Here is a 72,089-nt window from a genome sequence, read left to right as displayed (position 1 = left end):
CACAAGTGCAGCCATTTCCCCTGTTGTGATGGGAACGTTGTGAAGTGACGTAATTACGCGACATCATTGAAAAGCTGCAAACCCCGCGATGCCAATGAAACCAATAATATCTCCAATAATATCTGTCTGCAGAACCGCAGAGCCACAGTTTTACCCCAGCAGTTTTACCCCGCGCATGCACAGTTTCAGGTTGTAATTCAAGCCCTATAAATAGTAATTTATATGCAAAATTGTCGCTATGCCCGTGTTGTATTCTCCGAGGCAAGAGTAATGCTGCTGCTTCTTCAAAAAACAACGATAAAACAGTCCGTTTCCGTTACATTAACCCATACAATTTGTATTATGCATTTCCTGAACATGTACTTGCTAATCAAACACTTTATATGAACAAACTACTAAATCTATAAAACACAATCGGTCGTTCGACCTTTTACTATTGTGTCAATTGATATGCGCGAGGGAGAGAGCAATACAGCATATTGTTTGAAGGCAGTGAGAGTGCGCGCGCGCAGCCGGGGCTCTCTCTCTCTCTCTGCTTGTTCTTTTATGCGCCCTGTGTCCACTGATCTAAATAATTAGTTGTTACGACGACTTATTTGTTCCCTCGTTTTAATAAATCGTGGACACGAACTAATTCCCTCCCTCATTTTGATTTAACGAATTACATGGCCACAATATAGTAAAACGAGGGAACAAATTAGTATAACCTGCTGAGGTATTAATTCGTGGCCACGAAACAATATTCACCTGGATATTCACCAATTCACAAAAAAAAATAGGTCTTTTTTAATATATTTGTTGGGGGAATCACTTTTATTTCTCTTTCATCAAACCGCAGTTTTTGCAAGTTCCCGCAATCTTTGCAAGTTCCCGCAATTTCATCGCATAAAATTGCATAAATATCCCGCATATTCCATCGCATTTTTTAAGAAAACGTGCCGCATAATCAAGGATTTTTGCCCGCAACAATCACAAAAAAACTCTTTCTGGAGGGGCTGGCCAGTGTGTCGCCGACCTTAAACTCTATGAATATAAATCACAAACTGATGGTTGCTGCATGCTGTGTGTCTATGTTTTTGTTTATGGTTTCATGTTTTGGATTTTGTTTATAGTTTAGGTTTCATGGTTTTGGATTTTTGGACTTTCACTGTAAATAAACTGCACTAAGGTTTTCGCCTTCGTCAGCTTCTATGTCAGCACCAGGGGCGGAGCCAGACGATGTAAACATTCGGGGCTTAGCCCAGAGGGCTAGGAGATTTAGGAGTTAGGAGATTTTTTTCCCATTTACGTCAGCTAAATGCACTATTTTTCAGGCTGTTTGAGATAATAGAATGCCTAAAAATCTATACACTTATCTGGGAAAATGATGATAGTTACACTCAAAAAAGTGCTCATGGGCATTCATTGGATGACCATAAATCACTAATTTTAGATCAATTCAAATATTATACATTTCTAAGGAGATGTATTATTGTTTTTGTTTTGGAGAAATGTAAATTAGGTTGTACATGTAATGAGAGTGAATTTACTTGGATTAATGACTGAAATTTAAGTTTGTGGCCTTACTTAAACTAGAGAGCTGTCACTGAGAGCTGTGGACTGTGTTCGAGAAACTTATTTAGCCGCCATTAGAGAACTTTCGACGGATCCTGCTAGAGTTGGGTGAGTAACGCTATTTAAGACATTTCTAACAATAACAATGCAATTTCTTACCCAGTCACAGTTAAAATAAGTATTTCCCCCCCTCTTTATGTAGCCTACACTTTGTTAGGCGAAGCTGTATTCTATGGTAAAAAAAAACGTTTCCCTTGACATTGAAATCAGTAGTTCTCTTACGAGAGTCCTCTCGTACTGCGTTTTTATCAAAACGCTACGGGAAAAGTCTCTTTTCACGAAATACTGAAGCAAAAAATTATCCTTAATTTTCATACATGTAAAGCGCGTTGCAGCAGTAGTCAGCTGTGGCGAGACGGCTTGCTCGCTCATTGGCTGCTCTGCGGCAACTGCATAAGCCTATCGAGCGAGGCCTGAGGTGACGTCAGGCCAATGAGGGCGCTTCGCGCCCTCCTTGCCATTTCCCGCCGAGACGGGTGTGGCTAACCTCTATAAAAGGAGCTCGAAAAGGCTGATTCACTTGATTTTCATCTCTTCAGCGAAGCGCACGCATCGCTGGATCACGAGGAAGCTAGCGTCGTCTGAGGCAAGCACTTCAGCGGGACGAGCCACTTGAAGCCGCTGGCCAACGCCGCCTTCTACTGCCGTACCTGCTGCGCTTTCCGACGCATATCCTTTCATTACCTTTTACTGTTCTTGTGTGTGTGTGTGTGTGTGTTCGCCTTGCGACACTCACCCCCTAAAAGAGCTGCGTCTTTTTAAAGATGCCTTCATGCGGCTCGTGCCGAGCCCCACTCACCGAGGGAGACCACCATGTCGTCTGCGTCTCCTGTCTGGGTGAGGACCATGCAGCGCTCGCGCTCGCTGACGGCGGCTGCCCTCACTGCGAGCTTTTGCCGATGGTGACTCTGCGGACTCGCCTGGCATTCTTCTCAGAGCCTGCATTCCCCGCCGCGCTGCCGCGCCGTAAGAAGCGCCGCTCGCAGCGGGTCCCGGAACCCGCTCCAGCCCGACTAAGCTCGCCGGTTCGCCCGCCTGCTTCACCGGCTTCTCCCGAATCACTTCCTGATGCTCAGCGCCCGCAGTCTGCCGCCGCTTCATCAGAGGAAGTCGGTTCCGAGGCCGCGTCGGGGGAAAAGGATTCCTGCTCTCTGCTAGCTTCAGGCAGCGAGGACTGGGCGAGCTCCGAGGATCTCGCGCCTGCTACCCGCAAGCCCACTACGAGAGCCAACATCGAGAGAGAGCTCATGCGAGTACTCGCGCTGGCCGCGGCGAGCCTCGGCCTCGAGTGGTCTGCACCGGAGCTCCCCTCTCGCACCCGGCTGGATGGTAGCTTCCTCCCTGGTGAGCGCACTTCTCCGGATTCAAAGCCCGCTCCTTTTCTTCCTGAGCTGCATGAAGAAGTTGCGAAGGCCTGGAATGCGCCCTTCTCTGCGCGAACGCGCTCGTCTGTGTCACCAGCATTTTCCTCCTTGGATAATGCGAAAGACCGAGGCTACCTTTCACTTCCGCCGGTGGAACAGGCGATAGCAACCCACCTTTGCCCGCCCTCTGCTGGACGGCGGACTAAACCGGTGTTGCCTTCAAAAGCCTGCCGCATGACGTCGACGCTGCTCGCGCGAATTTTCTCCGCCGCTGGGCAGGCCGCGTCAGCGCTGCACACCATGGCTACACTGCAGATATTTCAGGGTGATCTCCTCCGTAAGTTGGACGAGATGGGACCTGAGGCTATCTGCATCGCGGATTTGAGGAGCGCTTCAGATCTAACACTCCGCGCTACCAAGTCTGCTGCACAAGCCATGGGAAAGTGTATGGCTTCCGCCACTGTTGCTGAGAGGCATCTATGGCTGACGCTCACGGAGATGGCTGATTCCGAGCGCAACGCGTTTCTCGACGCCCCGCTGTCTTCCGCTGGCCTTTTCGGTTCTTCTCTCTCCGAGTTCGTGGAGAGATTTACTGAAGCCCAGAAAGCGTCTCAAGCCTTCAAGCACTTCCTCCCGAAGCGCTCCGGTTCTGCAGCGAGTCGTGGAAAACAGACTCCGCGGAGCTCTCAGCCTCAGCCCCCGCCTTCGGCCGCATCCTCACAGCAGCGACAGCAGCGCAGCTCCAGGCCCCGCTCTCGCTCTACCAGCCAACGCCCCGCTCTGCGCGGGCCGCGATCGAGGATTGTGGTGAAGCCGGAAGCCCCGAAGAAGTCCTAGCACGCCTAGGAAAGCGCAGGTGTGTGAGTCCCGCTGCGGCCGGTCTCTCACCCAAGCGCGCCGCTGTTTCAGTCCCAAGACTTGCGACTGTTCCAGCGTTTTCTGCAAGATGCAAGCCCGCTCAGCCGCCCGCTTGCCTGCACACAAAAGCCGTTAAGTCATAAGTGCCATAAGTGTAGTGTCGATGCCCACTCCTCAGTGCCCATCTCTACACACAAGCACAGCCCTACACTTAGGGCTCGCGCACATAAAATCGACTCAGGTCGATTGCGCTTCCAACATAGTGAAAGTGCCCGCACAAACACTATGTCTCACAGACCACAGGCTCTCTGTAAAAACGAGACCTGTGCGCGCTCGCTCTGCTCAGTCAGACAGCGCGCCCAAAGCAGTGAATGTGCCCGCTTCCCGCCCACATTTACTCGCAAACATGAGTCCCACGGGACCCGCTCAGCCCTCCCTCACTCAGTCAAGCGCTGTAGTAAGGTCGAGGACGAGTGCTCTGCCCGCTGTAATAAGCGCGCCCCCCGTCTCGAATGCCACAGGCATAATGCCTACGTTAGTGCGCCCCGAAGCGCCTCTGTCACACGACGAGCAGAGCGCGCTTCGCATCCAGCCCTTAGCCAGCCATGCAGAAGCATGGGCAGTGCTTCCAGGGGTTTCGGACTGGGTGCTAGGCATTATAAAGAGAGGCTTCTCGCTACAGTTTTGTCGACGCCCTCCCCGCTTCACAGCGCGCGTCCAAACTACGGTGGTTTCAGAAGTAGCACACCTACTTCGCGCCGAAAAATCAAAACTGATAAGCAAAGGGGCGATAGAGCGTGTTCCCCGAGCTCAAAGTGAAGGGGGACTATACAGCAGATACTTTCTAGTCCCCAAAAAGGACGGCGGTATCAGACCCATTCTGGATCTAAGACGGCTAAACAGAGTATTAGTGAAACGCAGTTTCAAAATGCTCACGACCAGCAAAATTCTCGCGCATGTTCGCCGAGAAGACTGGTTCATGTCGATAGATCTGAAGGACGCGTATTTTCAAATACAGATAGCGTCACATCACAGGCGATACTTGAGATTCGCCTTCGAGGGTCAGACATACCAGTATACAGTCCTGCCCTTCGGCTTGTCCCTGGCACCTCGTACATTTACGAAATGCATGGACGCAGCGCTCGCTCCCCTCAGACTCAGAGGCATGCGAGTGCTGAACTATTTGGACGACTGGTTGATCCTAGCTCAATCACGATCTCAGCTCGTGGAGCACAGAACCATTTTACTCGATCACCTCGAGAATCTTGGTATCACGGTCAATTGGGCGAAGAGTTCACTGAACCCCAGTCAAACGATTTCGTTTCTGGGTATTGTTCTGGACTCGCAGTCTATGACGGCGCGGCTGTCACCACAGCGCGTGCTGCACATTCAGCGCGCGGCGAAGTTTTTCCGCCGCGGCGTTTTCACCCCGCTCAGGAAGTTTCAAAGGATGCTGGGTCTCATGGCCTCAGCATCATCAGTTCTCCAGCTGGGCTTGCTCCGCATGCGCCCGCTGCAGTTCTGGTTGAAAGCGCGAGTGCCGCGCGGAGCGTGGGTGTCCGGCCGGTTACGCCTCAAGGTCAATCAAAGCTGTGTGACAGCACTGATACCTTGGTTGGCGGAAGACTGGTACCAATCAGGTGTAAGCCTGGGGACTTCCTCGAGAGTGAGGATGGTGTCGACAGACGCATCCACCTCGGGATGGGGAGCGCTGCTCGAGGGCAGACCGTTCTTCGGCCTGTGGTCGGAACGAGAAAAGCTCCAACACATCAACTGCCTGGAAATGCTGGCAGTGCACAACGCGCTGACGCGTTTTTGTCCCCATATCAAGGACCAACACGTCGTAGTCCGTTCAGACAACACGGCCGTGGTGTCCTATATAAATCGCCAGGGCGGTCTGAAATCCACATCCCTGTACAGGCTGGCGAAACGCCTCCTAATATGGGCTCAGCACAATTTGCGCTCGCTGAGGGCAGTGCACGTGCCTGGGCTCCAGAATGTGGGCCCAGACAGACTGTCCAGGAACAACATTCCCCTGGGCGAATGGTCTCTACACCCACAAACAGTCCGGCTGCTGTGGGAGAGATTCGGCAGAGCGGAGGTGGACCTATTCGCGTCCCGCGAAAACGCTCATTGCCCCGTGTTCTTTTCCAAGAACGACAGCGCGCTGTCCCAGATGTGGCCGCGCTGCCCGCTATACGCTTTCCCCCCCGTCTCCCTCCTGCCACAGGTGTTAGAGCGGGTCAGGGAAACAGAATGCCCAGTGCTGCTAGTAGCACCGTTCTGGAGGAACCAAGCATGGTTTCCAGTCCTGATGCAGCTAGCAGACTTCGCTCCATGGCCAGTGCCATTGAGGAGAGATCTCCTCTCGCAGGCCAGGGGCTCGATTTGGCACCCACACCCTTCATGTGTGGTCCCTTCATGTGTGGGCGCTCAACGGATATCCGTTGACCTCGCAGAGGGAGTAATAAATACCATCACTCAGGCCAGAGCGCCGTCGACTCGGCGGCTTTATGCCTCAAAGTGGTCGGTTTTCTCCGGCTGGTGTACAGCTCGGAGCCTATCACCTCTCGATTGTGAGGTGACGGAGGTTCTCTCCTTCCTACAGGAGCTGTTGGGTAAGGGTAGATCCCCTTCCACGCTCAAAGTTTACGTGGCGGCTATTACAGCGTTCTCCGGATCGATGCTGGGTCAGTCACTAGGAAGGAACGATTTAGTCATCCGCTTCCTCAGGGGAGCTAGGAGGCTGAATCCACCCAGACCTCCTTCAGTTCCTATGCGGGACCTTTCTACAGTCTTGGCGGCCATGAAAGATGCCCCTTTCGAGCCTGTCCAATCTATTAGCCTCAAACATTTGTCTTTCAAAACAGTGTTTTTGATGGCTCTCGCTTCGGTGAAGCGCATAGGCGACCTGCACGCGCTCTCCGTGAGCCCAGCGTGCTTAGAGTTTGGACCTAATGACTCTAAAGTCATACTCAAACCTAAGCACGGCTATGTGCCAAAGTCCCTCAACACGCCGTTTCGGGCTCAGGTTATCTCCCTGTCTGCCCTGCCGGGGTCAAGTGAGGAAGGGGACTCAAGTTTTCTTTGCCCCATTAGGGCTTTAAGAGCTTACGTGTCCCGCTCTGCTGTCTTCAGACAGACTGAGCAGCTCTTTGTCTCGTTCAGTGGACGTTCCAAGGGAATGGCTGTTTCGAAACAGAGCTTATCCAGATGGATAGTTGACGCCATAGCGCAGGCTTATACTGTCAAGGGCATTCAGTGCCCGTTGGGAGTGAGAGCGCACTCCACGAGGGGCGTTGCCTCCTCGTGGGCTTGGTCCAGCGGGATTTCCCTACAGGATATATGTACGGCGGCAGGCTGGGCCTCGCCGTCTACATTTATCAGGTTTTACAACCTAGAAGTTCCCGCCTTGCAGGCTAAGCTACTATCGGTGTAGTCGATTCAGCTGTCTAACTAGAACACTGAAATTGCATGCGCAACGCGCTACCGACTGTCTTATGGGCAGAATTGTGTAAGACCCACATTTCCCACATTCAGTTCAGGTTCCCCACCCTGTCTATGTGATGTCATATTCGCGTCTGCTGGCGCGACCATATAAGGACGGAGGGAATCCCCCTCTTGTCTCTAGACTCTCTCTGTGAGGTCATGTTTACGTCTGCGGACGTTACAGTTTAGGGAATTAAGGTCCCCCATCCCTTATTCCCGGATTCTTTGTGAGTCTATCTGGTGATTATGCACTGTACATCTGGCTTAGCTTCCAGTGATCGGTGTTTTTATCCCAGCACGCACGGCGTTTTACAAGGGGTTCCCGTAGCGTTTTGATAAAAACGCAGTACGAGAGGACTCTCGTAAGAGAACGTACTCGGTTACTAACGTAACCTCGGTTCTCTCTAGAAGAGGGAACGAGTACTGCGTTCTCTGCCGTGCGTACGGTTCACTCTGGTTCGCTTCGGCGATGAAAATCAAGTGAATCAGCCTTTTCGAGCTCCTTTTATAGAGGTTAGCCACACCCGTCTCGGCGGGAAATGGCAAGGACGGCGCGAAGCGCCCTCATTGGCCTGACGTCACCTCAGGCCTCGCTCGATAGGCTTATGCAGTTGCCGCAGAGCAGCCAATGAGCGAGCAAGCCGTCTCGCCACAGCGGACTACTGCTGCAACGCGCTTTACATGTATGAAAATTAAGGATAATTTTTTGCTTCAGTATTTCGTGAAAAGAGACTTTTCCCGTAGCGTTTTGATAAAAACGCAGTACTCGTTCCCTCTTCTAGAGAGAACCGAGGTTACGTTAGTAACCGAGTACATTTTACCATTAGCTTTAAGTCTGTGAGATGCTACAATTGTCTGTAATTCTGAGGTGTTTTGTTTTGTGTATTGTTTAAGTAAGCAATAAGGTACGAGCAGAGTGCCTGCAACCCCTTCAGCTGTTACTTATTCACGATACAGCACTTGCCTCGAGTACCTTATTGCTTTTATAAAACGGTTGCGCACAATACAAATATTAAAGCCGAAAAATATTTATCTACGCAACTTTCACTAAAATCACTAAAAGCCTTCCTTCCGCTGGAAAAAATAGTCCCTGACCGTAAACAGCAACAGAAGTTACATACATTATTTCGCTAATAGATGGCGGCAAAGACTCTGTCTTATGAATCATGAGTCAGTCGGTAGAGAAGACTTTTATATTGAAAAGACTCAAACTTGTTTTCACGGAAAAGGAAGACGCAACTGACAGATGAGTACGTTATAGGCACGGAAAACCCTTTAACGGTTAACTTCTAAAAGGACAAGATATCGCAGCGGACATTCAAACGGATTATTTTATTATGAATATAGGACTGACCTGAAGAAAAATGCAATGTCTACTGTGAATGCAGGTAACTTTACACTCGCTTCCTTGATCTCTCACAATACTCCACCAATGAACAATATCAATGAGATCACACATGTGTTTACGTTGCTAAGAGTGGTTGCTAGGGGTGTTGTAGTGATACATAGAACCATTGGGTGAAGCGGGAATAAAGCACAGCTATTGACCAATCAGAATCAAGGATTGGAACTAACCGTTTTATAAACAATAGAGCTGGTAAGTCCCGCCCCTTCCGCTAACCCCACTGGACCTCTAGGTTGAAAAATCGTCAATGCAAGTGAATGTGAGAAAATAATTATTTTCTGGTCCCGTTTGAATTTTGCCATGAATGTGAACATATGTTGTCTGTGAATTTTTTATATAATTTTTCGTGTAAAGAATGCTACAATTTAGCGGGTAGAAGTTTTATACGGTTAGACTTTGTGTGAGAGCACTTTGTGGACTACAACTCTTCGCTGCTTTCGACGCGAATCTGAAGAAAGAACAGGCCATTTGTTTTGAATGGTGACATTTGGGTACAAAACACACAGGCATCTCGATCTGTCTCCATAGATTATCGCAGCATTAGCCCGTGATTTGACAAGTGGAGGGAAATGTGTTATGGGGTGACGTCACATAGGCGACATGTAGTCTTTCTCGTTATGTCTTTTCCACAGCTGCTAGCCAAAGAATCATACCATATACTGTCAAACTCGTAACATGAAAAATTATATAAAAAATTCACAGACAACATATGTTCACATTCATGGCACAATTCAAACGGGACCAGAAAATAATTATTTTCTCACATTCACTTGCATTGACGATTTTTCAACCTAGAGGTCCAGGGGGGTTTTACGGATGGGCGGGACTTACCAGCTCTATAAGAATCTCATTTTCTGGTGATACAGAAGAGATCGCATTACTGACAGTTCTCCGCACTTTGCAACGGTCGTGAAATGACGTCACATTCTGCGGCACGTTCTGGATGTAACTGGAGTGAGATTCGAATCGGAAGGGAGCGAACTAAACTAAACATGTTCAGTTCGAAGGGCACTGTGAACCATGCCGAGGACGGCATAGGGAATAGTGGAACATCCATAGAGAGGTAAATGCGCACCGTGTAACCATCAGTCAGCACTTACGATGGTTGACTGGTGGACCTCTTTCATATGATTATGAATGGGTATAACAAAGTAAAAGTGTCGAGAAGCAGCTGAGACTGTCATTTTTTTATTTTTATTTATTTACCTCAGGAGTGTATTATAAGGCAGCTACAATGAAATTATTATGACCATGGATTAAGAATACATTCACATGATTAACTAAATCAACATTCATTTTCATATTGCTTGCAGGCTCATCAAAGTCTTCCGCAGTGCCAAAAGAGTTGGTCAAATAAAGATACACAACAATTGTGTGCAACAATGTGAAATACATGCATGGAAGCAATTCTAAGATCAGCACAATACAGTCAATTTTGTATGTTTTGTATATTTTACTCATGAAAAAATGCATTACATTGTGACATTCTGTTAGACATTCTGTTAGACCTATAGAAAAACACATTGGTCAGTGTAATACATGTTACATTTTACTAACGAAAGGTTTTTAATAAGTTTTTATTACAGTAAGTTACAGTAAGTTTGACTTTCAAGGAAAATTACATTAGGTCAGTGTAATACAGTTAAGTTTGATTTTAAGGAAAATTACATTAGACAATTCACATAGAAATAGTTTGAGTACATCCGACAGACATGATTACAAACAGCTTTATTAATGTAATAATTTTATGTGGAAATTTGCCACATGATTAATATACAGGGTGGGCCATTTATATGGATACACCGTAATAACATGGGAATGGTTGGTGATATTAAAGTCCTGTTTGTGGCACATTAGTATATGTGAGGGGGCAAACTCCTCAAGATGGGTGGTGACCATGGTGGCCATTTATAAGTCCACAAACAGGACTTTAATATCACCAACCATTCCCATGTTATTACGGTGTATCCATATAAATGGCCCACCCTGTATATTCAACTGATGAGGTATTTGTTTTGAGTGTATATGACCCCAATCGACTTTTCCATGGTTTCCTTCATCTCAGCTGCATACAATTTTGTCAGTTGTTCTACATTATCTGTCTACACACACACACACAAAAAACTGCAACCAAACCCTTTTTCACATCCCTTAACATAGAGACCATCTCAGCCGCTTCAAGGTCCACTTCAACCCTTCTGGTACCAGCCGTTCTAATAAATGTTTACTTATTAATGATGTAAAAATATAGACTCCATTGGTATTTAAAAAGATGTTTATTATTTTGACTTTTGGCGCTGGATTAATCATTAGGTAAAGTATTGAATGAAAAGTCTTTCTGTTGCTAAATGCAGGGGCGCCGCCAGGAATTTTGGGCCCCATGACAAAAAAAATCAAATTGGGCCCCCTCTGCGCAGCTGTTGTCACCACATCTCTATGACCTAACTGTCCCATCAAAAGCTTTACATAACTCTAATCAAAGGCTTGCAACTGTTTTGCTTCTTGTAGTTCAATACTAGCACAATATTTACTGCTGGTGATTTGTGTCTGTATACAGTATGCAGTTCACTATTTGATGCAAAATTAAAAGCCACCATAAAAATGTCCTTAAGGCTATCCTTTACAGTCTCAATGTATTTTTATTGTCAAATGAATGACAGATTTAAAACAAAACAAAAAAACAAAACAAAAAAAAACTAAATATATATTAACTTTTTAATTAAAATAAATTTACATCATCATTTCAAAACAATGAAAACAGCAGATTTTTTAACTTGACTGCACATATATGCCAACAACAAAATAAAGTTGACGTGTAAAACGGAATTCAGGGTTATTATCACATCAGGGTTATTATAGTGCTCCAAAACAGATCAAGTGATCACTAAATCAATAGGCTAGGTTTTGAGGTTTAGAATGATGGGAATAATAAAGTCTGTATCTATAGATGTCATTTAACGGCCAAAATTCAGTTTAAATCAGGCGTTCTCAACCCTGGTCCTCGAGGGTCACTTTCCTGCAGAGTTTAGCTCCAACCTTGATCAAACTCACCTGTCTGTAGCTCTCTCGTAATCCTGAAGAGCTTAATTAGCTGGTTCAGGTGTGTTTGATTAGGGTTGGAGCTAAACTCTGCAGAAAAGTGGCCCTCGAGGACCAGGGTTGAGAACGCCTGGTCTAAATGAACGCATCAAACTGGATTATTTTAATTTTGTCTGTAACTATGTAGGTTGAGGTAAGCTAGGTCTACTCATTGTTTCTAACAGCATCCGGTACAGACAGGAGGTAGGGATGGGGAAATGAAGCCTCATGAATCACTGAGGCTTTCCCCTGACTGTTCCGGGAAAAGATTCAAAGCCTAGAGAGTGTCGCGAACAGCGCCATCTGGTGCTTATTTCAAATAAAGAAGCCAGAAGCCTGTGTTAGAACAAAGAGTATAGAAGCCCAAGATAAGAGGCGAAACTCAATAGAACGCTCCATAGCAACAGTTGCCCCCATGACGTGACGGCGCGGCCGCCATTATGGACTGAAAACTGAAGGAAAACGGCAAAAAATAATGGGAGTCAATGGCACTGAACCAACTTAACATAACAAAAACCTAACATAACTTAATTTTTTCTGGCCGTCATATCTAATTATGAAAACTATTTAAAATACATTAATGAGGATGACCGACGTTAAATGACATTAAATGACAGAAAATGTTACGTCTATGTGTTGGTTATGCATGTGTGGCAATACGAGGCGAGCTGTGGTGTTGAGGCCACGCCCTCAAATACAGGGCTACAATGAATCACGACTACGCCACCCCAGCATTAATCCAGCTGGGGAAATACCCATAAAAAGGGCACACAAGTTCGTTTCTCCCTCCCACAATTACAAGACACCGAGACGTGAATACGTACAGAAAAATAGAATTCTTTATTTGATGGTCATATATAATTTAAAAGACTACTAGTGTCCATAAAACAATGGTACTGGATGGCAAGACCACTAGTTTGTATATGAGCATTGAAGTTCAGTCAATAACCGGACATGTAGACTCTCGGGACGGAGCTGGGGTGCACCATTAGCTGGACAGGCTGAGCAGTAGGCTCGAATCAGCCCGCAAGGAGTACACCGTGCCCAAAACTTCCAAAGCACACACACACTGGTGAAATCCACTACAAGAAAACCTATACCACACACTTAAGAGGATTGCTGTACACCAGGCACAGGATGGCTAGCCTGCCCGCCTTTGGGTCACCCCTGCTCCTGGAAGAGAAAGAAGAAAGTAACTTAACAAAAGAACATAAAGATGGAAAACAGCATTAATTACTAATGTTACCAGCAATAGGCAATTAACGCCAGATAAACACACAAAAACAGTTGCTTACCAACAGTGAAGACAACGAGCACAAAAAACAAAGAATCAATTATATCGGAATCTAAGCATAAGCCAAATATTAAAATGAGAAAAAGAAAACCAAAAGCAAGCAGCTGTACTCAAAACAGTTGCACGCAAAACAGTTGTCCGAAACAGAATCAGTAAAACAGATATAAACAAATCAAAATAAACAAAACAAATAGAAACAAAATTAATGAAAAGAAAACTAAAAGCAAAACAAATAGAAACAAAACAGCAGCATCGAGGCTAGACAGCGTCGCGATCAAACGCCATCTTTAACGACCGATCAGCAGAACTTCCGTTCAAATATCCGGCAGACCATTCCCTCACCCTATTTACGCGCAGAAGAGCAGCAGTCATTCACAGCACGCCGTGTTATACGTGCGATTGGATCTCTTTTCTACACTGGAACTACAGCAGCAATGCAGAGGAAGAAAAACCCTCAAGCAGTACGCTCCATACCTCCACACAGACACCAGCTGCGTGGAAAAGTCAGCTCACAGAGCAAGCGGGCACCAGCAACCATGACACCCAGAAGAACGAAAGGATGACGCCATGACGCCACTCTAGGAATGCCCTTTATATAGTCCAAATAAGGCCCGCTACATAATCATGGGGCGGAGTCATGCTTAAAGGGGCACTTCACCACACATGGCCTAATTACCCTTAGGAAAATAGTATTTTGGGACAAAATATTACTATAGAAGTACTACTATAAGACTACTATAGAAATACTATAGCGGCTCTAGGATATTATAGAGGTATTACAGAACATAACATACATAGTTCTGTGATGTTCTGTAATACCTCTATAATATTTTAAAGCTGCTATAGTAATTCTATAGTAGTCTTATCGTACTTCTATAGCAGGGGTGGGCAAACTACGGCCCGCGGGCCACATTCGGCCCGTTAGGCTGTTTAATCCGGCCCGTCGAGTATTTAAAAAATTGTCTTAAGATCGCATTCATTTTGCCTTTTTCTTGCAATACTTTGCATTTTATATATATATATATATACATATATATATATTGCGTTGCATATATTTGACAATCGGAATATCATATACTTTATGCCATAGCTAACAAATGTAAAAAAGGAAAAATTACATAAAAGCAGATAATCGTTCATTCAGCGCTGTTGTTGCTGCGGTGTCACGTAACAAGCAATGAAGCGTCACCATGGAAACCAAACAGACAGCGACTTAAGCGCATAGACTTGTTGCACGTTAATGTTTTATTCCTTTTTTGGAAACTCACTGAGAAAAAATTTTTTTGGTAACCGCTTGCACACCTGTTTAGTTTTTCCTTTGGTTTGTCTGCTATTTAGTTTCTTTCCTCTTCTGGATTTGTGGATGTATCCTGACTGATTCCGTTTACCGACCTTTATCGCCCGGCTTTCGACTACGCTCCCCTGTCTGCCATGTACAGAACCCGGTTTTGTTCATTAAATGTTCTGATCTGCCTTTGCTTTTTTCATGTTTTATTTTATTATACTTAAAATAAATTTGTATAGTCGAATTGTATTTGTAGTGCTTATGAAACGCAGTTTTCGCGTGCATATGATACGCACTTATGGCGTGTAATAGGCACGCACTCCGCACCCCTAATCCTAACCAAGGGGTTTACAGTGCGTAGCATATGCACGCAAAAAAACATTTTTGGCGTATAAATGGCACGAGAAATAAAATTTGTGGTATAGATACACACTTTCATGAGATCGTGTTTCATAATCTGCTACTGGGCCGGCCCTCTGTCAAATTTTAAAACCCAGTGTGGCCCTTGAGCCAAAAAGTTTGCCCACCCGTGTTCTATAGTATGTCCCAAATTACTATAGTATTCCTATAAGATTACTATAATATTTTGTCCCAAAATACTATAAGATTCCTATAGTACTTTTTCGTAAGGGTATGTCCCCCACCGAATCGACTTCATTAGCCTACCACTTACGTTTTGCCAAGATACAATTATAAAATTACTGCAACCTTTAATCTAGCAATATTTATGTTCTATTATGCATTTTCCTTGTTATATGAATAACAGAAATTCATGAAATAATATAGGCTATAGGCAGACACACAGTAATAAGATATTTATTCAAATGTTGATTTTGAAATGAGTGAACATCACCATATGATTTGGAAAAATAAATAAATAAATAAAATTATAAATGAACATTTCTAAAGACAGTTAATCTTTTACATAGAATATCACAAAAATATTAACAACTTGTTTTTTCAACATCTTCAGTGAAAGTGCACACAGTGAACGTTTCAATGGCAAGAACAAAAACAATCTGTGAATGTCCTATTACAGGCGGAAAGGTACAAAAAAGATCTGCAATCTAGCAAGTGCACACGTGATTTCAGCAGCTTTCAGTCCATAATGGCGGACGTGCCTCCGCAGCGCCATCTACAGACTGTTGCCCATAACACAACAGAGTTTCGCCTCTTGGGCTTCTATACTCTTTGGTTAAAAGCTCTGGCAGATGAAGCAACCACAACACACTCCATAGTTTCAATGTTATGTGTACAAATAAAAGCCTTACATGTTTGTGTTTGATTTGTTCATTAAATAGATTAACTTTACCATTAAAGTGTGACAATAAAATATAATATAAGCTTATATGATTCAATAAGATTTAATGTAGGCCTACTCTCTGTCTCTAGGACATTGTCTGATAGGATCATCTAAATGTGCTTATGACACTTGTTACTGATATTGCTTATGTTAGGAATGACAGAAAGGTGATAAAGTTTTTAAAATATTTTTATTAAGAAATAAAAGTTGTTTCACAATGTTGGGGCTGAGTCTATTTCTCCTCTTAGACAGTATTTACCCAGCCTTTGAGAACACTCTTTCACATGGTTCTTCCTTTTTTTGGCTGTTGCCCTTGCTCTAAATACAAACCCTTCACCAAACAACACCAACACCCTATCCCCTCTCCCCTAATCCCACCCTAAACCCAAATACCAACACCAAATTACCTAAAATCACCAAAAGTGCAAAGATTTTACAAAAACAAAAAGACACAACAACAACAAAAAATAATAGCCTAAGTGGCGAAAAATAAATTTTGGTTATTTAAATGTAATATATTGATTAACTTTCAAAGTACAGCACTCTCCTCACAAACCCGTCAACCAGACTGAGGCAACAATGACTCGTTAAATACGATCTTGAGTTCGAGCCTTCTGACACCCAAAGCGAAACGCACACGTGACTGGACAGAAAGTGAGGCTTCAGGTGTGTTGGACATCGGCTGCGGCTGGATGCACCCGATCGGCGAGAGTAGCCGCGTGCAGGCGGGGAGGAGCTGCAAACGGAGACGTGAAGTCGGACACTTTCTGGTTCCCGTAGTTACCGCTCACGTGGTGTTTGCATACTTTACCTGTTTACTTTAAGTGAAATAAATGCAATATTTGCCTAATAATGCACAGATGTTTCAGAGACATTTTCATTCAATACTTTATGTACTGCTTCATACAGCGTCTGTTTGAACAAGAATAAAGTTCAACATAAGCTACTATCAATGAAGTGGAGTCTACGTTTTTTAATCAGTTTTAATTTGATAAACATGACACAATATAACATCGCAACTGCATGAAAAGAGTGTTTACTGTTATAAAAAACTGATTTGAGAGCTTTAGAGGAACTAAAGGTGTTCGAATAAACACGAAACACACGTGATCATTGTCATACAGTGAATCCGGCCAATCGTGGAACAGCTGTGCCGTCATCAGCCCTCGTGCAGCCGCTCTTGAGAAGCTGCGCTGGCTGAGTTAACCGGCATGGCTGACTGCGCTGGCTGAGCTAACCGGTGTTGTACCGAAATCCGACTCCCGACTCGTGGGTGTGGTAGTGTGTCACACATCCACCTTGCTCTGTGATGAAGACCCCTTTGTCTCATGAATGATCTGTATGAAATGGAAAACAAAACTGTAAAAGTGGAACAGTGCTCTGCAAGTTTTTTACGCTTTCAAGTTTCATGTAAGTTGCTATGAAGGCTGGATTACCTTGTCACATCCCGACATCTCTTTATGTTGGTTTTGCTCTCCCCCAAAGGATTCAGGTATAAAGCCCTCCTCTCTTGGGGGATCATGACCTTAATGTGAAATTTTTAGGGTATTAGATCTCACAAGGAACAGCCTAACCACAACACATACAGTATATAAACATAAACAATGTGTAAACAACATGTATTTTTTTATTGCAAAACAACATAAATGTTTTAGGAACATAACTGCATAAAAATACAAATGAGGTCATGAGAAAGTAATAGTACCGTCAGAGTCCAATGGTTGCAGTCATTAATGATCCCAAGGATGTATTTATAGTCCTGGGGATCCAGCTGGAATAATTTAATGTAACATCACATTAATCAAATGTATTTCTATTTTGGAGAGTTGCCAACAGTTTTTACATTAAGCTTCAAGTGAATCAGACTGGCAAAAATTATTATTATACACCTTATATTAAGTACATGTATCACATCATCTTTTGTCATAATGGGCAGTTGGACTCATTTAGGTGTACCATGTCAAAAGATAGTTCTGGTCTCTTTACCTACACTGTAAAAAATAAAATCTTAATAAAATCTTTAAAAAATGGTCAATGCTGTCAGCTACGGCTGCCAAACAAAAAGCGTAAAAATAAAGTTAAATATCCTAATTTAAATGAAGTGCAAAAAAGTTTTACAGAAATGTTCCTTAAATGTTTTACAGTAAAACACTGTTATTTTACAGCTATTTCCTGAATTATTGCGATCAAACACCTTCATTGTAAAAGAATCCCATACAAAAAACAAATGACTGTCAGCAATGGCTGCCATACAAAAACCGTAAAATTCATTACTGTGCAAAATAGTTGAGTCCTAATAAATGCAATTTCAACTATTTCTGAAGTGCTTCTTTTATCAAGAACACCGCTTTCTCTCATAATGCAGTGAAACAGCCCCTGCACGTGAGAATAATTGATTCTCGAGTCATCGATTCACCAATTCAGCACCATCGCCACGGACAGCACATGGTAACGTTGCACTTGCACGCAAGAAGGTATAATAGTTGTATTGTATTGTATCTTCTGTTATAAAGGTGAAGATTGACCTTTCGTTGATTAAAGAAATAAACACAGAATGTTGTAAATAAGCACATAATTAGCACATAATGTTAGGTGTTATGTGTTTTGACTAGCCTACTTTTTGCATTTTGTATAATAATATCTCTAGGTAATGAATATATATTAACAAAATTGCTTTATATATTATATATAAAACATATATAAAATACATATAAAAAGGGCCTAGTTGATTAATTTTGCCTGGGGCCCTCATTCAACAACGACGTCATTTTTGCCGCGCGCACCTACGGGCTCATGCGGACGCGGTGAGTAGGCATATAAACCTAGCTTTAAGCAGCTTCCTAGGTAACTCATGGTTTGAAGAACACACCTAAAAATGATAAACTTTTAGATAAGTTATTCCCTTAAGTTAAGAGTCTTCGTAGCGCGCTAAGTGACGACGTTATCAGGAAATGCAGCCTTGGTCTTTCTTGAGGGTGCTGAAGCACCTGCTAACGTCGCCACCCATGCTCAAACATATTGTGTGGCATTATGTTTTTTTTTTAGTGTGGCCATAACATTATCATTTTAAAGTTTTGTGATTTATATGTATTAGGTGTTCGAGCTGCATTTTCTAAATACTGGGTGACAGTTGAGACCTTGTTAATTACCATGACAACTCGCGCATATTCAGACCAGCTGGAGCTTCAGACAAAAAACGGCTCTGCCTCAGACACCAAAGAGGACAGCAAACCAAGGTTAGTAATATTAATTTTCGTGAAAACTGCAATTATTAAATATACTGAATGTTTACTTTATTTCTAATAATTTAGGATTGGTACAAAAATTGCTTGTAAGCAATGTCACTCAAGACATATGCTACAGTTACTTCAGAAAAACAATTCGATGAATATTGATAAATAATTATACAAATTAAGAGATTACCTTGACAAATATATGCAATGTAAGACCTATATTTTTACCTTATGTCTTTTTATGCATCTATAAGCAAGTTTGAATAAATACGTCATGGAAATGCTTAATGTTAACGTTGCAAATTTTGCCGCCTGTTGATTTTTCCCTCCGCGTTTTAACGTTAATGGTTTGGCATTTTGCTTAAACTGTAATAGATTGAAATTGAAATTCTTGTATTGAAGCTTTTTTGCACTCTACCAATAATACAATTGCTAGATTTTGAGGTGTTTTTTTTTTTTTTTTTTTTGGAAGTAAGGGGCCTTTGAGTTTAGGGACCCGCTGCTCTGCACATTTTGTATGTCTCTCTTATCTGACACACTCAGTTCAGTTCATGGAGTCTCTCCTAATGAGCTGATGATCTGGTTCAGGTGTGTTAAATAAGGTAGACGTACAAAATGTGCAGAGCAGTGGGTCACGGGGACTGGAATTGAGAACCACTATACATTACGCAGGCGTTCTCAACCCTGGTCCTCGAGGGCCACTTTCCTGCAGAGTTTAGCTCCAACCTTGATCAAACTCACCTGTCAGTAGTTATCTCATAATCCTGAAGAGCTTAATTAGTTGGTTCAGGTGTGTTTGATTAGGGTTGGAGCTAAACTCTGCAGGAAAGTGGCCCTCCAGGACCAGGGTTGAGAACGCCTGCATTACAGGGACCATTACATTGAAAGTAATATATGTATTTTAGGTGTGGGTGTGGCATATGTTGAATTTTGATATTTAGGGTCATTGGGTTTGTTTATATGAAAACCACTATCAGAGTGTTAAAGTAACATTGAAGCAGAGTTAGACTTAACGACTTTAAATGCATGAAGGGGATTGCAATGGTCAAAGAAACAGGCATCTAAGGCTATGGAAAGCCTTTTAACATTTAATTACTACTAATAGTCCAGGCAAAGTAACCCATTTTGGAGCCAAAAATAGAATTAATTGTAAAATAATTTTTTTTTAGCATAGATAATTCCTATGAGATGTCCAGAACAACATACAAAAAGTCCTAAGAAATCCTAGTTGAGGAAATATGTTAAATTCTCATCAATCCAAGATGCCAATAACAGGCAACAATACACCCCAGTGGGGCTACTTTTTTCCTTTACTCCTATCAAAATGAAACTTTACACAATGAAAGTAACCATGAAAAGTAAACATTTTTGTATTACAAGTTTCTTTGAAAATTCATTTGAATATGCAAATGAGCTATACACTAATCGAATATGCTATAAAATACACCTGCATAGGCTTAATTTTAGTAGTAACATGTACAGTATACACTCACACAAAATTAGTTACAATCAACTGATTTCACCAGTCCATATTTTAATGCTGTGAAAATCCGACTCCCCCTGTAAAACCCATCTTAATGCAGTTACAATCAAACGCTTTTGTCACCACACAATCTCTAAACCATGATGTGACAGGGGCAGTAGTGTGGTGAGTCTATGACCTTATACACCTGTGCTGGAGAGGGGAGTGTGATTTCACCAGTCCATATTTTAGTGCTGTGAAAATCTGACTCCCCCTGGAAAACCCATCTTAATGCAGTTACAATCAAATGCTTTTGTCACGACACAATCTCTAAACCATGATGTGACAGGGGCAGTAGTGTGGTGAGTCTATGACCTTATACACCTGTGCTGGAGAGGGGAGTGTGATTTCACCAGTCCGTATTTTAGTGCTGTGAGAATCCGACTCCCCCTGGAAAACCCATCTTAATGAAGTTACAATCAAATGCTTTTGTCACCACACAATCTCTAAACCAAGATGTGACAGGGGCAGTAGTGTGGTGAGTAAATGACCTTATACACCTGTGCTGGAGAGGGGAGTGTGATTTCACCAGTCCGTATTTTAGTGCTGTGAAAATCCGACTCCCCCTGGAAAACCCATCTTAATGAAGTTACAATCAAATGCCTTTGTCACCACACAATCTCTCAACCAAGATGTGACAGGGGCAGTAGTGTGCTAGTGTGCTACCCCAGCTATTTTAATTGTAGGCCATATCCATAAGATGTAAAAGTGAAAGAATGAAATAAATAAATAATGCTTTTGGGGGCCCTAATGTGCTGGAAAATAACTATTAATTTATTTTAAAAAATGTCTAAGGTTTTTTTTTTTTTTTTTTACATTCTTAGCTTTAAGTGTCAATTATCACTAATAATGTTTTATTTCTATTTTTAAGACGCAGTTAAGCAAAAAAAAAAAAAAAAAAAAAAAAAGATCATATTATATACAGTATGTATCTGATGAACTCTGAATCGATCTGCCATGTTTTTTTTTTTTTTTTTTTTTTTTTTGTGTTTTTTTTGCATCTTTTATCCACACTAGTTCACTTTCTGTTAATTTATTTAAGTGTAGACAAAGCTTCCATGCATGATCTAGGTGCTTGCTGTGTGAAAAATCGATCGATAAACGGATAAATGGCAAAGGAAGTGCATTTAAACTCGCTTGCGCGTGCACGCGAAGGGGAGTGCGATTTGTCCGGGGAGTCGGATTTCGGTACAACACCGGCATGCACTGCTTTAAGTCAGACGCCGATCGGTCTGCGCAGAGCTGCATGAAGTCGAACAAGCCTTTCGTTTGTCGTCGATCACGTGACTCTAGTAAACCAATACAGACCCCGATACGGAGCTTCACTAGAAATTGTGTCGCTTGTGTGATACGCACATCGAAGCTTCAGTGTCATACGTAACATCACTAACAGGAGGCTGTTGTTTTTTTTTTTTTTATGTCATAATGGTCATTATGTGAGAAAATAATTTGTGTTTGATTTCTCTCATTAATAAATATTTCATTCTCTTTTTTGTTATGGTAAAAAGAGCAAGACAGTCAGAGAACCCCACACAGACTCCCTGGAATGATGCTAAGTCATTAACACAGTATTGCTCACCTTCTTCACTGGGACAGGGAGGGGTAGTTATGGGGAGACTGGGGCGCTGCGGAGTCATCTGTTGTTAAGTCTGCTAAAAGGGCCAGGGACAATGATTTAATATGCTAAACGTTTCCCTGCACTAATTAAATGTTGATGAAATGTAGGCTAACACTAGCCTGCAGCTTGTTAGCTTATTTCACTATGGACAACAGGTTAATACCACTTTCTTGATGAAAAACTGGGTTACAGATTGACACCCTTTCTTTTGTCTTTCCTCTCTCTCTTTCTCTCTTTCCTTTTTTGAAAACCAGATTTTCTTTTACTATGCAACATTGTGGTCTCTGCAGTTTCTGCATCAAACTGTCTACAACCGCGCACGCTAACGCAGGACCAAACCATTTCATGCAGATACAGGGGGGTGGCTGGTCAATATGAAATTTTACTTTTTGATCAATGTGGATATTTAACTTTTATTGCCAAAATAAGTCAAATAAAAAACATCATTCATTGTATTATTATTTGAAATATACTCAATGATGATGGTTTATATAGTGCAGGGATGGGCAACTTCGGTCCTGGAGGGCCACTGTCCTACAGAGTTTAGCTCCAACCCTGAAAAAAAAAATCACCTGCCTGTAATTTTCTAGTAATCCTGAGGACCTTGATTAGCTTGTTCAGGTGTGCTTGATTAGGGTTGGAGCTAAACTCTGTAGGACAGTGGCCCTCCAGAACCGAAGTTGCCCATCCCTGATATAGTGTATAATATAATATATTTTTTAATTAGTTTTTACTTATTTGTAGGGCCCCTGTCATTCAGGGCCCCTGGAATTGTCCTAACTTTTCCCCCCTATACGGCGCCCATGGCTAAATGTAAAGGTAGAAATACATCTAACCATCTTCATCTGCAATAAAGACTATGCTGACGGAAGTAAACGTACAACGCTTCGAGTCAAACAGAAATTCCGTGAAGTCATGTGAAAAGGGCCTATTGGTGCAGGTGTGTGTGTGTGTGTGTGAGCTGAAGACTGTTGCTCGTCCGAAATCAAATACTTCCCTACTATATAGTACCTGAAAAACAGTACATTAACAGGGTCGTGATAGCAATCCGTCTAAATTCTCATCTTTGTTGCTTCTTCTTCTTGTGTGTGCGTGATTTGAACTCAAATAACATCCTGTAGTCCAGTAACTTCTTATGGGAAAAGTTTAATAACAAAATTTCCTGGAAAAATATTCCACGGTCAAAAAACTGCATCGCTTCAATATAGACCCTTTGCAAACACGTGACCACGACCACGTGACGACGCCATGCTGGACGGCAAAATCACTGAACGCGCAGGCTGAGCAGTAGTAGACGAGCGGGAAATTTGATTAGTTTTAAACATATTAAAATAGATAACATTAAACTTCATGGCTTCTTCTATTGAAGAAGTTGTACTACCGTTATCGGTCGAGGTAGAGCATCTGGTAGGTGCTCACAAAGAGCGATATTTGGAGAAGTTGGAGATAGCAGGTTTGGATACCGACCCTTACCTTCTTCATCCCTCGGTTTACACGGACCTCATTAAATCGCAGAGTCTGCTTGACTTCGGCCCACACGATTTGTACCACTATGTGGTAAATGGGGTATCCCCATACACTGGTGCTGATCTGAAAGCTTTTAAAAGTCTGGATGCTTACCAGTTCTTTGTAGCTGGCTGGGTTACAGCTACGCGATGCTACGCTCACGGCGGGGGGAGGTACCTCATAATGGCAAAGGTAAGACATCGATCTATGGTTTATTTTGTATTATTACATGACTTGGTTGAATTCTAAATGTAGAATGCGGTCTGTTATTTCTTGATAAATATTTATATAATACGTAGCTTATGATTTTAGAGGACATGGTCGGCCGTGGCTTTTTAATGGATGCCTGGACGCATCCCAGCTCTGGGAAGTGCAGTCATTAATTATCGATCACACGTTAATCCATGCAGACAGTAAATCACGGTGTGTCTGTGATCCGTAGTAACCACATATAATTGTAACATCTAGACATCTTCTTATCAATGATTAGATTCGCAGTAGCCTATGTTAAGATTCTACCAGTTAATCACAGCAAAGTATTCACAATGTGCATTTATTGTGTCACTGCAGCATTAAACAATAACATCACAATAACATTCATGTAAAAATAAAGTGTGTGGTTGGATTCCTTGTCCTTTAGCCCTCAGCCAAAAAGCTTTTGAATGTAATGTTTATTGTACATTAATTTTGTAGTGACTGACTTTTGAATTACTGTATTTCTCCTCTGATAGCATAACATATTTATTTTATGGTCAGATGTTGTGGCGAGTCTTGCCTGGTACGCTCAGTTTATTCTTGTGTGATTTTAGTAATAAAGAACTCTTTTGTATAATATTCATGTCTCTGTTCCATACTAGTGCAACCAACTTGCGTGCCTTAAGATAAAGTGTATCAATCATTCTCTGTGTGATGTCAGAGTGGCTTAGTCGGTATTCTTAAAGCTGCATTTACTCTATTCTAAGTAGCTAGGCCCTAGTGCCACTAAGTGCGGTTTCCTCTTGCCACATCATCATTTAAAGACATGATTAGAATGGTAAAACATTATGTAGTGAGGTTTGTGATACGTGTAAAACGTCACAATCAGTAAATGAGTGGCCAATGAGCTATCACTCCACCACAGTATATAAGCCTGTTGTTTAAGCCTCTTGTGGTGTGTCATGGTGGAAAGCCCGCCCCTTCCTTTGTGGCTGCGCACTATGAAGGTGTGTTTTTAGCTTAGCTGTTTGATCTCAGCGTTATTTAGTGACATTATGCGATTTTACTAGTTTAGTGTGACGTTTAGCAGAGCTAAATAACCTTGTGTGCCTTTTAATGTGAGATTTTAAAAGATGTGTGTTGTGTTTCACGGTCCTCTCAGTATGCGTTAATCTTTGTACATATTATAATCATTTTAAGCACAGCCCCACCGACTGGTCCAAAAAAGATGACTATTTTTGAGATGACCAACAAATGACTATTTTTGCTTATAACTTATGAAAGATTTGTCCAAAAATCATAAAAGTGTTCTCGTTAGATTTGGGGCGTCATGCAGAGTCGAATGATATCCAATTTTTCCATATGGTCCAAACCCCTCGCTCTTTGAGCCACGCTGCTGCTCTGGGTCCAGTCACATCCTTGTAATTTGTGTTCTTCTTGGTTTTTGTTTAGTTACATTTGATTATTTAGTTTGATTTATTTTCTTTTTAATTTGATCTTTCTTTGTTTCTCTTTTTTTTTTTATAGAAGCTGAGTGCTTCCTGAAGCGGTCTGGTTCTTTGCTGCACATTTGCTTCACCAAGAGTTGTCATTATTGCTGTGTCATTATTTGCAGTGAACTTCATGGGTCTTTTGTGCACCTGGTGCTGTCGAACTGCCCGTTTTCACATGGGAAGCCTCAGCCCCTGAAACGATTGTTTAATTTTCCTTTTTTTTTCAGTTGCTAAGAATCGAGCCACTTGCAACACACATGCTTTACCTGCTTTTTGTTATATTTATTACTTCTAAATAGCAGCTTGGGCTTCCAGCTTTAAAGATGTGACAATGTTCACTTAATATAGCATGTTCTCTCCTACATTATTTCATGACCATAGTGTTTATTTAAGTACTTTTTAATTTCATGGATCATTGAATAAGAGAACAACATAAGTTAAAAGGATATTCACCTTGAGGCACAGGGTCCCTGCCTCAGTGCACTTGCGTCAGTAGAAACGTTGAAGTTCTTCACTGTAGCTTTAGGGCAGGGCAGAGAGTCTTTCTGAAGAAGCCCTGAGATATCTGGATTGGTACACAACATTTATAAAGTGAGACACAATGGAAATATCATTCCTGCCCAATCATCATTCTAATAACGCCAGGTTGCTCTTAATACTGCAGTTGAACTTGTTCTCTGTTACTTCACAAATCCTACCTTGCATGGAGAAGAGAAGTATGAGGTCACCACCCTTGATAAACTCTCTTCTAGTGAGATCATCTTTTGTAAGGATCACAAATGAGGCTGATCCACCCAGAAATACAGACTCATCGTCAGTGTCGAATGTAAATTCAATGTTTCGAGGTCTGTCCCAGTAATAGCTGCCACCTGTTAGAACACAACACAGCTTTTAAAATAACTCTGAAAGCTTACAGATAATAATTTATAATAATAAAATTTTTTGCATATTAACAGATTGCATTAAAGATCTAACCATTATAAGTCAAATCTGGGTCAGTGGTGATGCTTTGCTCAAAGGACATGCGCTTCTGTATGTGTGGATTCTGGTCAAGGATCTGGACGGTTATTTGTCTCCATGGACAAGGCCACTGCAACTGCTCATCATATGCACCAGATACCAAATAAACATCTATTGAAAGTTGATTCCCTGAAATATCTAACACAGCCAGAAAGCGATAACCATCACTGGAGTAATACAGTGGACTCAATAAATATCCAACCCCACTGTCCAGCTGCTTCTCAAAGTCCCTTATCTGCCATGTGAGGGGACACTCGGTCTCTGAAACATTGATATCATCCAGTGAGAATCCTCCACTGGAGTGTCCAGCTCCTTTACGGCCTTCAAACACAACTTGGAAAGATGTATTTGCGTTCAGTGGCACGTGATGCAGCTTCCAGTAATAACCAGGGGTTTCTGCAAGAAATGAAGCGGTCAGTAACACTGAAACACAGGCCTATATGACTTGCAGTCTGTAAAGTTCTGCAGGAAGAGACGGACCTGTGATCTGATCCATAAGTCTGAGAGTTCCTCTGCTGTCTGATTCATCCTGGTACTCTCGGATCCAGATGTTGAGCTGGTCAGACTCATTCCCGCTGTGATAGTAGTAGAACTGCAGGCACTGGACTTTACAGTCTCTTGTAGGGGTCAGTGTCTTGCTCTCCAATCTGGCTGCGTCCCCCTGGCTTCTGCCCTCAGTGCTGAAGTGCATGAAGAAAGACGTTCCTGCAGGCATGAGAACAGGAGTGTGGTTTGGGGAACTGGGTGGTACAGTGACTGCAAATGTGGATGGAAGTGAAGTGCATTTCTTATAATAGATCTCACCATTCTCCTCTTTGCCCAAGTAGCTGTGGTCAGTCACACTGATGCCACTCACTGACTTCACTCTCTGCCAACCATAATCAGCAGCAGGACAGACACTCATCTGACACAGAGATTCATCATCAAAACTACAGTGGGCAAGGAAAGAGATGGAGGAATCTGCAATGCAAACAAACAAACACTGAGACTAAATCAATTCACTACCATTTCAATTCATCACAATGGTCCTTGGTCCCCTAACAAAAAAGAAGTATAATTCAAGTTCATTTTATTAAGTATACTTTGTGTAAAATTACGTGTCTAGTATCTGTAAAGCCGCATTCCATCTTAAAATATATCTAAATGACCTCCTATGCTTTCAATGATAAATTTGAAACAATTAGTTCATGCATTCATGACCTCAAGGCTAGATTATTGTAATGCTCTACTGGGTGGTTGCCCTGCACGCTTAATAAACAAACTACAGCTGGTTCAAAACGCAGCAGCTCGAGTTCTTACTAGAACCAGGAAGTATGACCATATTAGCCCAGTTCTGTCAACACTGCACTGGCTCCCTATTAAACATTGCATACATTTTAAAATATTGCTGATTACTTACAAAGCACTAAATGGTTTAGCTCTGCAGTACTTGAGCGAGCTCTTAACGCATTATACTCCTTCACGTCTATTGTGATCTCAAAATTCCGGCTAGTTGATAATACCTAGAATATCAAAATCAAAATGCGCCTGGACACGCTCACACACACACATGAACGTCCAGAACACAATAAAAGTTCTCTGTTTTCATTTGAAACGGTGTCGTGTTAGCGGCCCCTAAGTTAATAACTAATGATCTTTGCAACAGAAGTGATTCAATCAAAAAGTAACTTTAGCTGGACAATAACTTTATTCTAGAGCTGCTGTAAAGCCAAAACAATCTCTGTTATTTTAGTAGAATTATTTCCTATTTCCTATAGATAGTAGTATTTCCTACTATCACTGTAAAGCTATATAAATTAAGTTGAAGTGACTTGAATATGTAGTAAGTATACTAATATCAATGTACTATTAGTAAACTTGTAAGTGTACTATTTTAATACTGCTTGGGACTAAATCGGCCCACTTGTTAAGTATACATTTAAGTGTACTATAAGTGTGACAGTAGTAAAATTTAAGTGCACAACTAGCTCACAATGTTTCTCATTTGTACTGCATCTGTACTACAAGTGAACTTATAAGTATACTAGTAGTTTACAATTTTAATACACATTGAAGTATTCTCCCAATAAACTACTAGTTTAGTAGTTTTATACTGCAAGTATACTTGTAAGTTTTCTTTATGTGAGCATAACATCATACTTATTTACTATTTATATTTTCTTACTTATAGATGGAAAATCCTTCTTATATAACATCATAAGTATAGTTTAGAATTTATATATTTATTATATTTGCACTTTAAGTATACTACTTTGTTCCTATTTAAGTAAACATTTTTTATTACTTGAAATATATACGTTTAACTGTAAATTTACTCTTTCAGTTTTAAAAAGCATTTTATTCTAGATTCATGCATTTCTTTTTTATCAACACTTGAATGTGGGTAAGTTTAATAAAAAAACAAGATTTTGAGCAAAAGGCGGAGAAAATCAGTGGGATCCCAGATGGGATCCCGAACGATGATTAAAACACAGATGGAGTGGATCGAGTCCATCAACACCCCCAAAGCGTCACAGTCCTGTAGCTCGTCCTGAGTCAACATTTCATTCAGTAACATTAAGTATACATTATGATCCAAGGTGGCGCCGCGGATGGCTGCCTCGGTGTTGAGCTCTCCAGTTGTTACACTGTTTTTGTTAGTTTGTCCTGTTTTATGTTTGTCATACGCTATCAGTTATTCCAGGGACGAACTGCTGAACATTCGGCAGCGCACACCAACTGATCACCAACCAGTTTTTGATTCTTCTGGCGTTTTGCGGAACATTGTCGTCGGTTGCGCCGCTGCACTGTGGAAACAGTATAAGACGCGCAGGCGTGGGAAGCGAGCCGGCGCACTCGTTAAGCTCAGGCAGCGCGAATTCAGAACGGCGCTGCCTAGCATCCATCTGGCGAATGTCCGCTCTCTCCCTAACAAAATGGACGAACTACTTCTGCTCTCACGCAAAAACAAGGACTTTACCAACTCTGCTGCTCTGTGTTTCACGGAAACCTGGCTGAACGAAGCCATTCCGGACAGCGCGTTACATCTACCGGACTTTCAGCTGTTCAGAGCGGATCGCGATATGGAGTCAACGGGGAAAACGCGCGGTGGTGGGACATGCTTTTACATCAACAGAAGGTGGTGTACTGATGTAACTGTGTTAAGGAAGATGTGCTGTCCTGATGTGGAAGTGCTTTTCATTAACTGTAAGCCGTTCTACTCGCCGCGGGAGTTTTCCTCGCTCGTTCTCATCAGTGTTTACATTCCACCGCATGCACACGTGAGTACGGCGCTGCAACAGCTGGCTGATCTGATCACAGAAACAGAACAACAACACCCGGACTCTGTTCTTATCATTCTCGGAGACTTTAATCAGGCAAAACTCACATGTGAGCTGCCTAAATTCAAACAGCACATTACATGCCCCACCAGAGACAATAATATTTTGGACCATTGCTACACCACAACAAAGGATGCATATCGCTCCGTCGCCAGAGCAGCTCTAGGACTTTCCGATCACTGCCTGGTTCATCTTCTACCAACTTACAGGCAAAAACTTAAAACTGCTAAGCCAGTAATAAGGACTGTAAAGAGATGGACCAACGACACAGAGCAGGTCTTACAAGCCTGTTTTGAATGCACTGACTGGAGTGTTTTTGAAGCTGCTGCCAGCGATCTGGACGAGCTCACAGAGACTGTAACATCATACATCAGTTTCTGTGAGGATTTATGCATCCCTACCAGGACTTACTTATCATTCAACAATGATAAACCATGGTTCACACCAAAACTCAGACAGCTTCGTCAGGTCAAAGAAGATGCCTACAGGAGTGGGGATAGGATCTTGTTTAATCAGGCCAGGAACACACTGACAAAGGAGATTGAAGTGGCTAAGAAGAGCTATGCCAAAAAGCTGGAAAACCAGTTTTCCTCCAACGACCCTGCATCAGTGTGGAAAGGCCTGAAAGACATTACCAACTACAAGACATCATCCCCCAGCACCGACAGCAACAAGCATCTTGCGAACGAGCTGAATGTCTTTTACTGTAGATTTGAGACCCCCGATCAGACACCCCACACCCGCCCTGACCATCTCTCTACACAGCCATCAACACCTCCAGTCATCCCCCTCCCCTCTCCCCCTGCACTTCAGATCAGTGAGGATAATGTGCGTCAGATCTTCAGGAAACAGAAGAGAAGGAAAGCACCAGGCCCAGACGGTGTTTCACCAGCCTGTCTGAAAACCTGCGCTGACCAGCTGGCCTCTATCTTCTCACTGATCTTCAACAGATCACTGGAGCAGTGCAAAGTCCCTTTCTGCTTTAAACGCTCCACCATCATCCCAATCCCGAAGAAACCAAAGATCACAGGACTCAATGACTACAGACCTGTTGCCTTAACATCTGTGGCCATGAAGTCATTCGAAAGACTGGTGTTAGCATATCTGAAGGACATCACTGGACCCTTGCTGGACCCCCTGCAGTTTGCCTACAGAGCAAACCGGTCTGTGGATGATGCGGTCAGTATGGGACTGCATTACACCCTGCAACATCTGGACAAACCAGGGACCTATGCAAGGATTCTGTTCGTGGACTTTAGTTCTGCCTTCAACACCATTGTCCCATCACTGCTCCAGACCAAACTGACCCAGCTCTCTGTCCCTAGCTCCGTCTGTCAATGGATCACCAGCTTTCTGACAGACAGACAACAGCTAGTCAGAATGGGCAAAATCACGTCCGACAGCCGCATCATCAGCACCGGTGCTCCACAGGGATGTGTTCTCTCACCACTGCTCTTCTCCCTGTACACAAATGACTGCACCTCTAAAGACCCCTCTGTCAAGCTCCTGAAGTTTGCGGACGACACTACTGTTATCGGACTCATCCGGAACGGTGATGAGTCTGCGTACAGACAGGAGGTGGAGCAGCTGGCTCTTTGGTGCAGTTATAACAACCTGGAGCTGAACACGCTCAAAACAGTGGAGATGATCGTGGACTTCAGGAGAAACCCCCCTGCACTCCCTTCACTCACCATCATGGACAGCACTGTGACTGCAGTAGAGTCATTCAGGTTCCTGGGCACCACCATCTCTCAGGATCTGAAGTGGGACACTCACATAGACTCTATTGTTAAGAAAGGCCAACAGAGACTGTACTTCCTGCGTCAGCTGAGGAAATTCAACCTGCCACAGGAGCTGCTCGTACAGTTCTACTCAGCTGTCATCCAGTCCATCCTCTGCACTTCCATCACCGTCTGGTTCGGCTCTGCAACCAAAACCGACCTCCGTAGACTACAGCGGATAGTTCGGACTGCTGAGCGAATCACTGGCACTACCCTTCCCACACTCAAAGAACTGTACTCATCCAGAGTGAGTAAAAGGGCTCGCAAAATCACTCTGGACCCGTCACACCCAGCACACTTTCTGTTTGAACTGTTACCGTCTGGTCGACGCTACAGAGCACCGAGCACAAAAACAACCAGACACAGGAAAAGTTTCTTTCCCCAGGCCATCTACCTCATGAACACTTAAATGTTCCCCTACTGTGGAACAAACATGTGCAATACTTCCCTCAGACATTTCATTATAGCACCTTATAACTTTACTTTATATATATTTATAATTTATAATCTTTTATTTAAATTTTTTTATTTATACCTATGTTACTTGTCACTTGTCTTGTCACTTTATATTGTATGTGTACTGGAAGCTACTGTCACCAAGACAAATTCCTTGTATGCGCAAGCATACTTGGCAATAAAGCTCTTTCTGATTCTGATTCTGATTCTGATTCTGATTAGGCAGTTTTGATTTGAGCAAACTTGTTTCTGCTTCTTCTTCACCTGTGTTTTGATACAGAGATTCTGTATCAGCGTAACAGCGCCAACATCATATAATAGTGAAAATGATAGCCCACAAGAAACTTACGATCCAAATTGTCTGTGTGCTGCTTTGCTGCAAAGAGGAGAAAAAGAAAAATAGATTATGGTGGAGTAAATACTCACTGCATTTATAGAGTTTGTTGAGCTCAAGCGCATCATATTCACTCATTTCCATTAGTTGTCCGATCACATCTTGAAACTCGGGATTCTTAGTAATGATTGTGGATCCATTACCGTTGCTGAAGGCATTTTGATCAAAATGCATCACAGAGTAATAATCATATGGGGTGTCTTGGGTGATGGACACGTTCTCACTGGATTTATTGAAATAACTCTCATACCCTGAACATAAAGACTAATGCAGTTATTAAAGTGATTAAGTATGTAAAGCATAATTAAAAAAATTATAATAAAATGACATGGCAACCTTTGATGTTTTGATATCTGATTGTCACATAATCATCTCTGTCATATCGTGTCTGCTCATGGTAGAATCCCAGTGCATGGAGAAACTCATGCTCAACAATGGCTTTTATTCCACAGCCATTCCCAATGGAAAGAGTCTGGCCTCCAGGAGATGTGCGTCCGATATATGACCAACACCTGCAAAATTAATCATTCACACAACACACAGTCGGATAAAGCTAGCAGTCTAATTATGTTGTTAAATTATAAGTGTCCAAACTTTTGACTGGTAAATAATAAACTCAGATATTTGACTTTACAGATTCAGTCTAGCATAGGCTACATCAGAAATGTCTGTAATATATTCCTAACCCTTCACGTCTCTCCACAGAGATGTAAAACTCTTCTGCTGCTCTGGGCTTAAAGTCAATACATGATTTCAGTCTGAACTGCTCAAAGGCTCTCAAAATGACTCCTCTGTAATTCATACCTGTAAACACAAACAAAACATAAGTGGAAAACAATATAAAATTTACATTAAAGATTTCAAAGTTGATTGAAGCGTAAGTGAGGAATCTGAAATCTTACTGAGATTTACACTCAGCTCATAGGGGACGGGAATATCCCACCAGGACTGATTCCCTGGACTGGCGCTCGCTTGCCTAGGCTTTAAAGCAGATCATTTCAAGTATCCGGATTTCATTTATATACTGTATAGACTTACCTTCATTTACATATACACAGACTTACCTTCATTATGTCTCCTTCTGTGAGATTTAAACCTAATACCACAAGAGTGTTCAGTTCACAGTAAATATGCTTGAATAAAACATGAGTAAAAGTAATAACTTATCAACAAAAATAGATAAAAGTTATCTTACTGCTTATAAAAATGTATTTGGGTTCTTGAAATGCTATAATAGTTTTACCTTTGTTTATATCCGGAATTCTCTTCCATTTTTTACGAATGGCTTTGAGAAAATTATATTGAAGATTATATTGGGATAAGTATAAGATGATAGTGTTGATGATAATGATAGTGTTGGCAGTAATGAGCAGTTAAAACAGGATATTTCATCCTGGAAACATATTTTAATACATTTACTACAGATTAATGTGACTGTACTGTACTTACCAGTTGGGTTCTGAGAATATAAAAACAAGACAAAGAAAAATAGATTTAGCCTTAAAAATCAACAGCTGTTTATTGCTTTAACAATGACAATGTGGACAATGACTGTCCACTTGTCACGGAACGCACGGCAGCGCCTCCTCCTGGTCTCACTAGGTCCCTCTCTCCTGCATACTAGGACTGCATTTACCTCATTATGATTGCATCCGTTTCACCTGTGCACTCTCAGCTCCCCTTTATCTGGACTGTTCTGTTCTGTTCTCATTTGTGAAGTCTTGTTTTACCAAACCTCTGTCTCAGTTTGTTTCTCTTGCTACTTAGTATTTTGACTTGTTCCCGTGTATTTGAACTTGGACTCTGAACTCGTTTGTGAACCTTTGCTGCCTGCCTCTTGACTACTGCTTGTCTGACTACGATTCTGGATTGCCCCTGTCATCTTTTGAGTTTGATATTATATTTAATAAATATCTGCAAATGGATCCGACCGTCTCTGCCTCTCCGTCACACCACTATCCAACTTACATCTGATGCTTGACCAAGAGCCAAAGCCAAGCTCAGCAGAAGAAAAGCACATACATGCATTGTCACTGGAAATCATAATGAGCACATTTGATTGATAAAATTTCATCTTATCACTTATTAACCTCCAAGCAATTTACATTAAATGTAACAATACATATTTTTAATAATAATTAATGATTAGAAGACCCAAGGAAACTAAAAGAGGGATACATACCAGATTGCAGTCACTAATGAGGCTTTATGAGCTCAAATGTGAAGCGAGAGTCTTTTAAGCGGCAATGCCTAAAACCACCCTGAAACTGACTGGAAAAAACAGCTAGATTGCAAAATTAACATAACAAAAGTGGCAGATTGTTTGCTTTGATTTTGGTCTTTACTTAAAGATTTCAGACTCCAGCATCAATAATAAATATTTTGATATTTTAACTGATAAAAAAATCACTGTAATCCACATATTCACATGGCTGGTTATTTGTTTGTTTGTTCATGCTTGAACAAATGCTTTTATCCAAAGTGACTTACATTTCTTCATGCTTATAATATAATATATTTCTACCTCATACTGTGATCAGAATCCATATCGGATCACAATAGTAAAACATTCGGTGGTGTCTGAAAGTGTATCCATTTTCTCAGCTTAAAACTCAAGGTTCTGTCATGAAACTGATGGCACAGGCTCTGAAATTAAACATCTAAGATGAGTGACTGTTCTTTTACTCCTTACACTGTGCATTATTGTGTGGTCTGCCTTTTAATTCTTAAATTAGCAACAGGACATATGTTTTAAAAGCAAGCGTCATGCAGGAGTAAAGCATAAGCAGCAGCGAATACATGATTGTGTTTATGCAGCAGCAGCAAGCATTTGTAGATGCTGTGAGAATACAGCGACTTATATCGCGGATATGAGAAGTTACAGTGAAACAGGCATTCAAGCATGTTTTAATGTTGTTTTAATTTTCAATGTTGAGAGAAAATGTTGTGAGAACAACGATCATGGAACATCCTTACGATTGTATTTTTCCTTGACGAACATAACTGTTCTGAATCCCATCAGGATGTAGACTTTGACAAAAATGGGATTTTCTCAGCTTTTTGCTCAAAATGTTTTTCTATTTATGAAACTTAACTTTACTTTTAAGTGTTGATAAAAAAGGAATGCCTATAGCTTGAATAAAACATGTTTATTTTATTAAGCAGAGGGTCTGTTCTTATATATATATATATATATATATATATATATATATATATATATATATATATATATATATATATATATATATATATACAGGGTGCGATTTGTGAAAAAAACAGAGGGGGGGATATTTTGAAACATTTTTATTCATAAAAATAAATCATGAGAACATGAACTTCATTCACTGCATTTGCTGCTCTGGACCCTTTTCATTGTTCCCAGGCTCCCAGCTAGCTATAGCTAGAGTTTTCGCGCTGAAAAAAATACATAAATAGCCTATTTGTACTTGGTGACATTCTGAAAAGCCGTACATGGATCAAAGCTAATGGACAGGATCAGATAAATCAGAGCTTAGATTCTCTGCCCGAGCCCGAACTTGACCCGGGCCGGGCCCTTGATCGAGCACTTGTGTTACAAAATGCAACACGTCAAGTGTCATGCTCAGCGTCTCCTCCACTCGCAAGCATCACACCGGCCCGGGATAATAAACTTTAAAAATATTTATTTTGTTTAAAAAAATATTCTATATTATAAAACCTTGTTGAATTAAATTAGAGTTGTAGCCTAGGCCATCCAAAGTTCATTCTTGTTCATTTTTTGTGTTCATCATTGTTCACGTTTTTTTTTTTTTTTTACTTTCTTCATTCGGACCCATTTGCGATCCATTTCATTCTGAATAAACAAACAAGGCAGTTTACATGATTTGTCCTTGTTGCATTATTAATTAAGATAATAATTATTAAATCCACGCACAATTATCCGTGAACTTGATAAATGTTGCAGATATGTTTTACTATGCACAAATGCCTTTCAACTTATGTGTGCAAAATTCAGAAGCAGTAAATTAATGTGCAGAAATTTGTACAAAGATTCTGTAGGCCTACTATATGTGTTGTAGCCATTAAATAAGCTAATTTAGTTTCATATTTGTTAAAATATTATAATGTTATTTTTTTCCATCTATGTTGATTTATGAAAAGTGAACAGCACGAGTAAGAAAGGATGTGCAGTATATCGGGAGACTTGTAGTGGGTCAGACATGATTTTGACCACTTCATTAAGTTTTGTTTTGTAGAAAGCCTTTCTTTAAAGTGAATTTCGTTTAGTATAAATTGTATCTTAATTTTAATACATGTTTCATCAACGAATTGCATGTATTTAATAAATAAGAAGCAAATATAGCAGACAATAGGCTTTAATCATGGAGGCGCGCCGCGGTCACTTGCACTGCACCTTAACTGGAGCGCATCTCATCATAAATTAACAGAGAATATTAAGAAATAGGCTATATCTAAAGAAAGCTTGAAATGTCTTTAAACGAAACAATTCAAAAGGAAAAGAAATAGGCAACACTCTGATGTAATTCATGCATTTCTCCATGCATTCACTACGGAGATGGCGATCGTCAACTTCATCTTTGCTTCATCTCTCCTTCCCTGGCGCCACCACTGGTTATAACGGCCCACGTATTAAAAATGGTCGGTTTTAAATCGGGCTCGGGCTCATAATTACAGTTAATGTGGCGGGCCGGGCCGACAAAGTCAATTCGCCTCATTCGGGCTTCGCGTCTACCGCGCCGCGCGAAATGCCTTCTACCTCGCCTTCTACCTAAACGCCAGGACCTCTAGACGCGCGTAAACGCGTCTTTACATTGACTTAACATTGAAATCACTCGCGCCAGACACTCAAGAGTGAGTGAGTAATCAAAAAACCTTTGCTTTAGCCTCAATTAAAACACCGTGTGTAACTTCGGCCATTCTCAGTGGTGTGACTGGGACACTAACTCTGCTTGTCATCATAGAAACAGATAATCAGATTGTGATGTTTATTCCCGCTTCAGTAATATGTTGAATATTATATACGGCGTAAAAAAAGACATGCAACCGTCTCGCAAGTGTTGATAGGCCATTACTCGTGAGGTGTAACCAGCGCCGTGGGCGGGACATTGAGATTGAGCAAGTCTGCAGAGTGGTGATTACAGAGAGGCTGCGGAGCCAGTCAAAGTAGCGCATTTTTAAATAAAATGGACTTTAATCAAACCACGAATCCGTGGTAAGTTTTGTGATCCGCCTCGCCACAATGTACCAGATACATTGACCAGAAAGGGGGAAATCCCACGCATCCCCCCCGGCAAATCGCACCCTGTATATATAGGCCTATATATATAACGCATGTTCAGATATTCATACAACAAAATATTCTGGGAGCCATGAAACATTTGTGCAAATTGTCAATAATGCTGGCAGCCTTTTAAAGAACATTCAGAAATAACGTTTTCATAACTTAATGAGAATGTTAACAAAACATTCTAAGAACAGTTTTGTAGATGATGTCATACCCATAACCAAGCCAAACACTTCAAGAGTTATCATAACATCAATCTTAAAGCTAATTAATAGTTATAATAATATATTAAAATAAGCATTTTTTCATTTCTTGAACTTTGTATTATGTTTTGGTTTGTCTGCCTCTATTTTTGAGCCTGTGCCTGTTTTTGAGGATTACCTTAAAGAAAAAAGTTTGGATCTTCAACCTGCAGTTTCGTAACATGTGTAATACAACATTTTGAAACAAAAGATGCTACTTTTCCCACATTCCCTGCATTACTGCAGGAGATTAGATTTACATTTACAGACACCTTTATCTAAAGCGACTAACAAGATAATCAAGACAAACAACACAATAAGATAAACAAGACAATTGTCATGAATGGGTGCATTCCTGTATGATGGGGTTTTCAAATAATGTGTTATTCTCTTGCAGTACAGATGAAAGAAAACACAATGGAGAAAATTCAGACCTGTTGAGCAGCATATTTGGTTACGCCAAAGGCCACTAACGGGACAAAATATCTCACACAAAAAAATCACACCTTTAAAGTGTGCACCATTAGCTATAAAGAAGATTGAAGATTTTTTAATTTAGTTTAGTTTATTTGCACGATTATAAAATATATGCAATAAAAAAAAAACATATACTGTGCAGGGAGAGGCAGAAAACCCAAAAGGGCTTATTTAAAGCCTAACAGCAAAGAAAAAAAGAAAGAAACTAATTATGAAATTAAATAAAGAGCTAAATTTACAATAACAAATATATAAATGTACAGTATATGACTGCATCAAGTTAATAACAATTATAAACAAATTAACCACATATATCAAAAACTCAAAAACAAATCCTATAGTGTATATAAAATACATAAAAAAAAAACAATTACAAGGCAGCAATACAATTATTCTTTATACATCTCATATAACATTAAATAAGTTTTTTCATCTTAAAATTCTCTGGGATTTTACCTTAACTTTAATATATCTTATAAATAAATAAAATACTTGAGAAATATCAATATCAAAAATAATAAGAAGTGTCTGAAATAAAGAAGCAGATGAGGCATATGCATTTGATTGGTTTGCCACCCTAATATGTTTCTGAAAGATACATTTTCAGTAGATAAAGTGCTTGCCCAAACTACATTACAATATGAAAGATACAGATAAACTAAACTATAGTAAAGAGTAAGAATACAATCTGTACTAACAAGATGCCTAACCCTCCTTCTTATACCGCTAGTTTTATAAAAAAAATTCTGCTCATGTAGTCAGCTAAGCTTGTTCCCTCAAACTCTCATAACAGGCATTTTATAGTTGACACTTGAGGCACCTTAATAGACTTAACTGTTTTTTTTTTATAAATCCTAAGAGTACAATTTTTTTTGTCACTAAAAATAGTACCATTTTATTTTTTTATATATATGTAAAGATAATTTATTTAAATTAAATCAATTAGCAAAGGCAATTAGACCATAATTTCATTCTTACAGTTTTTCTCGATTGCTTAAACACATTTCTTGAAACTATGCCTCGTATTCTCAAAACTGTAAACACAAATCCATAACGTCACACCCAATTCTCCAAACATCTTATTTTCAGGTCAAAATGAAGCTCTACACTAAAAACCATTCACTCTTGCTGAAAAACCAAACTTTGCCCTCAGACAGGACATACAAGCCCTCAAAAGCCCTCAAAATAAATTAAGTTATGTTGCTTGTAGTTCCCCCCGTCACAAACCTTTTCACATGATGAACAGACAAATACACAACCAATGGATACATTAGCACATTTTTATTCATTCATGTACTACACAGTACAATGCACACACAAAAAAAAAAAAAGAAAGAAAAGGGCTGTTTTACACTTTTTTTTCTCTCCTCTAATTTTTTTTTCATATTTACTTACAGTTTTTTACGATTGCTATGACAGATTTTTCAATACTTTTAACAATTTTCCAAAACTCTTAACACAGTTAGCACTACATCCGTCTGTGTAAGCTATACTATTAACACATTTCTTGTTGCTTTAACACAAAATGCATACAATTTACACAAATTTAAAATGCTTGAACTTCTTTTACACACAAGCTCAAACAAGACCAAAACAATGGATTTTTACTGCCAAATTTACCAATGATTTAACACTGTATGTCAGAACAGATAACACCATGTTCTAAACCTAACCTTACAGGCTAAAGTCAAGGTAAACAGCTGTTTATATTGTAAATTGAAACACAAATATATCCCCTGTATTTTATTCTATTGTTACTGAGACACAGCTGATTGAATTATGCAAATACAGTACAGGTCAAAAGTTTGGAAACATTAAATTTTTTTATATTTTTGAAAGAAGTCTCTAATGCTTATCAAGGCTGCGTTTATTTGATAAAAAAAAAAAAAACTGAAAAATAACAGTAATATTGTGAAATATTATTACAACTTAAAATAATAGTTTTATATTTGAATATACTTTAAAAAATTATTTATTTCTGTGATGCAAAGCTGAATTTTCAGCATCATTACTCCAGTCTTCAGTGTCACATGTGACATCCAGTCTATCACATGATCCTTTAGAAATCATTCTAATATTCTGATTTATTATGAGTGTTGGAAACAGTTCTGCTGCATAATATATTTGATGAATAAAAGGTTAAAAAGAACTGCATTTATTCAAAATAAAAAAATATTTTCTAATAATATAAATCATCTTTACGATCACTTTTTTATCAATTTAACACATCCTTGCTGAATAAAAGTATTGATTTATTTCAAAAAAAGAAAGAAAAAAATTACTGACCCCAAATTACTGACCAGTAGTGTATATTGTTGTTACAAAAGATTTCTATTTAGGGCCTGAGCACCGATGGTGAGAGGACCCTATTGTTTTTGCTCCGTTTATTCTTCTTCTTCTTCTTCTTCTTCTTCTTCTTCTTCTCCAAAGTGAATCGCTTTATAGAGGGCCTAAACATGCTCGAAAAATCATGAAACTTTGCACACGCTTCAGAAGTGGTGAACATTTACGTGTGATATGGTTTTCAGAATTGGGGGGGGGGGGGCAAATTCGGTAAATTATTGCCCCCACATTTTGCCCCGGCTCCTGGTTTCACGTACAGGTATGAAATTTGGTACATACATGTATTGACCCAATACCTACAGAAAAGTCTCTTGGAGCATAGCCCTAAACACAACAGGAAGTGAGCTATTTTGAACTTCCTCTCAGATTTTGGGCAGTTTTTGCCATTTCCTGATGTTGTACTTTAGCAAACTCTTCCTACAGTTTTGATCTGATCCTCTTCAAATTTGGTGAGTGTAATCTTAAGGCATTTCCTAAAGGCGCCGGGTGGCGGTGGCAGGGGTGCGAGGGCCCTTTTCATCGCTGCTTGCAGCTTTAATTTTAATTTTAATTTTTTTTATTTTTTTTAAACTTTTTATTCATCCAAGTATCCTAAAAAAGTATCACAGGTTATGAAAAAATATTAAGCAGCAGAACTGTTTCCAACTTTGATAATGAATCATCATATTAGAATGATTTCTAAAGGATCATGTGATAGACTGGAGTAATGATCCTGAAAATTCAGATTTGCATCACAGGAATAAATGATAATTTAAAGTATAATAAATTGAAAACCAATTATTTTAAATTGTAATAATATATCACAATATTTTAAAAAAAAAATTCTGTATTTTTGATCAAATAAATGCAGGCTTGATGAGCAGAAGAAACTTCTTTCAAAAACATTAAAAATAGTAATGTTTCCAAAATTTTGACCTGTGATGTACATAAATCACAGCTGATTCCCATCTAGGAAACACACTCAGGTGTTGAGGTTATTTCAATCGCATGACCATATGGTATACTGTAACCGTATATTCTATAAAGCACTCTGAGATGGGTCTTTTTTTTTTTAATTTCTGCAGCAAAAGACCTAAACCCAACAAAACAAAAATGTAGGCTGTTTCAAAAATGAAATGGCTTCAAAAGAAACTGCAGTGCAAAACACAATCTATGGTAGAGTTGTGACGTTCGCGAACGAACCGATTCTTTTGAACGGCTCATACACATGAACGATGGGAGCCGAGTCGCGGCTGGAGGGGAGCCGTTCTTTCTGTCGTTCTTTTTTTCCCATGCGTGTTTCACACAGATGCACACAAATTAGGGGGAGGGGCGCACCCAGCGCAGGGGTGCTACGTAGACATTTCCATTTTATTTATTAGGGGTTCAAGCATGAAATGCTGAAACCCTATTGTAATTGTAAGGATTCGTAAAACGCATCGCGCAGGACAAACCGTAAGGCCTAGAAACTTGAAACCTGGCCAGATGGTAGGCCTCAGTTTGGGGACAACCTATCAGAGTATGACCCCGATTGGCCCATAGGTGGCGCTACAGCAACCAAAAGTTCAAAATCGCTCATAACTCTTAGACCGTTTGTCCCAGGATCAAGTGTCTTATATCGTTGGAATCCTTGGCTCAAGGCGGACAAAATGGCTATCTCCGATTTGGATGTAGGCAGGGAACATTTTCTGCTATGTTGAATTATGTCCAAAACCTACTTTTGCGAACTAGTCCCTGGTTTTTCGCCCGATCGGAACCAAACCAGTCTAGGACAATTCTCCGGACTCTCTAGATCAATAATTATCAAAAAAAAGTTGAACTTTGGCATTTGGGTGGCTGTAACAGGGTCATTTAGAAAAGGGGCATGGCAAAATACACTCAAAAGCCTATAAATCCCAAAGGAAAACTCAGAACTTCACCAAAATTGATGAGCATATGTGTCAGAACATGGCGAGGAAGCATGCAGAGTTTCATGGAGATCGGACCATAGGTGGCGCTATAACTGGCAAAAAGCCTTCATTCTTATTAGGGGTTCAAGCATGAAATGCTGAAACCCTATTGTAATTGTAAGGATTCGTAAAACGCATCGCGCAGGACAAACCGTAAGGCCTAGAAACTTGAAACCTGGCCAGATGGTAGGCCTCAGTTTGGGGACAACCTATCAGAGTATGACCCCGATTGGCCCATAGGTGGCGCTACAGCAACCAAAAGTTCAAAATCGCTCATAACTCTTAGACCGTTTGTCCCAGGATCAAGTGTCTTATATCGTTGGAATCCTTGGCTCAAGGCGGACAAAATGGCTATCTCCGATTTGGATGTAGGCAGGGAACATTTTCTGCTATGTTGAATTATGTCCAAAACCTACTTTTGCGAACTAGTCCCTGGTTTTTCGCCCGATCGGAACCAAACCAGTCTAGGACAATTCTCCGGACTCTCTAGATCAATAATTATCAAAAAAAAGTTGAACTTTGGCATTTGGGTGGCTGTAACAGGGTCATTTAGAAAAGGGGCGTGGCAAAATACACTCAAAAGCCTATAAATCCCAAAGGAAAACTCAGAACTTCACCAAAATTGATGAGCATATGTGTCAGAACATGGCGAGGAAGCATGCAGAGTTTCATGGAGATCGGACCATAGGTGGCGCTATAACTGGCAAAAAGCCTTCATTCTTATTAGGGGTTCAAGCATGAAATGCTGAAACCCTATTGTAATTGTAAGGATTCGTAAAACGCATCGCGCAGGACAAACCGTAAGGCCTAGAAACTTGAAACCTGGCCAGATGGTAGGCCTCAGTTTGGGGACAACCTATCAGAGTATGACCCCGATTGGCCCATAGGTGGCGCTACAGCAACCAAAAGTTCAAAATCGCTCATAACTCTTAGACCGTTTGTCCCAGGATCAAGTGTCTTATATCGTTGGAATCCTTGGCTCAAGGCGGACAAAATGGCTATCTCCGATTTGCTCGCCCTTTGGGCGCCAATTTTGAGTAAATTGCATTTTTTTGAAAAACCTATTTTTGCGAACTTCTCCTAGGTTTTTTGCCCGATCGGAACCAAACCACTGCAAGAATATTCTCTGGAGTCTGCCAATCAGTAATCATCCAAAAAATTCAAAATTTCAATTAACGGTCGATAACTGGAACCAAAATATTTGATGGCACCAGGGCCAATTTTACTAAAACAGTTATAAATTGTGAACAGAAAGAGATTTTTTTGCTAAACTTGGGATACATCTTCCTGAGCTCAATCTGAGATCACTTGAAAAAAATCGCAACAATTGTCCACTTGGTGGCACTATAAAACGGTTATAACTTGTGAACGGAAAGAGATATTTTCGCAAAACTTGGGACACATGTTCATGAGCTCATTCTGAGGTCACGTGAAAAAAAATCATGACAATTGGCCACTTGGTGGCACTATAAAATGGTTATAACTTGTGAGCGGAAAGAGATATTTTCGCTAAACTTGGGACACATGTTCATAAGCTCAATCTGAGTTGACATGAAAAAAATCGTGACAATTGGCCACTTGGTGGCGCTATAACAGTGAAAAAAAAATCATGAAAATCGCTATAAGCGCACCCAACTGTTAGTCTACTGAAAATTGGCACGCAGTGTCTTTGTCCAGGGTGCCATGATAGTCTATGAGAACATTGGTGTATCTCAAAAAACTCAGTATACGTCATTGGCACAATGCCTTGAAGGAGCCTTAGAAGTTTCAAGCCAGTGTTTTTTCACAGGAGTGACCTCCTAAGACACCTGAATCCTTGCCGAGTCCAACAATACCAAACATGACAGGTTTCGCCCATAGACCGTAAAAAATATGGACAAAGCGTCTGTGACGTCACCCATAGACTTTCTGCAGAACGGTTTTGAAGCCGTTTATGGGGGGTATGGGCGGCGCCATCTTGGAAAATCTTGGGAAATCCTAACCCCGCCCACCTTCTGACGCAGCGCACGTCACTCAGCTCGCTCTGCTACTCCGGTTATCTCTGTGTATATTTTAGGCAACAAAATATGTTATAAAACACCATACTAACTCTTTTCGTTTTCATTTAAAGAAATCTTAATATTATAGCCACACAAATGTGGTTCAGGCAACGCGTATTGATTATATTCACTGCACATAGTTTGCCTATTTATAAAAAAAACAAAATATAAAACACAAACCTGCCACTTTTTTGTTTTAAATATAATATAAAAATATTAAACATTTTAATATGGTCCAGGCAATATGTGCATTTGTACTAAACAACAGATTTTGCAGTAAACAACATATAGATCATCTTCGTTGTGTTAAAATTTAAAATGACAAAACTCAACCCAGTCTCTTTTTGTTAAATTTCAGTTGTATCAATATTAGCCATTATAAAAGTATAAGTAAAAGGTATAAGAAGCTATACAAATAAAGCAAACAATTCAGTCAAACACACAAAGTCAGCGCTCGATCTAGTCTAACAATACAACAGTAAAGTTAAATAGCTTATAAAGTTATGAAACTTCCCCTCAGCAAAAACGATTGGCCAGGGAACAAATTATAGTTTCACAAAACCAAAAATCGCCCGTTAGATATAGACAAGACAAATTATAACTCATGTTTAACCACTACAGAGACCCCAGGGTCAGCGGCGAACGACTAGCCGAGGAAAAGCTGTTCCAGGCAGGGTACATGCGCCGAGCGCCCGGTCATCATCGCTGGATCTCACAACTGGATAAAATTTTCATAAATCTTTAAATAAACCACAGATTTTAGCTTTAAATAACTACATTCTCGCCTGAAAAACTCTTAAAACTACATTTCATGATACAGAAACAGTAGTATTATATTTCAACTGTGTTAAAAAATGGCGCTTCTTATGTTGTCATTCTCCTTGGCGCAGCCTAAGCTGTCAATCAAGCTGTCAATCAAAGTTAACCACGCCCTTATTTGTCATACATTTTATATCTAAATACTATCTAAACTAACGAGTTAGAAAAAAATTCACTACCCTCGCCGTTGTCAGGCACTCGGAACCTATCAAAAAATACAATAAAAGTCCATGGGACCAACCTGTAAAAACATGAATTTATGCTGTGAAAACGGACATTTTAACATGGGGGCTATGCACATTTGCTCCCTTTTGGGACCTTCCCCTAGCGGATTTTCGATGTATTGCAGTTTTTCGCACTTCCGGGTAGGCTTCATTTTTCAGATGAGAATGTTGCCCCTTGGTTTCGCCTTATGGTTTTTGTAAGTGTCATTTAGAGCTTTAAAAAATTGTGGTTATCTTCAAAGCCGTTAGTCCGATCGAGACATAAAAAATAAAAAAAGCTAAACAATAACACCAAAATGTTAAAATTATGATAGGGACTGAAAAAAAAAATAATTAAATCCAATCAATTTCACCCATGGATCAGTTTGATGCTCTCACATGTTTGAAACGAACAATTGATGGATTGTGATGAAATTTGTTTTGAATTGGGACTGGCGAATCCCTGTCCATAGAGCTAGTAAGTCCCGCCCATCCGTAAAACCCCACTGGACCTCTAGGTTGAAAAATCGTCAATGCAAGTGAATGTGAGAAAATAATTATTTTCCGGTCCAGTTTGAATTGTGCCATGAATGTGAACATACGTTGTCTGTAAATTTTTTATATAATTTTTCATGTTACGAGTTTGACAGTATCTTGTATGATTCTTTGGCTAGCAGTTGTGGAAAAGACATAATGAGAAAGACTACATGTCGCCTATGTGACGTCACCCGTTAACACATTTTTCCTTCCACTTGTCAAATCACGGTGCTCATGCTGCGATAATCTATGGAGACAGATCGAGATGCCTGTGTGTTTTGTACCCAAATGTCACCATTCAAACCAAATGGGCTGTTCTTTCTTCAGATTCCCGTCTGATGTAAAAACTAGTTGTAGTCCACAAAGTGCTCTCACACAAAGTCTAACCATATCAAACTTCTACCCGCTAAATTGTAGCATTCTTCACACGAAAAATTATATTAAAAATTCACAGACAACATATGTTCACATTCATGGCAAAATTCAAACGAGACCAGAAAACAATTATTTTCTCACATTCACTTGCATTGACGATTTTTCAACCTAGAGGTCCAGTGGGGTTAGCGGAAGGGACTTACCAGCTCTATACTGTCAATGACCGCTTGCAAAGACCCGCCCACTTTAGTTACTGTTGCTATGTCTGACAAGCGACGCCACTCTCACACCACACCAAGTTCTCACGCAGTGAAAAATACATTGCGGATCAGAGAGGAGACTGCGCGCTGACAGACAAGTACTTTTGATATGAAACAAAGTCTCACCTTTCAAATGTAGTCATTTTTTAGAGACATTTAAACAATAAATACCGTTTTGTGACTCTTTAATGTGTCTGACAGATCGCTGTAGACTCGAGGCTCAGTTAAAGCTGCTCGTGAACCGATCATCTCTTCCTTCTAGTTAATTTATAGCATTAAAATAAACATAAATAAATGAACATATAAGGAATGTTGTTTTAAAGTGCTAAGACGTCAGTACACTTTGTTTTTCAAATTGAAATCCTCCAATGTTAATCTACTAACTCTCCTGACTGCTTTGTTGGACAAAATGGCGGATTATGATTAGTCAGATCGCCTCTCATTTAAACTCCCTGCGAAGGGTCAATTGAGAATGCCCATGCGCACAATCCTGATCTAATCGACAACTTTGCAGTTGCACATAGGAAAGCCCGGAAAATCCCGCTATAATGTAAGAGAGCATCTTTTTTATGTATTTGGACCTAGGCCTAACAATGTGTTATCGTGCGCTGACACCATGTTTTTTTTTGTTTTTTTTTTTTTTTTTGTTTTTGGTGAGGCTACTCCTGATTTTGTTAGTCATCTCATCTCTTATATGCTGTGTATGATCATATCCTGCCCTATTCATGGTAGCCTACTTGCAGACATTGCATCATCAATATCATCAATTGCGTCATCAAGGGGCCCGCCTTGATAATCCTACTTAAGGGCCCGGTGTTGGCTCGTTACGCCACTGAATATAATTGTCTAAACTCCTTATCAAAATTACATATTTACAACAAATTTGACACATATATATGGGCACACTTTGAGTACTACTAATAAAAGTGGTGGAGATCAGGCAAGACTGTAAGAAGACTGCTATAACTGCTAGAAAAAGGTGCTATAACTGTAAAAACGCTTTAAAACCATATATTTCCTATGGTAAACTGCCTGTATTGGCTGTAAATTGACTTTTTCATCTATGATGACAGTTGTTAAATGCTTGCTAAATAAAACTTAATGTCTTTTGATGCTTGTGAGCTTATAGGCCTTAAAGGCCTTAAATGCTTGAACCCCGATAAATGCTGCTTGCAGCTTTAATTCTAATTTTATCTACAGTATATGTCTAATACTTTAAATATTTTTTGTTATCTATCAAAATGTGCTTTTGTGATACTGTTCTTGTATAGAAATTTTTCACTAAAAGCTGTTTTGCACAGACATTCATTGCAGCCCACTTTGTTATTGTTCATTTAAGACTTGAAGGGGCTGATGTCCTATTTGCAAAGTTTACAGTAGTAATAGTAGTAATAGTGGACTGTATGTAGACATTTCCATTTTATTTATTCTAATTTTATCTACAGTATATATTTAAAACTTTAAATATTTTTTGTTTTCTATCAAAATGTTCTTGTGTGATAACAATGTTCTTGTGTGGAAGTGTTTGTAGTAAAAGCTGTTTTGCACAGAAATTCATTGCAGCCGGCTTTGTTTTTGATGTTTATTTGTGAGTAGGTATTGTATGAATAACATAAGTCAATGTAGCTTTACACATACACTTTGTACTAAAGGTAAATCCAAAATAGTGATGTCACTGTCTAAGCAGAGGGATGTTGTGCAACCCATATAGTCCACACATGACAAATGAGGTAATAATCAATATTTCAGAATAATTCAAACTCAGATATTGGTGTGTGATATCTGAGTTTTAATTATTTGACTACAAATCTCACCTCATCATTCCTCCCAGTGATTATTTCCAGGATAAACTGAGATGACCCCAAGCTGGGTATCATTTAAAAATATTTAAAAAGAGCCAAAAGAGCCGTTCTTTTGAACGGCTCTTTGAAAGGAACGGATCGCCAAGATCCGGATCCCCTCAAAGAGCCATAAATCCCATCACTAATCTATGGTCAGTACAATATACTGTCTGTTGTATAAAGGCATACCTGACACATAAAATAATGCCGTTTCTGTAATTCCATCTGATGTTAGTGTTTTTATGACATTGTGCTATGATTGACTAAATCTTCCTGTTGGACGAGAACATATGTTAGTGTTTTGAAAAATTATTTGATTTTGAGACATGTTTGCAGTGTTTTGTTAGACATAGTGTATTGTTGCTAATGTATTATTGTGTTTTGAAAATTAGTTTTGGAGTTTAGTTTACAATGTGTGATTTTGAGCATGAAATTAACTGCTTTGTCAATTGTGTGTTGTAGTTGTGTTGGTGCATTAAGAGTTTAGGAAATTTGTTAAAAATTTAAAAAATTTTCTCATAGCGATTGTAAAAAACTGTAAGATGTGTGTGACCATCATATGACAGTAAAAGAGCACACACAAACCTTATTCTAATATGAATGTTGGTACGTGACAGGAGGGGTTCCACTCAAGGAGACAATATGTTGAACACGTCTAAGAATGTTCCACATATGGTTGAAATACCATCATTGGCCTAGAAAGATAACATTCTGGGAGTCAAGACTATAAAGGATGAAGGATGCCCTCCCTTCACTGTCACACTCTGCAGCCACTCTGTGTGACTGTATGACTGCTGCTGTAGCTTTCTTGCAAGAAAATACACCTCATCAAAGACTATTGGAAATGTTTGTCTCTTATTCAGTGATAGAATTTTGTTTTCCACCACACCTCCCTGAAGGTTCTCGAGGCGACTGTAAAGCGACTCAAATTTGGCTTTACTCGTAGCCCAGCCTCCCTCATAGTCATACCATTGACAAAGACATGGGCAACTAGAGTGGCTTGAATTTCATCTGAGACTGCTTGTCTTCTTGCCCTTGCCCTTCCTCCTCCTCCTCCTTCTTATCCATCCTCGATCTCTTCCTTCATGTCTTTCTAGATCCATTGTTCCAAAACTCAGTAAACTGATTTGGGCCCTTTTATCTATCTATTGAAGGATCTGACTGATGTGTGTTAAATTTTGACTCTTAGTGTTTCCACCTGGGTAATTGTGTGCTAACTGAGCTGAAGCTGTGCTGACTTGAGTGAACAATATTGAATGCTAGTGCTTTCTATATGACAACATGGTCTAGGCAATGAGAAATAAAGGGATTTGTGTGTAGAGTTTTGCAGTGACAGTTCAACAAATCTGACTCATGTGTCAAAACAGGGAATAGTGTTTATAGTTTAGGGAAATGGGTGTGCTTTTTGATAAATGGCATTATGGTTTTGAAATTTTAGTTCAAAAGCCTGGTCATAGTGTTTAAGCAAACGAGAAAAACTGTAATCAATCAATAAACATTTGAATGAGAGAGAACTTTACATCTGTAAAGATTATTGGAGTAAATACTCTGTGGAACCCCACAGAGTAATCTTGCTTTACTAGAATAGAAACCCGTAAAACAAACGGTCTTTAATTACAGTTTTTCTCGATTGTTTACACACATTTTCTGAAAGCATGCCTCATATTCTCAAAACTCTACACACAAATAAAAAAACACACACACAATGGGCAAAACCCCTCAATTCTCCTGCAAAATGAAACTTTACATTCAAAACAATGTTATTTCTTCTCAAAATGGTATTTTGTTTTCAAATGACGCACACAAACCATCATATGAATAGACATTTATAAGAACCAGTTGAACAATGATGTGCTCAGTGTAGAACACTATGATGAATGGAAAACACTTAGACCTTTTTTGGTCAGTGTTACACTTACTACAGACAGTACATACATAAGTGTGTTGTAAAATATTTGAGAATATTGTTTTTATACTCAGAACACACAAAAACACGGTAACAGATATATTTTATTTTCCCCACAAAAACAATGTACACAGTGTACATCCCAACCAAAACCAAAGTTGTACATACAGTGGTCTACATACAAAACAACAGAAGAATTGACTGTATAGGCTACAGTTACAGTAAAAAATCCAATGTTGGCATCCATTGCCCCATTGAAGAGCTCACCTGTTGCCCTTTTATGCTAAAGCTCTGATTGCTTATTGTAAAACTGTGTGACGGGTGTTTGCCCATGTGATGAGTCAGTGTGCATATTTGAATGGCAGTGTGTTCCTTGTGAAAACAAGAGATTTTCTGCATGAAAATTGTGCCAAAAGCAGAGAATTGTGTGTAGTGTTCTGAAAAAGGTGTGTTTTAGAACTGCAATTTGGGTGTAAAGGCCCTTTCACACTGGACGCGATTTTGACGCACGAATAATTCGCGCGATGGGTTTATTTTTTGATCAGCTGTTTGTGTAATGAGTGCTTCCACACCGAACGCGAATGTGCTGCGGCGAAAAAACGACCGGCTTCGGCCTGCTTCTCTTCTCTTTTATTTCTTTGTATGTTTTCTATAGTCTAGTTTCGTTTTCCTATTCGCCTCTGTTCATTCACGAGCTGAATGAACTTAGCCTGAATCCTTCTCAGTAACGTTACGTTCAAGTAAACCTTCAAATCTTCCCGCTGCACAACTCCGGAAGAAACCAAGACACGCAGCTCAGCTCTAAAAGGGACACACATATTCCTTTTTCTCAGCTCCACAAAAGAGTGCCTCAAACTGCAAGTATCTGACATATTTTAAAGCTGAATCTAGGTGTCTCTCAAAAGGGTTATTTGTTTGTAATAAGTTGCCAGGCTCTTATTCTCTCTCTCTCTCTCTCTCTCTCTCTCTCTCTCTCTCTCTCTCTGATCGTTCATTTTGCTTTCACTTTCCCTCGCTCATCCTCACTCTCTCATCCTATCGTAATTCGTTATTCATCTTCTTGTAATGTTTCTGTATATACATATATTCTGTGTATAACTGTAGTATGTATTATTAGTTCAGTGATTAAAGTCCATTATATCCTAGATTGATTCTGTCAATATTTCTCACATTACGGGTCCCTGAAATGTTTTGATCCTAGCTACAAGCTTTACAATTTGATTATGGTTTAAGTAACCTAAATTTTATAAGGACAGGAGAATGGTTTCCATGGCCAGAAACTATTTTTCCTGGAATTATAAGAAGTGATAACTTTATTGAGAAGTTGATAAGTTAATCTTACGTTCGGTTTGCTGGACGAACAGATTGTTCGATAACTAAATTAATTCCATTAAAGGTTATCTAATATAATTGATCTGAAGAATGGAATATTGATATATTCAATTTATCTATTTTTCAGCTTCAATAATTTTAATGTAACTGTAATATGAAATATATATTAATCATATTCCTGATTAATTATTAAAATTCCCTGTATATCATTTGAGCTAATGCGTTTACGTTACATAATAATAGGAATATTATTAGCTAATTTATGACCAACATTAATGTTTAAAAAATCTGTACATTTGTCAAATGGATTATTAAAAGAATTGTTTCCGTCCACAAAGTCTGAAGCTATAGCTCTTGAGTAATCTTCTCTCTTTGCAGCAACTTATTTCAAAATTTTGGAAGAAACTGTACAGCATCTTAAAACATTAACATAAACCCCTTGACACACTCCAAACTTCTTTTTCAAAAGTGTGTTTAACTGTTTAGAAACACACTTTTCAGAAACACAGATTTCTTGTGTAAATAGGGGAGAGCGTGGCACAACGCTTTTAGACTTTCTCAGTTTGTGTAAGTCTACTGAGGGTTCAGAGAATTTATTTTTTCCCACATTAATTTCCCACATATCTAGTACAATTATGTGGTTTAGTTTTATTAATACAGTGTATACTTTTTTCTTAATTTACCTCGAAAGAATGGAAGTGAAATGTGACAACATGCCCCATAGGTGGAGTGCATTATAACATGACCATATGACAACTTAAAATGCTATCTGATCTAATCAAAAATATATACAAGACAAACTAAAATATTTTCTCAATAAAATACTCACTTTTTCATATAAAATAATGGCAATTTTTTATAATTAAAAATAAAATATTTGACAACGAGCACACCGGAGAAAACAGCTATACAACATAGTTCAAAACTTATACTCATAATTAATCATTTCTGAACATTGACTCTCAGTCTTTATTCACCTTTTTCTCATGTTTTCTCAATAGAATTCATAAAAGAATAGAATAGCATAGTTCTAATAGGTGCTTATTGTAACGCAGTGTGATAACATGCCCCGCCTGCACAAATAGAGCTTGAGTGATCGAATTGAAATTAAGCGTAGTTCAGGCAGACCACTAATCGCTAAACAATATCAGCTGACGCTCAGCTGATTGGTTACTCCACCTACTCTAATCAACTATAGTATTTAAGCTCATTCAACGAATGCTCTGCAGTCTGTCGCACAGACATTTACACAACCGCCACATCCTAGGATTTGTGTCTCAAGGATGTATCTTGAGCTGTCTAGTATGGCAGCTCGAGCACCTTAGAACCTGAGCCTCTCGCCAAATCCAAAGATTGTCAATAAATTTTATTTTCAAAGTGGTCCTGAATAAATCTTCAGTGATATCCTCCAAAGATTTCTGAACTTTGGCTCAATTTTCTCTATATATAGTGTTGATATTGCAACTAGGAAATACACTAAGTATCGTCATGCTAGCATGAGTGGAAGTATTTAAAACCTGTGTTACAACTAGCCCCGCGTTAGTTTGTGCCCCGCTCACCCCTACCTTACTTCTTTCTGAACTGTTGTTTTGCCCCTCCTAAAAAAGAGCAATCTGGATAAGACTATATTAAGCAACTATAGACCAATCTCAAACTTTCCTTTCATAATAATATTGAAGCATTTAAGGTGTGTGTGTATCAATCAGCAGCTCCCCCTCCCTCCAAGGTCCACACAACCCTGCCTCCACTAGCATACGTGGGGAATGACAGGCAGACATGCCTCCCAGTATTACTACAATAAAGCACAGTTATGTACATATTTACAGATTTAGATGTTGTGACGAGTCTCCGTTGTTCCTGCTCTGGTTAATTGGTGCGTCTAGCTGGGAGACTCATCAGGATAACGATGTACACCTGTGCAGGGCCATCAGAAGAATGATGTTCACCTGTATATAAGCTTAGGCTTTGAGAATGTTGAGTGTGCTTCGGAGAGCTCCAGTGCTGAGAGACGTCGTGAGACTTGTTTTCTCTCGTTTGTTTTGTGTTTGGTTTGATTATGTTTTCTTTTGTATTTACTTTGAGCTTGGTTCTGTCTGACACTTTAACATCGTTTGTCAGACAGGAATTGGTACTTACTTTGTAATTGATTTCCCGTTTGACCTATTTTCTTACTTGTGTTAATAAAAACTTGTTGCAACCTAACCAACCTTTATTAAGTCCTCCACTTATTTGTCACAGCTTTGAGCCGGTCGTGACAAATATGGGGGCTCGTCCAGCCAATTGTTATTTGATAAAGATTTGGTTATAGTTTGTGTCGTCCGGTTAATTATTAGTTGATATAGATTTTTTCCTAGTTTGTTAGTGTGGTTTGAAACGCTTCGTTTAAGTGATAAATAGGTGTCCAATTTGTTTGGTAGCTGACAATTTGGTTTGGTAAGAGAAATTTGCACGTTTGTCCGCGGTTTTGTTTAGTGATGTATTTGGAGACTCATTATTTGTTTAAATAGTTCATTTTTTGTTAAATTGATGATTAATTCGTTAGAAATATTTTTTTCCCCAATAATATTCGTTAAGTAAAAACCTGTGGAGGATTTTTAGTGGTTGGTTGGGTTGTTTTGGCTGGTTTTTTTTGTTTTTTTTGTTTTTTTACGGGAGTTTTGGTAAGTATGGTCTACTGTTTGTATATTTGAGGAGATAGTTGTTGTGGAATAGGCTTTTCCCTGTGTAGGTTTAGTGGGATATCCTTAACAGGATGTTCCCTTTTTTTTTATTTTAGTTTATTATTTTTGTGCGGTGAAAGCAGTTAGAGCATTTGTCTCGGGAACACGTCCGTGTTTTGTAGTAGTGACTCGTAAATTGGTTGCTATTGCAAGCACTGGTTTACAGTGTATAAAAACCCGCTGCAAGTAACTGTATGAAGAATAGGGATGAGTTTAGGTAGTTTCAATATTAGTTAGAGGGAATTGCTTGTTCCAACTTCTGTCTCTAAAATTTTTTTTTTTTTTTTTTTGAAAATTTAGTAGCCATACATTTGCCATAATGACCTCTAACGTTCAGGAATTTGTTAATGCACCGTCCGAAAGCTTGTTAAATGAGTTAACCAAGGATCAATTGATAGAACTTGCAGAATATTACGAAATTAGTCTGATGAGTCAAGATAAACGTTTAAAGGATCAGGTTAAAACCTTGGTAAAGACAGAGTTAATTGAACGTGGTATTCTAGAGTCTAAATCTTCAGAAGACCAGTTAACTTTTGTCAGCGCAACATCAACACAGTCTCATTTAACATTTGAACAACAAAAGCAATTGTTGATAATTCAAACGGAAATGAAAGAAAAGCTGTTAGAAGCGCAAAATCGCATTGAGTTTTCTAAAATCCAATTGCAACAGCAACAACTTGAACTTGAGCGTTATCGTTTGGATTTAATACGAGATGGTAAACTGCCTTTAACTGGAGAGTCAGAACGTGGTTCAGGTTCGTGCAAGTTTGATGTGGTGAGAAATATGAAGTTGATTCCTAAATTTGATGAAAAAGAGGTAGAGCGTTTCTTTTTATTGTTTGAACGTGTTGCGGATGCGCGACATTGGCCAGATGAAGAGCGAACACTTATGCTGCAGTCTGTATTTACAGGCAGAGCTCAAGAAGCGTATTCTTCCCTTAGTTTAGAGGATGCTTCTGATTATCAAGCTGTAAAAGCAGCGGTGTTGAGGGCTTATGAATTGGTTCCAGAGGCCTATAGACAAAGGTTTAGGTCCTGGAAGAAAAGTGAAAAGCAGACGTATGTTGACTTTGTACACGATATTTCGGTCTATTTTAATCGTTGGTGTGTAGCTTCTGATGTAAAAACACTTGACGATTTAAAAGAGTTAATGGTGCTTGAACAATTCAAGAGTTCCATTTCAGATCGTGTTGCAACATACATTAGCGAGCGCAAACCTGACACTGCGTATGAGGCGGCCGTCATGGCTGATGAATTTTCATTCTCTCATAAAACTGTTTTTGGTTACAGGTCCGGTGAAGAAATTTTTAAAAAAGATCCGTGGCAAAGTTCGAACAAATTGTCTAGGTTTATGCATGATTCATCTAATGCACAGTGGCATAGATCTATTGAAGGAAAAGACAAAGCGGATATGTGTAATTATTGTCATGAGTTTGGTCACTGGAAGAACGAATGCCTGTTATTGAAAGCAAAAGCTGACAATTCTAAAGTGAAATCTACACCTTTGTCTCCTGTAAAGTCTGTGGCTTTGGCTGTGACCGTTTCAACAGTGAATAATGTACAAGAAAATTGCTTGCCATGTGTTTCAGCATTTACTCCTTTTATTACAAAAGGTTCTGTTAGAATGGTAGATTCCACACAAACTGTATCAGTAAATATTCTACGTGATACCGGATCAGCAGAAACCTTTGTGTTAGAGTCTGCGTTGCCTTTTTCATCTGATTCTTACACTGGGAATAATGTGTTGATTAAGGGCATTGGCCTAAATGTTATGTCTGTTCCACTTCATAAAATTGTTTTGCAATCTGTGTTGATCCAGGGAGAAGTGGAAGTGGCTGTTTGTTCTTGCTTGCCGGTGGAAGGAGTACAGTTTATTCTGGGGAATGACTTGGCTGGTGATCGTGTCTGGCGGAATGATTCACCACATCTAGTGGTTACACCATGCCCGATGATCTTGAAATCAGATAGTGATGAGAGTTTGACTTGTCCGTCAAGTGTATTACCTTCTTGTGTGATAACACGATCTATGAGTAAATCACAAGTTGAGGTAAAACCTGGATCTGAAAAGGTGGTGAGTGAATCTCTAGAAATCCCTTCAATGTTGTCAGTGTCACGTGATGAATTGATTGAATACCAAAAAACTGACTGGAAAAAATCTGATCCACCGAAAAATGTTTTGTCATATGTTAGTGATTTTGAGGCGAACCAATTGGTGAAGGCATCTCTGCACAAATCTCAGGGTCGAATGAAACTACTTTTTGATCGTCGAACAGAGTCGCGTTCGTTTCATCCTGACGACCAGGTACTAGTGGCGTTGCCTGTTGTTGGGTCACCGTTTCAGGCTAAGTTTGTTGGACCATATACTGTTGCTCGGCAGATTTCTGATCTGAATTATTTGATTGATAAACCAGATCGAAGAGGAGATTGTCACAAACTTGTTGAAGCCTTGTTTTTAAAGATTTCGATGACCTTATGATAAATGAAGACAAAGTTGGTATGCCTGATTATTTTATTAAATCTGTTATGTTTGCAGATTTATCCGTCAATAATGACACTGTTGAATTGGTTCCATCTCCGGTGGGTGGGGAGGAAGGTGAAATCTGTCCGGGAGATTGTGTTCTTCAGGCTCGTCTTAAATTCGGAAGGATTGATTTCTTTACACTTTTGGCTTGGTCATCTAACGAATGTACAGCGTACTGATTTGATTAACTTGATTGCTGAGTATTGTTACATTGTTTTCTAAGACTCCTTCTACAGGTCTAATAGTGCACAACATTGATGTGGAAGATGCAACTCCAATCCATCAGCGGTATTATCGAGCATCGGCGAATAAGAAAAAACAATTGGATGAGATGGTGTTTGTTTCTTCAGAGTTAAATTTTGGATATACGCCATATTAAAGGCGTAGAGAAACTGCTGATGCTTTGTCCCGTGTTCATGTGGTTTAAATATTTTGAAGTTGATATTTTTTCTGACTTTGTCTCTCTCTGTTTCTTTCTTAATTTTGCTTCCTAGACGTTGGGTTGCTGAAAGACGGAGAGTTGACGGGATTGGGGAGAATTTCAGGCTGAACCAACTATTGCTATTTGGACAAAGTGAATTATGGGAGTTGTTGTTTGCTTAAGACCATTTGCTCTTCTTTTTAGGGGGGGTGTGTGACGAGTCTCCGTTGTTCCTGCTCTGGTTAATTGGTGCGTCTAGCTGGGAGACTCATCAGGATAACGATGTACACCTGTGCAGGGCCATCAGAAGAATGATGTTCACCTGTATATAAGCTTAGGCTTTGAGAATGTTGAGTGTGCTTCGGAGAGCTCCAGTGCTGAGAGACGTCGTGAGACTTGTTTTCTCTCGTTTGTTTTGTGTTTGGTTTGATTATGTTTTCTTTTGTATTTACTTTGAGCTTGGTTCTGTCTGACACTTTAACATCGTTTGTCAGACAGGAATTGGTACTTACTTTGTAATTGATTTCCCGTTTGACCTATTTTCTTACTTGTGTTAATAAAAACTTGTTGCAACCTAACCAACCTTTATTAAGTCCTCCACTTATTTGTCACAGCTTTGAGCCGGTCGTGACAATGTTTATACACCAACATATTGATATACCAAGACAAAACAAATCAAACTGTTGATCACAGTTGTTATGTACATATTTACAGGTTTAGATATTTATACAGGTTTGCTTTCCTACATCACTGATAACTGAATAAACAAACATGTGCCAGAGATTCGCAGCTATTTGAAGCGTGAATACTGAAATGATTGCAAAATGATCTGTGATCTTGACAGTGTCACCTGTGGAGCCATGATGTGTCTTTGGTTGAAACTCATGTCCACTGCCTGGTTTGGATCGTAATCAGAGGAGAGAACATCTTCCATCATTGCAGTCATGTAGCTGTAGTCCTTTTCTGTCATCACAGGTTTTGCTCTGAAGGTCTTGTGGACTTTGCTCCAAGCGATTTTGAATTTGGGTTCCCTTTCGAAGGGAACTCAACAATACGTCATAACGACGCTATGGGGAAACGCCTCAGGCGTGACAGGTGTCTGAAATCAAATATCAACTCACAGCAATCATGTTGACCGGCGACAGCCCGTACATCATCAGCTTGAATGATGAGCGCGCGACCTGGATGTATAAAAGGGAGCCTTGCACACATGACAACATCTTTTCGTCTTCAGGGACTGTTTGTCTGTTTGAAGAATATCGCTGAAACGCGCAGAGAAGAAGGAGAATTTTCACGATCTGTGCGTTTTTTTGCTTGGGAGAAGAGAACGCACGGGAGGCTCTCGAGAGAGAGCCTCTTGTGCAAACTGTGAGCGTTTTTTCATTTGAAGACGCTCCGCTCTCGTCGGACCCTTTTCTCGAGGGAGGAGGGTTCAGCATCTGAGCCCCGTGGTGCACGCGATCTGTGAAATAATACTGTTTGGGTGCGAGGCATTCACAGTCAGCTCCTGAGGGTGCTAGCAGTGTTCATTGAGAAATATCTCGGCACGCGTGCATCCGTGCGCTGTCGGATGTTTCAACCTCGCACCTGTTGACTTTCTTCTCGAGGGATGAAAGCCAAATATATTTTAAATGGCTCGAATCTCGCGTTTGCCAAGGCAGTGTGTAGATTACGAGAACGTATAGATAAATATCAAAACAGTATTGTCTGGTGATTATGGCTGCATTTAATTCTATGGAATTAAAATGATGGAATATTATCTGACTTTGAGAAGTTAGATATTTTTATTCAGCCTACCATCCAGACCGTGTTTCACTTATCCAGTATTTTAAAAGAAAAGACTGCATTTAATTCTGAGGAATTAAAAAAAACAAACAAAAAAAACGTATGTGGTGTTCAGGTAATAGGCTTCACCAGGCCTTCCTGAATATGAGCTCCCATATACTGTGGTTTATCAGGTCAGAGGCCTCACTAGGCCTTCCTGAGTATGAGCTCCCATATACAGTGGTTATCGGGTTATAGGCCTCACCAGGCCTTCCTGATTATGAGCTCCCACATACTGTAGTTGAATATGAGCTCCCACAAACTGTGGGCCTCCACATGTCAGGTTACAGGCCTCACCGGCCTTCCTGAATGTGAGCTCCCACATACTGTGGTCATCAGGTTACAGGCCTTACTAGGCCTTCCTGAATATGAGCTCCCACACACGGTGGTTGCCAGGTTACAGGCCTCGTCAGGCCTTCTTGGTTATGAGCTCCCACATACTGTGGTTGAATATGAGCTCCCACATACGGTGGTTGAGTATGAGCTCCCACATACTGTGGTCGCCAGGTTATAGGCCTCACCAGGCCTCCTGGTTATGAGCCTCCACATGTCAGGTTACAGGCCTCACCGACCTTCCTGAATGTGAGCTCCCACATACTGTGGTCATCAGGTTACAGGCCTCATCCGGCCTTCCTGGTTATGAGCTCCCACATAATGTGGTCGCCAGGTTACAGGCCTCACCGGCCTTCCTGGTGATAGGCTTCTACATGTCAGGTTACAGGCCTCACCCGGCCTTCCTGAGTATGAGCTCCCACACACCGTGGTCGCAGGTCTTCCTAGTTATGAGCTTCCTCATGTCAGGTTACAGGCCTCATCCGGCCTTCCTGAATGTGAGTTCCACACGTACTGTGGTCACCAGGTGTCAGGCCTCTCCGCCTTCCTGAGTGTTAAGCTCCCACATTCAGTGGTCACCAGGCTTCAGGCCTCCTAGGCCTTCCTGGTTATGAGTTCTCACATGTCAGGTTACAGGCCTCACCAGGCCTTCCTGAATGTGAACTCCCACTCACTGTGGTCGCTAGGGTATAGGCCTCACTGGTTGTGAGCTTCCACATGTCAGGATGCAGGCCTCATCAGGCCTTCCTGAATGTGAGCTCCCACGCATTGTGACTATCAGGTTACAGGCCTCGTCTGGCCTTCCTGATCATGGGTTCCCACATGCTGTGGTTGCCAGGTTACAGGCCTCACCGGCCTTCTTGGATACGAGCTCCCACATTCTGTGGTCGTCAGGTCACAGGCCTCAGCGGCCTTCCTGAGGATGAGCTCCCACTTACTGTGGCCTCACTAGGCCTCCCTGAATATAGAGTGATGAAGTACATGCACCTTTACTTCATCTATTTTTCTTTTTGGTACGTACGCTCCGTACCTTCTTAAACCCATACTTATGGTAAGTCACACGACTGAACGTCTTGTGTACTTTCTCAAATCCATATTTTATGATAAGGGTCATGCGCTGTACGCTTCGGTCCCTTCCTATGTGGCTCAGACCCCGGTCTTTCACCTCGGGTCCCACTTTAGATGCGTCCTGTTGTCGAAGTATGCTACGACAGACGCCTTTCTCTAGCTACTTCCACATTCTGATGGGCTCCCACACACTGTGGTCACCAGGTTACAGGCCTCACCGGCCTTCCCGAGTATGAGCTCCCACATGCTGTGGTTGCCAGGTTATAGGCCTCACCAGGCCTTCCTGGATTCAGAATGGCTAAGTACACACACTTTTGTTTCGTGTACTTTCTAAAAAAAACATATTTATGGTAAGGGTTATGCGCTGTATGCTTCATTCCCTTTTTTACGTGGCTCAGACTCCGGTTCTTCACCTCGAGTCCCACTCTAGATGCGTCTTGTTGTCGCAATATTTTACGACAGACGCCTCCCTCTCGAGCAATCTCCCACATTCTGTGGTTTTTAGGCTACAGGCTTCATTAGGCCTTTCTGTAAGTAGCCCCCACATGGTGTGGTTGTCAGGTTACAGGCCTTACCAGGCCTTCCTGAAAGTAAGCTCCCACAGGTTGTGGTCACCAAGTTTCAGGCCTCACCGGCCTTCCTGAGTATGAGCTCCCACCTACTGTGGTCGCCAGGTTACAGGCCTCATAGGCCTTCCTGAGTATGAGCTCCCACATGCTGTGGTCGCCAGGTTAGAGGCCTCACCAGGCCTTCCTGGATTTGGAATGGCTAAGTACACGCACTTTTTGTTTCATGTACTTTCTAAAATCCATATTTATGGTAAGGGTTATGCGCTGTATGCTTCATTCCCTTTTTTACGTGGCTCAGACTCCGGTTCTTCACCTTGGGTCCCACTCTAGATGCGTCTTCTGTCGCAATGTTTTACGACAGGCGCTTCCCTTTCAGGCTATCTCCCACATTCTGTGGTTACAGGCCTCATTAGGCCTTTCTGAAGGTAGCCCCACATTGTGTGGCTGTCAGGTTACAGGCCTCTCCGGCCTTCCTGAATACGAGCTCCCACTTACTGTGGTCGCCAGGTCTCAGGCCTCATAGGCCTTCCTGAGTATGAGCTCCCACACGCTGTGGTCGCCAGGTTAGAGGCCTCACCAGGCCTTCCTGGATTCAGAATGGCTAAGTACACGCACTTTCGTTTCGTGTACTTTCTAAAATCCATATTTATGGTAAGGGTTATGCGCTGTTCGCTTCATTCCCTTTTTTATGTGGCTCAGACTCCGGTTCTTCACCTTGGGTCCCACTCTAGATGCGTCTTCTGTCGCAATGTTTTTCGACAGGCGCTTCCCTTTCAAGCCTTTTTTTTTATTTTTATTTTTTTTTTATTAACAAAGCAAATACAAACAAATCAGGTACAATGTAAAAGTCTTACTACAACCTGTGCACGTCTTAGAAAACAAATACATTAAAGAACAGGGAGCATATTATAAATGGCAAAAATGGCATTTACATATTCAAAAGAAAAAGAATTAAAAGGGCAATTATTCAATAAGATTGTTTATAAAAGAACCCAGTTTCACTGCATTCTTGTTATTAATCAATAATAAAGAGTTATAAAAAAGTTTCAACTCATTCCTCCACTGCGTAATGTTAGGATTTATCTTGAAAAATCGACATTTATGTATGAAATGTTTACTTAACAAAATGACATTATTAATATCAAATTATTGTGATCATTGCGAAAAATACCAAATTTTATATCATTAATTGTTAGATTTATCATCTGAATTCCTTTGGAGATGAACAATTGTTGAAGGTCCTGCCAAAACCTTTGTACAACTTCACACAAACAAAAAAGGTGATCCAAATCTTCGGGTTCATCTTCACAAAAGCTACAGTTTCCTACATCCATTTTAAATCTCTGTTTTAAGAAATCATTAGTTGGATAAATCCTGTTTATAATTTTAAACTGAATTTCTTTCGTTTTTGGTGGGACTGGGAATTTTAAGTATTTACATCTAATCTTTTTTATTATCTCCTTTCCAAAGTCTTTGAGAATATAATCTCTTTTGAGAGAGCTTGTTTGGCAGTTAAGTAAACTGTTTCTTATAAATTTGTTGTTACATTTGTAATTCTGAAAATTAATACCATTAATGTAAAGTTGTCTTAAGGTAGGAGTGACTTTTGAATACATTATATCCTGCTTAATCATAGCTACAAGTGATACTGGGAGAGCTTTCACGATCTGTTTAAACTTCTTTTGGGTACAACTAATTTGGAATGTGTCACAGAATTCAACATGTTGTAAAACATTTCCTTCCCCATTCATGAAGTGGGAAATAGCCCAGACACCTTTAGAGAATCATTCTGAAATAAAAAGAGATTTTCTATTTACCAATATATACCTATTATTCCAAATTGGTGTATTGTGTGGTGTGAAGTTATGCTTGAATATTAGTTTCCAATACAGAAGGACCTGTTGGTGGAAATCTGAAAGTTTTATAGGAAGCTTCTTAAAATCAAAATCACATTTTAGAAGAAAATTAATGCCGCCTACTTTCTCAAAAATCCAATTGGGAATATAAGACCACAATGAATTTTGATTTTGAATATAGTTTTTTAACCATCTAATTTTCAACATACCATTCATACTATCAAAATCTATTGCATTCCCACCTCCATCCTCGTAAGTTCTAATTAAATCCTGCTTGGCTATATAATGACATTTATTCCGCCATATGAAATCAAAATGTATTTTGTTGATAGTTTTAACTATTTGGGGTGTTATTGGAAGGGAGTAAGCTGGATATATTAATCTAGATAAACTGTCCATTTTAGTTAACAATATTCTACCAAAAATGGAAAGATCTCTTTGAAGCCATCTATTTAGAAATGATTTGCAGTTATCAACATTATCTTTTATGTTTCGTTTTTCAGAGATCGTTTTGTCTTTAGTCACCACAATACCCAAGTATTTGACTTCTTTTTTTACCTTTATGTTATATAATGATTGCCTAAATTGGTCTTTTAATGGCAATAATTCACATTTATTTAAATTTAACTGAAGTCCGGAGGCTTTTGAGAAAATATTGATAGCTTGTAATGCTATGGGAATTTGGAACTCATTTTTAAGGAACAAAGTTGTATCTTCAGCCAACTGACTTATAATTATTTGTTTGCCCATCAAATTCAGACCTTCTATCACACTGTTCTTAATTAAAATAGACAGAATTTCTGCCACCATTATAAACAACAGGGGAGAGCTTCCACATCCTTGCCTTATTCCTCTACCAATATTAAATCTTTTACAAGTCCCGTGTCCCAAAGACACACAACTATTTATATCAGAATAGAGCATATGTATAATATCTTTGAATTTGTCACCAAAACCAAAATAATGAAGTGTTTTTAAAATAAACTCATGCTCAACAGAGTCAAAGGCCTTATAAAAATCAAGGAAGAGTATAAAACCATCATCATCAATTAAATCACTATAGTCTAATAAATCCATAACAAGTCTGATGTTATTATGAATGACTCTTCCTTTTATAAAGCCTGACTGTGTCTCACTTATTATGTCTGCTATCCCTTTTTTAAGTCTAGATGCAATGGATCCTGAAAATACTTTATAATCTATATTTAATAGCGTAATCGGTCTTAAATTGTCTAATTGCCGTTTGTCTTTCCCCGGCTTTGGAATCAGAGTAATTACACCCTGTTTCATGCTAGTCATCAATTCTTTCTTAACTATACATTCTTTTAGCGCTTCAAATAATATAATTCTCAAATCATCCCAAAACTATTTATAAAAATTAACTGTGAGGCCATCTGATCCCGGGGATTTATTTGAAGCCATATTCTTAAGAACTGCGTCTAATTCATCAATTCTAAGTTCAGAGTCACAGATCTTTTTAAAAGATAAATCAATCTGGGGGATTAGTGGACAAAGATTTTGAAAGAGATTATTACAGTCTACTTCCGAGAACTGAGAAGAATATAATTTAGAATAAAACATGTAGATTTCATTTTCTATGATTTTAGAATCTTTCCTTACCTCACCATTTACTAAGAGACTAGAGATGCAATTTTTTTGTTGTCTGCTTTTTTCTAGATTGAAAAAATAAGAGGAATTCTTTTCACCTGATTCAATCCACCTTGCTCGCGATCTCACAAAGGCTCCCTGTGCTTTGTCAAGATAATGTTGATCTAACTTGTTCTGCAATTCGACTAGTCTGCTTTTTTCTTCCGAGGTTAAATTGGTGTTGCTACAACATGTCTGTATTTCTTGTAATAATTTGCTTTCCAACTCTTTATTTTTTTTGGCTAGTAATTTACTAAACTGAATACTGACTTCTCTAATTCTGAATTTGATGAATTCCCATTTGTTACTATAACCAATAATTGCGTCATCATTTTGGATTTCAGTAATTAATTCTCGGATTTTACTGCAATATTCTTCATTTTGTAATAATTTGGCATTAAATTTCCAAAAGCCTTTCCTATATGTTGATTTATTTGTAGGTTCTAATACTAGTTCTATGAAACAGTGATCTGATAAAGGTGCATTTGACATAGTTGTCTTTGTAACATGACTCATTATATTATCAGTACCCAACCAATAATCAATCCTAGATTTACAACTACCATTTGGTCTAAACCATGAAAAACCTGTTATTCCTGGGTATATTTTTCTCCAAATGTCACTAAAATTATTATTAGCCATAAAGTTATTAATTAGGATATTATATTGGGGTTTTCCAACTCTAGCTGGCCACCTATCAAGCCACTCATTTGGAGTCATGTTCCAATCCCCTCCACATAAAATATAATCTGTAGGATATAAGCTCAGAAATCACCTTTGTTATATCATCTAGCATTGACTTATTTTGTTTATCATTATTATACCCATATACGTTAAACAATATTATAAAAGAACCTTCAATTTTCACCACAGCTGTCAGCCAATGTCCTTCTGTATCAGTCCGATGTGTGATAACATCTCCAGGAAAGTTATTGAAACAAATCGCTACTCCTCCGGATCTTGAAGAGCCATGGCTGAACAGGATTTTTCCGCCCCATTGATTCGACCAGAACGATGCATCAGCTTCGGAGGAATGAGTTTCTTGCAAAAAAAAACAATGAGATTTTTGCCCTTTACAAAATAAAAACAATGCCTTTCGTTTAACGAGTTCTTTCAAGCCCCTAACATTTAATGAACCAAACGATATTTTAACATTAAACATGGTACGGCACAGAGGAGCCCTGCCAGCTTTGTGGCCACCAACATCCCAGCCTCCAGCACATCCTCTCTAGCTGCAAGACTGCGCTGAGCCAGGGGCGCTACGGGTGGCGTCACGATAGAGTTCTGCGAAAGCTAGCAGAAGCCATCGAAGCACGCAGGCTCGAAGTGAACCATGCCAGCCCACTAACATCACACCCGCCCATTCAGTTTGTTAGACAAGGGGGAGAGGCACTCAGTAGCACAGTAAGAGAGAGGTCCTTGCTGACACCTGGAGGGGAGTGGGCCCTTAGAGCTGACCTGGATCGCCAGTTAAAGTTCCCACAGGAGATCGCAATAACCTCCCTGCGGCCAGACATCGTAATTTGGTCCATCGCCACGAAGACCGTTGTTATGGCCGAATTAACCGTGCCATGGGAGGATGGGCTGGAGGCCGCCTTCGAAAGAAAAAAGGAGAGGTATGCAGAACTGGCAGCTGCATGCGCACAAGCTGGGTGGAGAGCATACACCTACCCAGTGGAAGTGGGTTGCAGGGGTTTCACTGGAACCTCCATCCAGCGACTCCTTAAGACCCTTGGCATCAGAGGTGCCAAACTAGAGAGAGTTCGCAAGGAGCTGGCAGAAGAGGCAGAGCAAGGGAGCTTTTGGCTCTGGCTTCGTAGAAAAGACAGGGCTTGGGGGAAAGACGGATCCTAAGGCTGGCTGCAGGGGGCGGCAGGGAGACGTCCCTGTCGCTGCTCCACCACCCAGAGGTGTTCCGGGATTAAAGGGGCGAAACATCTGTGAAGGGTGGCTCCCGGCTGACGACCCTGCAGCCAGACCATAAGGCACTGGCGGAAGTGTGTCAGGCAGAAATGCCTTGCAGGTGGTCTCACCTGTGCTTACAACCAACTATCAAGAAAGAAAAAAAATATAAAAAAAAAATAAAATAATTTAACCCTCAGAGGTCGGAGATCACGCCGGCGTGATCTGCTCGCTTTTTTCCTTATGAGTTGAATTGAGACCCAAAATACTCTTTTGACTTTGATTTTACAAAACAAGTTTCATACATCAATCGATTCTGTTAAATGTGTATTATTTTTGTGTATACTCACAATAAAAACATAGTGTTGTGCTTTTCGACAAATAAAGAAAAATAAACACGAAGCGAGTTCTGCCTTCTCTCTGTCCGTGTAGTCCATTCTGAAACGCGTCCGAAAATGAATCATAACTCAGCGAATACTTCTCACACAGGCACGTGAGATATGTCTTTATGAAGCTTGAAATCTCCTCTTTTAAATGAAGTAATTTATATAAAAAACAAATGTTTTCAACTCATGTAATCCGTTTGAAAGCAAGGAGAGGTACCGTTTTTCCTTCTGCTTCATTATCTCTATAATGTGCTGCGGCCGCCCCGCCCCCGGCGCGATTCACATGTAAATAGTTAGGTGATCTAGTATGCATCGCATACGCCCCCCGATCAATGCCATAAAAACACAGTTTCTTCATTAGACTTACTGATAGTTCATCGCGTTTTGAGTATGAAACGCTTCTCCGGTAATAAAGATGCCCTTCAGATGATTCTGGACAGCGAGGAAGAATGCACCTTTTCCTCAGAGGAAGATTGTAACTCAGACGACGAACGGCAGCATATTGAAGAGCGAATTCCGCCGAGAACACAATTTCGGAGTAAGTTTTACTTAAAAGTCTTTTGTCTTTTATTTTTCGTGTTCGCATGTATGAGGAAAAAACAATATTAGTGACAGTTCTCCATTATGGACGTGAGCGCTCTAAAAAAAGCACTAAAAGACTTTCAAACTTTCACAGAGACCTCAAAACAGAAAGTACAAATCCTTTCTTTAAAACGAATTTCGTTTTGTATCAATTGTATCTTACTTTTAATAATTTTTTCATTAACAAATTTCCTGGATTTAAACTGCAAATTAACATTTATATTTCTTATAATAAAAATGAAAGACCTATGTTACAGACATATGAAAGACAACATTTCGTTGATTAGTTTTGGATAGATTATACATTTTTAATGTAAAATATCTGCCACCTCAAATAAGCTTTTGTTTGCCAATATTTGCTTATGTTAAATATAATATGTTTTGTCAAAAATAAAGTTATCAAATAATCAATCAAATCCTTAACTTTGAAATATGTATGATAAAATGTATACTTTAGTTTTTACAAAGAAAGATTACACTTGAATTGTTGTTGTAATTGTAACCTTTTTAATAAAAAAATATATTTACAAGGTAGATGTAAACAAACTATTAAAAGGTAAATATAAGCCTTTTCTTTAAATAACTTTTATTGTGTTTTATTATTGACAAATTTGGGGAGAGCATAAATATTCCAAAACTGAAAATACAGTATGAGAATTAACTGCACAATTACTAGACATGTTTTCCTTGGATATTATAGGCCAAATTGCAAGCACAATATGAGGAAAAATAAAAAAGAATTGAGATGCTTCCAACTGTTGCTCTTGCATTCTTGTGGCTCAGTGACTCACCTGAATGAATGGCTAATTAAGTATGCGGGCCCCATTGTCTCCTCAGGTGTGAATCACTACATATGCATGACCGTAGACGCCCACTCCGCATATGGCCTTTCCAAACAGAAAGTGCTTTGCAAAATTCAAATCAATGTATTGTGTTATGTGAATGATAAGGCAGGGTGATTTTCACTTTATTTTGAAGAAAAAACACTAGGCGATGACATCCATTAGACAAGTCTTATTGGCACATATTTAGAATGTGTTTTATGGCCTTATTTCAGAAACTTTAGTTTTTAGTTTTTTCAATAACCATGCATAAACATTATTCTCTCAAAAATGCAGACATGTACATTCTTGTTGCTCACATTTCATGGTAGTCCTGTTTGTGCTAAATAGTGTGTAATTTTTTTTTGCCATTAATATGTTTATAAGCAACTGAAAAAAGCAAAAATGTCAGGGCATGTCAGAACATCTCAAGGACCCCAAAAACACCTTAGACCCCAGAGGGTTAAGATACTTTTGACTGTGCTACTAAATAAAATAAAAATGCTCCATGTTAGAGCTCTCAAACCGCTCATGAAATCTCCACCTTTAAAGTCTTATCCTGAAGAAGTCTGTAATCCGTTGTCCTCAACATGACGTCCATCGAAGTACACGCACGACCCCCGAAAAAGAGTTCACTTTTCAGCCCAGAAGAGTTATATCAACCTGAAGAAGTCTTTAGCCCGTTGTCCTCAACACGACGTCCATCAATGTACGCGTAGGGCCCCCGGAAAAAGGTTTTCCCGCTTTTCTTGCTTGGTCAACCAACGGCCACAAACGCTGTCGTGCCTCCAAATCCTCTTTGGGTAACATCTCCGCAAAGCTGATACCTTCCATTCTGCATATTGGCGAGTCTTTGGTTTTCAGCCAAACTTCATCCTTCACATGTCTCAATGCAAACAGGATAATGACTTGCCTAGTGCGGTTATCCTCTCCTTTGCCAAGTCTATGAACAACATCCACCGCGCGCTCCATGTCTGCCGCATATTCTGGGGCAATTTTCTTCAGTATGGGAATAACGGTCGCTCTGAGGTTTTCATCTTTCTTCTCCTTTAGCCCCCTCACTCGGAGACATGGCCTCATGCTATATCGTTTCTGTTCCATCACTTGTTTCTTCAATTCTTTGTTTTCCTCCAGTAAATGGCTATTAGCCCTCTCCAATTCCAACACTTTCTTCTTAATCTCATTTAACTCTTCCGAGTTGAACTGCACGGTCTTGGTTAAACTAGCAATCATGGCGGTGTTCTGTCGGTTTTGTTCTTTGATGTCTCCTAACTGCGACTCAATTCCAGTAACACGTTTTCCCAGCTCCAATATTGCTTCCAAAATATTATTTGAAGCTTGAGGATGACCGCTCTCAATGTTTGGCTTAGCTTTCTTTTCTTTTAAAGGGGTCATGAACTGGATTGTTTTATTATTTTATGATGTTGCCTGGGGTGCCCTTATAATGTTAGTATGATTTTTACATCAAAAATTGTCATAATTTATAAATAAAAGCCATTTTTCCAAGCCTCATTTCAGCTTCAGATCTGAACGCTCCGTTTTAAGGGGCGTGTCTGCTGTGAGACTGCAATGCAAACGCCCACTGCTGTGATTGGCTGACATGCTTGCATATGAAATAGCTATTATTACATGAAATCTCTCGAAAACTTTTACTACGTTTTTACTATTACAGCTATCGAGATTAACACATCATGAAAAGTATCGTTTAAAGCATTATATTTAAATCTATTCCATCACATGAAAGGTTGCAGCATGATGAGCACTGACTGAGCAGATGACAGACAGTCTGTTGATCGCGTGAATAAAGATCTTATCATTGCAACGCAATTTTTGCACTCTCACAAATGCTTACACCAAATCACAATGCAAACACGATGTGAATACACAGTAACAGCTTCGTTGTGTAGTGTAACAGTGTCATTATTTCATCACGAGTTTGGTAAGTGTCCAGATAAGCTCTCGCGGCTCGCGCTGTGCTGTTTGATTGACAGCTTGGGCGATTGGAAAGGGATCGTTCTTTGATCGCTTTCTGTATATAATTTAATAATTAGTTATTATTTTTTTCATAATACTACGAGAAATTATGTGAAGTTGATCGTTTAGTCACTGATGCATAAACAGTATTTAACGATTTTAAGAGAAAGATATCTGAACTTGAATAATTACACATCGGAAATCACTGATCGCAGATCAGGCATTAGAATACACATGGTTACTTACATGTTGCTGGCAGATCCGTGTCGGGAAATTGTGCTGATTGACTGATTTAATAAAGTTTAACCATGCTGGAATCCGAAGGAAGCTTATGCAGACTGTCTTCTTGCACAGCAGGCATTGCACAATATTTAGTAAACCGCATGTTTATTGCTTGGAAGTAGCTCGATCCGGTTTAGCAATTATCATGCCCTATGTTATTTAGCATGTTTGGGCGAATCGGTGGGCGGGGCTAAACAGGCCGTGTTGAAGTAGGAGTTGATCTACTTTTGTGGAGGCGGTGTTTTATCCTCTTTGACGTCATTGTTCCCTACTTTGAAAAACGAGTCGTTTGCTGAGCCTGATGTCTATAAAAGCTTTTATTGGACTAACAAGGTAGTTTTCAGTTCTGAAACTTACAGGATATTATTATAGTATGATGATCTCTTATATGTCAAAAGCTCAAGGAAAATTTGATTTCTCAGTTCATCACCCCTTTAAAGTCTTACTTGGAGTTGGCGGCGTCGAGTCTGGTCCGCGTTCCCGCTTTGACTGCAAAGTTACATCCATTGCACAATACTTATGCTCATCTTCCTTTGGCTTTTCTGATATTATAGGATTTGAAGAGGTCGGCGGCTGCAGAATTGCTGGTTTAAGTATCTGCTGAATATTCATCGTTTCAATTCGGGTGGAGTAAATTAGTTTAAATCATGAAAATCTGCGGACTTGAAGAGAGCTCTCAAAAACGCGACTGTCTACTCCGCCGCCATCTTGGTACCCCCTTCCCTTTCAAGCTATCTCCCACATTCTGTGGTTACAGGCCTCATTAGGCCTTTCTGAAGGTAGCCCCACATTGTGTGGCTGTCAGGTTACCGGCCTCTCCGGCCTTCCTGAATACGAGCTCCCACTTACTGTGGTCGCCAGGTTTTAGGCCTCACAGGCCTTCCTGAGTATGAGCTCCCACATACTGTGGTCGCCAGGTTAGAGGCCTTACCAGGCCTTCCTGGATTTGGACTGGCTAAGTACACGCACTTTCGTTTCGTGTACCTTCTAAAATCCATATTTATGGTAAGGGTTATGCGCTGTCCGCTTCATTCCCTTTTTTACGTGGCTCAGACTCCGGTTCTTCACCTTGGGTCCCACTCTAGATGCGTCTTCTGTCGCAATGTTTTACGACAGGCGCTTCCCTTTCAAGCTATCTCCCACATTCTGTGGTTACAGGCCTCATTAGGCCTTTCTGAAGGTAGCCCCACAATGTGTGGCTGTCAGGTTACAGGCCTCTCCGGCCTTCCTGAATACGAGCTCCCACTTACTGTGGTCGTCAGGTTTCAGGCCTCACAGGCCTTCCTGAGTATGAGCTCCCACATACTGTGGTCGCCAGGTTACAGGCCTCACCGGCCTTCCTGATATGAGCCCTCATGTACTGGAGCTC

At 40.2% G+C, this 72,089-nt stretch overlaps 1 protein-coding gene across 1 annotated transcript; it reads right to left on the bottom strand.

Annotated features, from left to right (window-relative positions):
• Positions 1-20,715: 20,715 nt before the first annotated feature.
• On the bottom strand, positions 20,716-33,506 carry LOC307157614 (meprin A subunit beta-like; the record flags this gene model as incomplete). Its single annotated transcript, XM_079869542.1, has 12 exons — positions 33,472-33,506; positions 33,293-33,324; positions 33,131-33,209; positions 32,915-33,032; positions 32,565-32,740; positions 32,261-32,479; positions 27,082-27,237; positions 26,758-26,982; positions 26,233-26,673; positions 25,956-26,126; positions 25,711-25,822; positions 20,716-20,848 (listed from the first exon to the last, which is right to left on the bottom strand). The coding sequence occupies exons 2-12, from the start codon at positions 33,296-33,298 to the stop codon at positions 20,716-20,718; spliced, it is 1,836 nt and encodes a 611-aa protein (XP_079725668.1). The 5' UTR covers positions 33,299-33,324; positions 33,472-33,506.
• Between the last annotated feature and the right edge of the window lie 38,583 nt (positions 33,507-72,089).

The sequence above is a fragment of the Squalius cephalus genome, assembly GCF_949319135.1.
Source record: "Squalius cephalus genome assembly, chromosome: 4".
Taxonomy (NCBI): domain Eukaryota; kingdom Metazoa; phylum Chordata; class Actinopteri; order Cypriniformes; family Leuciscidae; genus Squalius; species Squalius cephalus.
The sequence above is the reverse complement of the archived record's forward strand: the minus strand, read 5'-3'. Positions and strand labels throughout refer to the sequence as shown.